General features: G+C 34.7%; 1 protein-coding gene and 1 non-coding gene across 2 annotated transcripts; one reads left to right on the forward strand and one right to left on the reverse strand.

Moving 5' to 3' along the window:
* Nucleotides 1-24988: 24988 nt before the first annotated feature.
* LOC121214986 (small nucleolar RNA R71) lies at nt 24989-25095 on the reverse strand. Its single transcript, XR_005910721.1, has one exon. It is a non-coding gene; the product is annotated as a small nucleolar RNA R71 (small nucleolar RNA).
* Nucleotides 25096-30681: 5586 nt separating this feature from the next.
* On the forward strand, nt 30682-38200 carry LOC121214526 (uncharacterized). The gene is made up of 3 exons (XM_041088297.1): nt 30682-30747; nt 31465-31710; nt 38003-38200. The coding sequence occupies exons 1-3, from the start codon at nt 30682-30684 to the stop codon at nt 38198-38200; spliced, it is 510 nt and encodes a 169-aa protein (XP_040944231.1).
* The last annotated feature ends 22748 nt before the right edge of the window (nt 38201-60948 follow it).

A 60948-nucleotide genomic window follows, 5' to 3' on the forward strand; every position in this document is an offset into this window, starting at 1 on the left:
ATATTAGTTATATACATAATACTAAATACTAAATATCAATCGACTAGCAAATGTATGGAAATATCTATTTGCAATAATACTTACTTCTGCTTTCGTCCGTTGCTCCAATAGAAGCCGTATATCTTCAAGTTTAGACGGTAATCCACGACAACTTGCCAGATGGTTCCACCTAATTAAATAAATTTTTAGCATACTTTTATTCTTAAAAAATCTACATAATAATTCCAAAATGTAATATAAAATTTACCTCGTTACGAATGGGAATGTATATGGGTGGTTCACTCGAGGACGTAGAAATGGAAAGCGAAACCGTGCCCATGATTGCAGTAGTGACAGGCAACCTCCGATGTTTGCTCTCCTCGATCGTGTCGCCCCGCACATCTCCCGATATAATGTTGCCAAGACGGTAGACCCCCAACTAAATTCACCGGCTCCTCTAAAATCAACGAGTTTTAGCAGCCACCTTAGATGTACATGGCTCCGTGACGTGTCAGGCATCAGATAACCTCTAATTATTTGAAGAATGTATGATCGAGCATATTGGATTCTTTCAATTTCGGTTGAATTTTCATTCAGATCGGGGAATGTGGCACGTAACCAGCCCATCTTGACCTTACCTCCATCCATTTTATCCGGAATATCGCCCAAAAGCTCGTAGCACACCGCCTCCTAATTACTAGATTAGGCAGACCCGGTGACTGGGTGCCCGTCCACCGGCAATCCCAATTGCAGATGGACATCTTCTAGAGTGATAGTGCACTCTCCACATGGAAGATGGAATGTGTGCGTCTCGGGTCTCCACCTCTTGATCAACGTATTGATCAGTTCGGGTCCAACTTGCATCCCCGGCCTACCGTCGCCACGTGCCAAAAACCCGCTTCCCGCAGGTAGTTCTCTACTAACGGTGATGGAGGAGCATGCATATTCCAAATATTGCATTCCAATAACCGATCTTCAGACTTTTATAACAAATAATAAATTAATAATTATCTAAAAATACATAAATAAAAAAATCTTAAATAATATTTAAAAATTAAATTTAATACTTACCATTTTCATTTGCTCCACCGATATGTGATTCCTATAAAGACGAATCAATGATCTGGCCATTGATGAAAATATAAAAAAATTTAAAATTATTTTTAAAAAATATAAAAAAATTTTAAATTATTTTAAAAAATGAAATTGAGGGGAAATTGAAATTAAATATGGATTTGAGAGAATTTTGGAAGGAAATTGAGAGGAAATTGAAATTAAATATGGTCTTTAGAGAATTTTGGAAGGAAATTTGGAAGGAAATTGAGAGAATTAGAGAGGAAATATTAGATAGGATTTGTTTGTGAAAAAAAAAGGGTGGGGGTATTTATAGTTTTTTTTTACCGTTGGGGGGGCAACGGTCAAATTTTTGACCGTTGGGGTACTGTTCACGCGCGGAGGACATCGCGTCCACGTCAGCAGGTCGCGCTGACGTGGACGCGATGTCCTGACACGTACCCTGACATTGCTCTGATGTGGACGCGATTTCCCGGAAAATGGACCATTCCGGTAAATAATCAAAAAATCGGCCCATTTCGGTAAATTTTGAAAAAAAACGGCTTTTATTGGTAATTTCCCCTGAATACTATACTTAGAGCTCATCATGGGTTGGGCCACTCGGCCTAGCTCGAAGGTCTGCCTAAAATGTGAGAAGATTTGGGCAAAAATATAAACTTGAAAAATAGGTTTAGATAAAAAAATAAAGCTCGTTTAAAAAATAGGTTGGGCTTTGGGTAAGCCATTTTTTGCCCGGGTTTGGCTTGGCCCAAATTCACTAAATGACAAAAAAATTTGCTTTTTTTAAATATTATTTTCTTGTTGTTTTCTTCCTATTTTGTTATCATTTTACTATTATGTTTTTATTGTTTGGATATTATATAAAACTTATTTTATTATTAATTTTGTTATTATTTTAAAGACATTTGTTAATTTTGTTATTATTTTAGAGACATTTGCTTGTTAAGTTGCATCTATCTTAGTGTTATTTAAGTATACATATTTTTTAAAATTTATTTTCAATTTGTTGGGAAATATTTATTTTGATGTTTTTAGTATTTTTGATATATTATATATATTTTAAAATTATATAAAAAATAATATAAAAATTAATATGGGCAGGTCGGGTAAAGCCCAAGTTTTAGCATTTTTATTCAGGTTAGGCTTGGACAAAATTTTAGGCCCATTTTTCAGGCCAGGCTCGGGCCTAACAAATGGGTTTGGATTTTTAGTTGAACCTAACTCAGCCCGGCCCATGCACACCTCTAACTATACTTGATCAAGAGTTTGTTTTCTTCTATCATTGAAGTCTGACAATAAGGAAATGTTAACCTTCCAAAGTAGGAATCAAAGAGCTAGTGATTGCAGGTTACATTGAATTGAAGGAGGTTTGAATGTCATTTGGACTGTGTCTTTGGAAGAGTGATTTTGGAAATCGATTGTATAAGTGAATGTATCTTACAATTGAACTTTCACTTGGTGAATACATGTTAAATTTAATTGAAATTGCATGGTAGATTATGCTTTGAATCAACTTTTGTATTTGATTAACTAAATACATATCACACAATGATTTCAATACCAATCAATGCAGAGTTTCTAGGAATTCTATTATGACCATGTGTCTATAGCCTCTTTTCATGAGTATTGTTAGAGTCAAGCTCTTGAGCTCTTAGAAGCGACCACACTTCCACTCATATAGGTAGATCTCATGAAGATTTCCCCCTAATTTTAACACTAACATGTTTATGTTATGAGTCTATCAATAGCGTAATACTCACCACTCCTCTTATCATTACGGGTATCTAGCACTTTTCACTTTGGAATGATATATTATATAATATTTTAAAGTGCTATCAGTCACATACTAATGATATACTTTGTCTCACTGAATTTAAACTTGATGTAATAGCAAGCGTTAAGTCGAGTTTCCATCATGGATGACTTAAATAGTATGAGCTTGTAATCGTCCCTAAATTTCCAAATTTTCAACATAACTATGTTAATTTTTTTTATCACATGGTGAAACTATATATTTATTTATCTTGAAAGTTCATAAGACCAACATCCTCACCATGTCCAATTACTTAGTCTTTCGCAAAAGAATGTTATCAAGAATATTCTTTATATGATTATTAATTTACAATGATCACTTTATTATTGTTATTATTATTATCATGTCCTTTTTACCTAGTAAGATGTTGTAAAGAGGCCTTAAGTCCCTTGATGAAACATGACAACATGTTTGCTACTTCTTATCATAGTCAATATAACATGACATTAAAAAAACACATACATATAAAAGTATTTCATATGTTTTTAGAACATAATCATATTAGAGGATCACCAATTGTTCAATCTTTTGACTATAACATCACGTTATACACCCTTTATCATGAACCTTGTTAGTCATTTTTTGACTATGATCAAAATCATGTCCATCACCTAAATGGGTCAATTCACATTTATATTGTTATCTCCATACTAGAGGTGCTCATTGGCCGGACGTCCTGGCCCGATCCGACAGCCCGCCCAAAATATGGGAGGGTTCGAGTAAAAATATAGGCCCGAAATATGGGTTTGGACAAAAAAAATGGCCCATTTAGAAAACGGGCCGGGCATTGGGCACCACTTTTTTGGCCTGGGCCCGACTCGAATATATAATAAATAAATATTTTTATTTTTTTAATTTTAAAATATTTTTAAAATACTTTTTTTTATTTTTTATTTTTAAAATAAATTTTTGGTGTTTATTAAAAAAATAGGTTGAGCCGTGCCTGGCTCGGGCTTAGGAATTTTTTTTGAGCCGGGCCTAGACAAAACTTCAGGCCTATATTTTAGGCCGGACCGGGCCAGGGCCTAGGATGCGGGCCGAATTTTTTTCTGGGCCCGGCCCGGCCCATGAGCACCTCTACTCCATACTCCTAAGATCATTTGATTCATGACTTCTAAAATAATTTTTAAATTTTACTAAATCTCAAAATTTTATAGAACCATGAGATTATAGATTATATTTAAGCTATAAAACTATTTACACCATCATAAATATGCACAATATTATCTCAATTTCAAATACATGATTATCATGTCCTCATTCTCACTAGAAGATTTCATATCAGAATAATGATCTTATTATATAAGTCAATGGTTTCTACTATTTTACTTTGATAAGAAAAATTAACCATGCAAGTTGCATATGACTTGTTTCATTTCTTGTCAAAATCACTTCTAGCCCAAATTTTATTACACTAAAAAAAATGTGTGATCATATATAAAACCATTTAGATTATGATTATTTTATATTAACCAAGATGATTCACATTATATGATCATTTATATGATAAACTTTGATTTAGTGTACCAATTATTGATTAATACACTTAAATAATGTCTCGTGAATAGCATCTAAATGTTAGTTACTAATATCATGATTTGAGAAACAAATCAATAAATATCTCAAGTTCATGAGAAGTAAAGAAAATATTTGTAGTGAAAAAATTCACTCAAAATTTGGATGGAATGAATTAATTATTTCAATTCGAACCAAACATCTATTTATAATGTACCAATAAGTACATAAATGCCATTTTGAAAAGTCATAATTTTTTATTTTTAAAAATTTACCAAATAAATATGATTATTTCGATTTGAAATCACCGAATATGTTTGTACGATGATTTCAAATCCAAATAAAGGCACCAACTGAAACATCATTTTCTTGCATTGCTTAAAAATTTCATCAACTTCCTTTCTCTCTCCTTTCACGTTTTTAAAATATATGCATATTATATATATTATAATAATGTATCAATCATAACTATGCTTGTAAAATATCTTGTATGTAATAAACTAGCATTTGACTTTATCAAAAATTAATCCATGAAATACTTATACTTTTTGCATAATATAATTAATCTCAATAAAACATAACCATGAAATCCAATTCATGCAATAATAGTAAACCAAAAATTTGACGTACCTCTTATTGCTACAAAGATTTCTTCTAAATCAATAGTTAGATAACTGACCTCAATGTTGTCCCATTACTAATAGTTACCCTTGTAGTACCATGATTATAATGACATGTGAATGCATGGTAAACTAACACACCTTTAATTTATCATAAATCGCGAAAATAAAATCTTAAAATTGTTGGCGCATGGAGATAAAAATAAATTTATAAGAAATTAGTGAAGTGTAACATCCCTAACCTGTGTCCGTCGCCGGACTAGAGTTACGAGGCATTACCGTACAAGACACAGTTCAGTATGGTCATTTATCACCTTTCATGCATCAAAGAATGACGATTCATTTATAACATTATCAAACTCGAATATCCACAATTCACTTGTACTAAATTCGATTACATGAATCATAAAGCCAATCCAATTTAGTTGTACTTTACTAATCATGAATCACAATTAAGCATACTTCAAAATTCAACCAATACAATTCGGTTACCAATTCTAAATTTTGAATCAAGCTAACATACATCAAAAACTCAATTGAACATGTTCCATAATTATCGATTTCGAACTAAAATTGTATACATCAAAGCCATGTTCACATACTTACTAATTAAATTATATTCAAGCATATATCCTTACTTTTCATATACAAAAAATATATCAGTACATAATTTCATTAGTTAAATATCAAATGTTTCATTTCATTACTTCTGTATATGCACATAATGAAACCAATCGAACCAATATATACAAATAATGTCCATTCACATATACTACATTAGCAACTTTACAATATAACCGAACATACTTTTGATGTCATTATAATATACGCATTTTACCCTAAATACAAAACCATTTCTATGTATATCTACCAAATCAATATTAACCTAATTCATTAAATATTTCATAACCATACCAATTTCACATGTTATACATATTAATCTATATTTAAACTTCCACACGGCATAATAGGTATGCGTATATAATACACATAAACAAGCATCTCCATTTAACACATTCAATTATGATTATTACCAATTTTAAACACTAGTGCCGAAACAATTCATACTAAAGTACCTATATGTCATATACCAAATTATTTAACCTCATATATGGCACATTTTAAAACTCAAATATTAAACCTAACCTTTTGATCTTTCATTATCGAATCTCAAACAAAGCATATCAACCAAAATAATCATATAACATATTCGATATTTACTTCCACCAACCGTACCTAACTAGCCAACCATTCAAGCATAATATATGTACATACTTTGCCATTATAACTGAATCAAAACAAACAATACACAATTGAATATTTAATCATCATTTTACCTCATTACTAAGCCGAATTATAAAATCATCCACAAAGACATAACACACCATGTATCAAGCTTACCAAAGATGAACTAATCATAAGCTTTTCATAACATTACTCAATCAAGACATATAACCAAAACACTATACTTACAAGCCATTAAACATACTAACCAAAATGAGTTTATACCATGATCAAATATACACAACACTAGCATCATGATCAAGCCATTTTCGCATGGCTATATGTATATACAATTATCAAAACCAAACACAATAAAACTAGTCTATACCTGCCATATGTTCAAAGTTCTAAGCTTTCAAAATACCAAGATTTAGATCGATAGTGTGACAGACTTCCTTGACGATCCCCGAGCTCGTAACTAGCTTCCAAAATCTAATAAACAATGAATGAACAAATACACAGTAAGCTTAAATAGCTTAGTAAGTTGTAAGCAAATAATTTTCAAAGTACACAAACAAACTATACAAGTAGGCTGAATTTTACGAATCTTGTACACATACATATATACTCATATATAAGTAATTCATTCATATTTTCATGCTATACATAATACTTACCTTTATTTTCAACTTCATATAATTCAAACATACCTGAAAATTTTCAATTCAAACACACATTCGGTTTTGCCATATAATTTCCCGATATACCATTCGGATTCAAAGAAAAGATGCTTGGATTGCTCAAAAGCTCGTACAACACCAACGTCCCAGACGTGGTCTTACATGTAATCAAATAACGATGCCACTGTCCCAAACAGGGTCTTACACGTAATCATATACGGCGCCAATGTCCCAGACATGGTCTTACAGGTAAATCTCAAATTGATGACAACGTCCCAGACGTTTTCTTACACGATATCACATTTTAGCATTCCTGTGATTCGTATGGTTATCGGATGTTGTAAATCAATCGAATTAAAATCGTAATTAATTTTCCTATGCTAAATACAATTTGGCATTGTAGTATACATATATACATTTCGATTCAGCTATGTATAAATTAAATACATTAAATTAACATCAATTATTGACTTACGAACTTACCTCGGACAAAGACGAACGATACGGAACGACTACTCGACCACTTTTGATTTCCCCCGTTCCAAATCTGATTTCTTCTTTTCTTGATCTAATTCAATACAAATTTGGCTTGTTTGTTCACATATTCATTCAAATTCATATAAAAACACATAAATGAGAAAATTACATTTTAGCCCCTAACATTTCACATTTTCTCAATTTAGTCCCTATTTCAAAACAACTCAAAATATTCAAAATTTCAATACACCCTAGTTAGGCCGAATCTACCTTACCAATTTTATCATTTATTTCATATTTTGACCCCTCAATTTACAAAATTCACAATTTAATCCTTAATACACATTTTTACTAAAAATCACTTAATTAAATATAATAATTTATCAACCAAGATTTATTTTTCATCATCAAACAAAAAATTCATCACATTATCAACAATGATAATTCTCAAATTCATCATCAACTCCAACAATTAATACATGGGCTAGGTAATATACTAAGCAACGATCATAAAAACGTAAAAATTATCAAAAACTAAGTAAAACACATACCAAATTTTAGCTTCCAAAGTGCCGAATACTTAAAACACAAAAATGTCTTCTTTGTTATTCATGTTTCGGCAAAAACAAAGCCAAATGCATGACATTTTGTGTTTTATTTTATTTAATATCATGTTATTTACTTTTTACTATCTTAACCTTAATAAAAGCTTAATATAAATTACTTGATTCATGGACATAAATGTCCACTAACCCTATAATGATATATTAACCTTTTAAGGACTTCCCACAAATCAAATCATAACAAATTAGCATATTAACAATGAGAATGCCACTTTTACTTTTTATGCGATTTAGCTCTTTTCACAAATTAAGCACACAAACGGATAAATTAATTCACGGAAATTTCACACATGTTAATTCACATACTATAAGCACGGAAAATAATATTAAAATATTTTTCTGACTCGAATTCGTGGTCTCGAAACCACTATCCGACTAGGGTCTAAACTAGACTGTTACACGAAGGCTTCAAGGTATGTATCAATGCTTCTTTTTTAAAGGTTCTATTAGCCCCATTTATATTTTGGTGTGCAAAAGAGTTACTAGCAAATAAGCCTCGAGAGTACAATGAAACTTAATGATTGTCGATATTTTGCACTAACGGAAACGATCTACTGATTATTAAGCGGAGCATAGCAAGAGTATCAATTTTTATAAAGAACTTCTATAGTAATTCTTTATAGAACAATTTAGGAACAATAAACATAATTATTCAATAAATATCTACTTAAATAATTATGACTCTTTAATAATAATTAAATGACATAACTTTTGGTAACAAGAGACATAACTCATTACTATAAATAGTAATAACTTAACATTTGATATTTAAGATACCTAACTTATCGCTACCATAGTGACAGCTCTTAACTAAAAGTTACAATTTTTGATTTCTTATAACATTTTGTTTGCAACTATTAAAACATTAAGAATATTTTGAAAGAAATTCGGAAGTGTAGATTGATAAACGTGGAGAAGAAATGGAGAAATATTGTCAGAGGAAAATAAAAGAGGAGCCAGAAGATTACCCCAATGTACAATGATATTTAGGTTTTGATGCAGGAGTTTATTATAGTCAGAACACAACATGGCAACAGATTTGCAATAAAAGAAGTAAAGGTGTGGGAAAGGAATGCTGTGGACATGATGAACTCCTTTAGTAGGCCTATGGAATTGATTTATGTGCAAAAAACAAAAAAAATCTTTTAAGTTGATCCATTCATCAAATTAATGTCCATCTTTATATGTATTAACATGGGTTTAGAATTTTTATATAAATTATTTTAAAAAATCAATTATAATCATTTTAAAATATATTATACAAATTAAATATATATATATTGAAAGTAGGGGACACTTCAATAATTCAAACGCAATAGTTCCCTTTAAAACTTCTCCTAATCTTGTAGTTATGCTCATTAGGTTCTTAACCAGACACAAAGAAAGAAATAATAATTGTTGTGACAGCCCAAAATTGACCCTAGTCGGGAAGTGGTTTCGGGACCACAAAACCGAGTCATAAAAATAATTGATTTCCATATTCTATGCTTATTATGTGTGTACATGAGTATGTGGAAGTTTCATTCTCCAATTTTGCCAATTGCATGAGAAATTATTAAATAGGGATTGATATGAGACATGGTGAAAATATGATAGGCTAATTTAAAATGGTCTATTAATGCATGTTGTGAAAATGATGGGTTTGCATGTCAAATTACCCAAAATTTGAGCTAGTGGTTGGCCATGCTATGGGTGGAAACATGTTGGGAACATGTTGGCCTAGTGAGGTATGTAGGAAAAAAATAAAATAAGGGGCATGGGCATAAAATAATGAAAAGGAGTATGATGAATACAAAAAAAAATGTGTGTAGTTGTTTCCCCCCCCCCCCATTGCCGTGAGCTAAAGAAAAGAAAGGAGAAAATTTTTGTTCATCCTTTCTCATCTTCATTTAGCCGAAACTAGAAAGAAAAAAACAAAGAAAAAAAAATGCTCATCCTTTGGTTCATCCTTGGCCAAAAATTTTAAGGAGGAAGGAAGAAGAAAGGTTGAAGAGGTTCGGCCATGCATGTAGCTAGGCTAAGGTATGTTTGATGATGTTCCATGAGATGCATGCATGTTTTAGTTGTTAGCTTGAGTTCTACCTAGCCCATGGTCTAAATCTTGCTATGTGATGGAAATGACACTCAGCCATGGATGCATCATTCTTGGTTGATGTTTGATGTTGTGGTGATGAGGCATGAGGATGAGTTAAGATTCGGCCTAGGTGGAGTTTGTGTTAATGCCATTGCATGCTAAATATGAAGCTTGTTAATGATGCATGTGATGGTGGCTTGATGATTCTTGAACCTCCTTTTTAGCATTTTTGAGTGAGCACATATGTGCATTGGTTGCTAAATGGAGAAGAATCGGCTAGCAAGTTGTGTGCTAAGGCCGAATATAACTTTTGCATGTTAATGAGCAATGCATGTGTTAAATTGATGGAAAGGGAGAGGATGCTTTACTAGTGTGTATATGTGTGTATTAGCCAAGTTTTGAACTTGAAACAAAAGGGTGTTTAGTCAATACAAGTGACCATACTTGTAGAATGTATTAAGTGTTGAAATCGGCCCCAAAATAGACATGCATATTCGGCCAAGGGGGAAAAATTAGCTAAAATGTTGAGTTTGATTCATGATTCCGTACATATGTGACTTTAATGTCTAATGTATAAATATGGGCTAAGTGCCTTGTGTTCCTCTTTTCGATGCTCAAATGATTAAATCAATTTATTTGTTTAATTAAGCTCAAGAGTAAAGGGGAACTAAATCCGATAAAGGGAAGGAAAAAGTGGTCGAATAGCTATCGGAATCGTTCGACAACACCCGAGGTAAGTTCTTGAGTAAGAGAGCTTAAATTATGATGTGATTAGATCATGTTTTAAGCAAATTAAAATCATGCTCTTTGTGTGGGTATTGAGCCGAATTTGCAAGAATGATAAATGTCTTGTGTTTGAGTTTTGCTAACGAAAATGAAATACGAATGGGCCATGATTTATTGTTAAATGTGCATGGTTATTTGAATGATGTCCGGGCTAAGTCCCGAAGGCTTGTGCTAAGTGACAATATCCGGACTAAGATCCGAAGGCATTTGTGCGAGATACTAATTCCGGGCTAAGCCCGAAGGCATTTGTGCGAGATACTAATTCCGGGCTAAGCCCGAAGGCATTTGTGCAAGATACTAATTCCGGGCTAAGCCCGAAGGCATTTGTGCGAGTTACTAAATCCGGGTTAAGTCCCGAAGGCATTTGTGCGAATTACTATAACCGGGCTATGTCCCGAAGGCATTTGAACGAGGAGCTATATCCGGTTAAATTCCGAAGGTACGTGATTTGGGAATGAATGAACTTGCTGTAAAATTCCAGTTAATACTCTCGAAACATCCCAACATTGAGGTATGTTTCGTATGTGCTTGAATTTAGTTGAGCCCTTACAAATAAGTATTCGCTCAGTTGATAAACGAGCTACCGGCCTTTGGCTGAGTTGATCTTTTGTGTATGTACATAAGGGTTGATAATGTGAAGCAAGTACGATATCGTAAATTTGTGCATATGAAATTATCCGTTTAGCTATATGAATGCTATACTTTTGTTGTGCTGGAATTCCTTGCTCAAAACTTACTAAGCATAAATTGCTTACTCCGTTTCATTGCTCCTCTGTTTTATAGATTTGGTTCTCCAGCTATCAGACTCGGGATCTTGAAGTCAAAGTCGCCCACACTATCAAAGCCCCCCTTTTGGTACAATTTTGGTTGAACTTCGAAATGGCATGTATAGGACTACCCGTTTGTTGTGGGTCGTGGACCCTTTGGACTTGTATAAATTTTGGATAGCCATGCGAAAATGGCTTATATGTGTTTGAGTATAATGTTATAATCATTTGGTGTGGATATGCTTGACAAGGATTGGCCACGGGGATGGTTAATCACTTTCATAAATTGTGCTATTTATGCAAAAAGGGCTAGTTGAATCATGGAAACCATGAAATAGGTAAAGTCTACCTTAAAGGCAGATGCTGACAGCAGCAGTGATGTAGATTTGGAAAATCACTAAAAATAGTAGGAATGGAATTAAATAGTGAATAAATTATGTAAACAAACCTTGATGAATCTACTTTCATAGGAAAGTAACGAAACAATCATACGGACAGTATGTTAATAGATATTCAGGTTCTCGTGAGACAGGGCCAGAACGGTTTCTGGATTCCCTGTTCGGACTTTGGAAATTCATTATAAATTAACCATAGATAATTAGGAGTCATACCATATATTTATAGATTCCTCTCTGAGTCTAGTTTCTATAGAAACAAACGGCATCAGTATTGGAGCCCTGTACAAGGAGATATCCAAGTCGTAATGCGCAAAGGTCAGGGTAGTCGATCCCTGTAACATGGGAGACTTTGACTAATAAACTGTACTAATTGGCCTGACCAAAAATTCTAGAAAAAAATATGTAGATGGGCATATGAGTCTAGTTTCAGGGAAAAATCACGAAACTGATTTTCGAGTTGTGAAACTCAAGATATGATTTTTAAAGCGACTAGTATGCAGATTGGCAGTGTCTGGGAAATATTTTTTATAAGGGGTTTAAAGTCTGTTAACACCTCGTGTTCGACTCCGGTGTCGGTCTTGGGTTCGGGGTGTTACATTTGATTGGTATCAGAGCTACGGTTTAGTCGATTCTAGGACTACCGTAATGCGTTGGGTCTAGCTATACATGCCATTTTATGTGATTACTTGATAGTGTGGCGATTTCTGACAATTGTAAATGTGTTTATTTATAGTAATGGATCCGATCCCAACCGAGAGGTAGCTGATGATCTTGAGAGTGTAGCGCCTGCTCCCGCACAAGGGACAGCGCCGGCGAACTCTCAACCTAATGCTAGTAACCCGAATGATGAAGCTAGACAAGCTTTCTATAGCGTGATGAATGATTGGTTCAACCAATACATTCGAACTAATACGGCTGTCCCACAACCTCCATTCCCAACTAATACCACCCCCGCACCAACAATACCTCCGGTAACTGACCAAATAAGGTCAAATAAGCCCCCAGTTGACAGAATCCAAAAACATGGGGCTACTGAATTTAAAGCTACGGATAGCGACGATGCCGAGCAAGCTGAATTTTGGTTGGACAACACTATCCGGGTACTCGATGAGCTATCTTGTACACCCGATGAATGCCTAAAGTGTACTATCTCCTTGCTACGTGATTCTGCCTATTATTGGTGGAGTACTCTGACTTCTGTTGTGCCCCGAGAGCAAGTAACTTGGGAGTTTTTCCAAACTGAGTTTCGGAAAAAGTATATCAGTCAGAGATTTGTTGATCAAAAACGGAAGGAGTTTCTTGAGCTTAAGCAAGGTTCCATGTCAGTTACTGATTACGAGCGAAAATTTGTTAGACTTAGTAGATACGCTCGGGAATGTGTTTCGTCCGAGGCTATCATGTGTAAACGCTTCGAGGATGGGCTGAATGAAGATATAAAAATGTTCGTTGGTGTTCTTGAAATACGAGAGTTCGTAGTACTGGTCGAGCGAGCTTGTAAAGCCGAAGAGCTTAGAAAAGAAAAACAAAAAGTTGATGTGGGAACTGGAGAGTTTCGCAAAAGATCTTCGGGAAAGTCTCTTCAACAGGCATCGAAGAAATTTCGAGATGATGCGGGCCAGTTTAGAGGCACTTCGGGCCTTTTTAGACGAGATCGTGATCGACCCCCTGTGGGTACACGAGGCACTTCGGTCGCCAGTGTTGGGAATGAACGTCGAGATAGAACGAAATGTCGATATTGCGGTAAATGGCATTCGGGGAGTTGTAGATTCCCTGACCGCTCCTGTTACAAGTGCGGATCAGTTGACCACTTCATTAAAGATTGCCCGAGGTTGTTTGAACAGAATGAAAATCAGAGTGGGAAACCGGGTGCTACCACTGCTCGAGGTAGACCATCTGGAAATACGGGCAATGCTAGTGGTGGTCAGAGAGGATCTAGAGATGCTACGACCAGATCCGAGGCTCGTGCGCCTGCTAGAGCTTATGCTATACGTGCCCGCGAGGATGCTTCTTCGCCTGATGTTATTACCGGTACTTTTACTCTCTTTGATACTAATGTAATTGCTTTGATTGACCCCGGTTCTACTCATTCTTACATATGTGAAACCTTAGCATCCAGTAAGACTTTACCTATTGAGTCTACTGAGTTCGTAATTCGGGTGTCAAATCCCTTGGGTCGTTACGTGCTTGTCGACAAAGTGTGTAAGAAATGTCCCCTAGAAATTTGAGGTTCCTGTTTTCCAGCGGACTTGATGCTTTTGCCATTTGATGAATTTGATGTTATTCTTGGTTTGGATTGGTTGACCGCGCATGATGCGGTTGTGAATTGCAAAAGCAAGACTATTGATTTGAGGTGCGCAAATAACGAAGTAATCCGAGTTGAGTCTACGGACTTGGAGGGGATGCCAGCTGTAATATCAGCAATGTTGGCCCAGAAATATGTAAGAAAAGGGTGCGAAGCATACCTTGCGTATGTACTGGATGACAAAGAATTAGACAAGAAACCCGAATCTGTGCCGGTGGTTTGTGAATACCCAGATGTTTTTCCTGAAGGATTACCGGGTTTACCACCTGTTCGGGAGGTAGAGTTTGGTATTGAGCTTGTACCTGGGACTACGCCGATTTTGATAGCTCCGTATCGTATGGCACCAACCGAGTTAAAAGAGTTGAAAGCTCAGTTGCAAGAATTGATGGATAGAGGTTTTGCTCGACCAAGTTTCTCACCTTGGGGTGCACCAGTATTGTTCGTGAAAAAGAAGGACGGAACCATGAGGTTGTGCATTGACTATCGTCAACTGAATAAAGTGATGATAAAGAACAAATATCCGTTACCGCGTATCGATGATTTGTTCGACCCACTGAAGGGAGCCTCAATATTCTCAAAAATAGATTTGAGATCGGGCTATTATCAGTTGCAAATTCGAGATTCGGACATACCCAAAACTGCTTTCAGAACGGGATATGGTCACTACGAGTTCTTAGTGATGCCGTTTGGGATCACAAATGCCCCTGCGGTATTTATGGATTTGATGAATCGGATCTTCAGACCATATTTGGATCGGTTCGTAGTTGTGTTCATTGATGACATCTTGGTCTATTCAAGAGATGAGACCGAACATGCTGAGCATCTGAGGCTAGTGTTGCAAATTTTGCGGGATAAGCAGTTATATGCTAAGTTCAGTAAGTGTGAGTTCTGGTTAAGAGAGGTTAGCTTCTTGGGTCATGTGGTATCCGCATCGGGTATTCGAGCTGACCCGAGCAAAATTTCAGCCATACTTAACTGGAAGCCTCCAAGAAATATTACCGAAGTTCGGAGCTTCCTGGGACTCGCCGGTTATTACCGACGATTTGTCAAAGGTTTCTCGATGATAGCCACACCAATGACGAAGCTACTTCAAAAGGATGTTAAGTTCGAATGGACGGAGAAATGTCAGAAAAGTTTTGATCAACTAAAAACTTATTTGACTGAAGCTCCAATTTTAGTGCAACCCGAATCAGGCAAAGAGTTTGTCATTTATAGTGACGCATCCCTACTTGGGTTGGGTTGCGTATTGATGCAAGAAGTTCGAGTGGTGGCCTATGCGTCGAGACAATTAAAGCCACATGAGAAAAATTATCCGACCCATGATCTTGAACTAGCTGCCATCGTATTTGCTTTAAAAATATGGCGACATTACTTATTTGGTGAGAAGTGCCATGTATTTTCGGATCACAAAAGTCTCAAAAATTTGATGACTCAAAGAGACTTAAATCTGCGACAAAGACGTTGGCTTGAGTTGTTGAAAGATTACGAGCTTGTCATTGATTACCACCCGGGAAAGGCTAATATGGTTGCGGACGCCTTAAGCCGGAAATCATTGTTTGCTTTACGAGCGATGAATGCGCACTTGTCTGTTCTACCCGACAATGTGTTAATAGCTGAATTAAAAGCCAAACCATTATTGATTCATCAAATTCGTGAAGCCCAGAAAGTTGATGATGAATTGGTTGCAAAACGGGCTGAGTGTGCTCCGAACAAGGAATCGGAGTTTCAAATTGATGATGATGATTGTTTGAGGTTCAGAAGTCGTTTGTGTATTCCAAGGAGTTCGGAACTCATTTCGATGATTCTGAACGAAGCCCATTGTAGCCGAATGTCAAGTCACCCGGGGAGTACGAAAATGTACAACGATTTGAAACGTTGGTTTTGGTGGCATGGTATGAAACGAGACATCTCCGACTTTGTTTCGAGATGTTTAATATGTCAACAAGTGAAAGTGGAACATCAAGTGCCTTTAGGATTACTTCAGCCGATCATGATACCCGAGTGGAAATGGGATTGAGTCACAATGGACTTTGTGTCCGGACTGCCATTGTCAACAAGTAAGAAGGATGCGATTTGGGTTGTTGTTGATAGACTGACTCAGTCGGCTCACTTTATCCCCGTGTGTATGGATTTTTCATTGGATAGACTAGTTGAATTGCACGTTTCTCAGATTGTGAGATTACACGGGGTACCTATTTCTATCGTGTCGGATAGAGATCCGAGATTCACCTCGCGATTTTGGAGGAAATTGCAAGAAGCTTTGGGTACCAAGCTGCATTTTAGCACTGCTTTTCATCCCCAAACCGATGGTCAATCTGAGCGGATAATTCAGATACTTGAGGATATGTTGAGATGTTGCATCCTCGAGTTCAGTGGTTCATGGGAACGGTATTTACCTTTGATTGAATTCGCTTACAATAATAGTTTTCAATCAAGTATTAAGATGGCACCTTACGAGGCTTTGTACGGTCGTAAATGCCGTACACCGTTGTTTTGGACCGAGCTCGGTGAAAGTAAAATTTTCGGAGTTAATTTGATTAAGGATGCTGAACAGAAAGTAAAGGTAATCCGTGAAAGTCTGAAAGCAGCCACAGATCGTCAAAAATCGTATGCGGATTTGAAACGAAAGGACATTGAATATCAGGTGGGAGATAAAGTGTTCCTTAAAGTTTCGCCTTGGGAAAAGGTATTCAGGTTTGGCCGTAAGGGCAAGTTGAGCCCGAGATTCATTGGGCCGTACGAAATCTCCGAACGAGTTGGTCCGGTTGCGTATAGATTGATTTTGCCCCCTGAGCTTGAAAAGATTCACGACGTCTTTCATGTTTCGATGCTTCGACGCTATCGATCAGATCCATCGCACATAATTAGCCCATCAGAGGTTGAAATTCAAGCCGATATGAGTTATGAAGAAGAGCCGATGCATATCCTAGCTCGTGAAGTGAAGGAGTTGCGAAACAAAAGGGTTCCGTTAGTGAAGGTGTTATGGCTCAAACACGGGATCGAGGAAGCTACTTGGGAAACCGAGAGCTCGATGAAAGAATGATACCCAAACCTATTTACTGGTAAGATTTTCGGGGACGAAAATTTCTTAAGTGGGGGAGAGTTGAGACAGCCCAAAATTGACCCTAGTCGGGAAGTGGTTTCGGGACCACAAAACCGAGTCATAAAAATAATTGATTTCCATATTCTATGCTTATTATGTGTGTACATGAGTATGTGGAAGTTTCATTCTCCAATTTTGCCAATTGCATGAGAAATTATTAAATAGGGATTGATATGAGACATGGTGAAAATATGATAGGCTAATTTAAAATGGTCTATTAATGCATGTTGTGAAAATGATGGGTTTGCATGTCAAATTACCCAAAATTTGAGCTAGTGGTTGGCCATGCTATGGGTGGAAACATGTTGGGAACATGTTGGCCTAGTGAGGTATGTAGGAAAAAAATAAAATAAGGGGCATGGGCATAAAATAATGAAAAGGAGTATGATGAATACAAAAAAAAATGTGTGTAGTTGTTTCCCCCCCATTGCCGTGAGCTAAAGAAAAGAAAGGAGAAAATTTTTGTTCATCCTTTCTCATCTTCATTTAGCCGAAACTAGAAAGAAAAAAACAAAGAAAAAAAAATGCTCATCCTTTGGTTCATCCTTGGCCAAAAATTTTAAGGAGGAAGGAAGAAGAAAGGTTGAAGAGGTTCAGCCATGCATGTAGCTAGGCTAAGGTATGTTTGATGATGTTCCATGAGATGCATGCATGTTTTAGTTGTTAGCTTGAGTTCTACCTAGCCCATGGTCTAAATCTTGCTATGTGATGGAAATGACACTCGGCCATGGATGCATCATTCTTGGTTGATGTTTGATGTTGTGGTGATGAGGCATGAGGATGAGTTAAGATTCGGCCTAGGTGGAGTTTGTGTTAATGCCATTGCATGCTAAATATGAAGCTTGTTAATGATGCATGTGATGGTGGCTTGATGATTCTTGAACCTCCTTTTTAGCATTTTTGAGTGAGCACATATGTGCATTGGTTGCTAAATGGAGAAGAATCGGCTAGCAAGTTGTGTGCTAAGGCCGAATATAACTTTTGCATGTTAATGAGCAATGCATGTGTTAAATTGATGGAAAGGGAGAGGATGCTTTACTAGTGTGTATATGTGTGTATTAGCCAAGTTTTGAACTTGAAACAAAAGGGTGTTTAGTCAATACAAGTGACCATACTTGTAGAATGTATTAAGTGTTGAAATCGGCCCCAAAATAGACATGCATATTCGGCCAAGGGGGAAAAATTAGCTAAAATGTTGAGTTTGATTCATGATTCCGTACATATGTGACTTTAATGTCTAATGTATAAATATGGGCTAAGTGCCTTGTGTTCCTCTTTTCGATGCTCAAATGATTAAATCAATTTATTTGTTTAATTAAGCTCAAGAGCAAAGGGGAACTAAATCCGATAAAGGGAAGGAAAAAGTGGTCGAATAGCTATCGGAATCGTTCGACAACACCCGAGGTAAGTTCTTGAGTAAGAGAGCTTAAATTATGATGTGATTAGATCATGTTTTAAGCAAATTAAAATCATGCTCTTTGTGTGGCTATTGAGCCGAATTTGCAAGAATGATAAATGTCTTGTGTTTGAGTTTTGCTAACGAAAATGAAATACGAATGGGCCATGATTTATTGTTAAATGTGCATGGTTATTTGAATGATGTCCGGGCTAAGTCCCGAAGGCTTGTGCTAAGTGACAATATCCGGACTAAGATCCGAAGGCATTTGTGCGAGATACTAATTCCGGGCTAAGCCCGTAGGCATTTGTGCGAGATACTAATTCCGGGCTAAGCCCGAAGGCATTTGTGCAAGATACTAATTTCGGGCTAAGCCCGAAGGCATTTGTGCGAGTTACTAAATCCGGGTTAAGTCCCGAAGGCATTTGTGCGAATTACTATAACCGGGCTATGTCCCGAAGGCATTTGAACGAGGAGCTATATCCGGTTAAATTCCGAAGGTACGTGATTTGGGAATGAATGAACTTGCTGTAAAATTCCAGTTAATACTCTCGAAACATCCCAACATTGAGGTATGTTTCGTATGTGCTTGAATTTAGTTGAGCCCTTACGAATAAGTATTCGCTCAGTTGATAAACGAGCTACCGGCCTTTGGCTGAGTTGATCTTTTGTGTATGTACATAAGGGTTGATAATGTGAAGCAAGTACGATATCGTAAATTTGTGCATATGAAATTATCCGTTTAGCTATATGAATGCTATACTTTTGTTGTGCTGGAATTCCTTGCTCAAAACTTACTAAGCATAAATTGCTTACTCCGTTTCATTGCTCCTCTGTTTTATAGATTTGGTTCTCCAGCTATCGGACTCGGGATCTTGAAGTCAAAGTCGCCCACACTATCAAAGCCCCCCTTTTGGTACAATTTTGGTTGAACTTCGAAATGGCATGTATAGGACTACCCGTTTGTTGTGGGTCGTGGACCCTTTGGACTTGTATAAATTTTGGATAGCCATGCGAAAATGGCTTATATGTGTTTGAGTATAATGTTATAATCATTTGGTGTGGATATGCTTGACAAGGATTGGCCACGGGGATGGTTAATCACTTTCATAAATTGTGCTATTTATGCAAAAAGGGCTAGTTGAATCATGGAAACCATGAAATAGGTAAAGTCTACCTTAAAGGCAGATGCTGACAGCAGCAGTGATGTAGATTTGGAAAATCACTAAAAATAGTAGGAATGGAATTAAATAGTGAATAAATTATGTAAACAAACCTTGATGAATCTACTTTCATAGGAAAGTAACGAAACAATCATACGGACAGTATGTTAAGAGATATTCAGGTTCTCGTGAGACAGGGCCAGAACAGTTTCTGGATTCCCTGTTCCGACTTTGGAAATTCATTATAAATTAACCAGAGATAATTAGGAGTCATACCATATATGTATAGATTCCTCTCTGAGTTTAGTTTCTATAGAAACAAACGGCATCAGTATTGGAGCCCTGTACAAGGAGATATCCAAGTCGTAATGCGCAAAGGTCAGGGTAGTCGATCCCTGTAACATGGGAGAGTTTGACTAATAAACTGTACTAATTGGCCTGACCAAAAATTCTAGAAAAAAATATGTAGATGAGTATATGAGTCTAGTTTCAGGGAAAAATCACGAAACTGATTTTCGAGTTTTGAAACTCAAGATATGATTTTTAAAGCGACTAGTACGCAGATTGGCAGTGTCTGGGAAATATTTTTTATAAGGGGTTTAAAGTCTGTTAACACCTCGTGTTCGACTCCGGTGTCGGTCTCGGGTTCGGGGTGTTACATTTGATATCAAAGTCCCTTCCAGTTTCATATCCAGTAAGTCCCTGCGTTCCTATCTTTTAAAGTTACCATGATGGTTTGGGATTTCACATTATCTTTCTTTTTAAGTGTTACAATTACCCTTTCATATATGCGCATTTCATTCAATAAGATGAACTAATCCCCTGAACATGGACTCTCTTTTTCTTTCAATCAATAGAGAAATTGGAAATATACAAAAAGAAACAGTTTTAGGCACTTTACAGGTTGAAAAATCTATGGGAAACTCATGCTTAAATCGATTCGGGTTTTCTTCCCCTAAGCTGAAACACTTATGGGTGTGAAAAGATCTCTGGTAATGCCAACTAGTAGTCCATTAAGCACGTACTTCTCAACATCCCTTACAATATCATCTTTCTCTAATGCAAACATCATGCAGTTCCATCCCAACTCCCACATACAATTCAAATCTGCTTCCTTGTTGTTGACATCGACCTCAATCATCTGCGATAGGTAGTCTTCAAAGGAACAATCTTCCTTACCCTCCCTTCCATATGACTTCAACTTATCAAAATCTTTACACATTGGCTTCACCAAGTCATACAAGGATTTTGCTTTGTTTGAAGTACTGCTGCTGATGCATACTTGCAGAAATGGATGAGCACTTAGTTCCTGCCTTCTTCCTCTCCTTTTCATTACTTCGTAGCCACAGTCCAAAAGGAGCTTGCTTTCTTGCTCATTATAGCTGTGGACATTTCCATGAAGAATTCTGATAGGAATGTCCAGCTTGAAAAGCGCCTCTGTTGTGTTCGTAAATAGTTGGCTTTTCATAAGTATCTGCTTGAGGTGATTTTCACTCTCTGTCAATGGCTGTGGCATCTTTGATGCATAAGTGCTTTGATTATGTGGCTGTTCATAAGTATTTGCTTCATCGGTTCCTAAGAGACAAGAAATTTTTATGGTTCAGTCTCTATATATTAAAACCAAACATAATATGCATGTTTTCTTATATGTGTTCGTTTGTGTGCGCGCGTGCGTAAATTTCTACTTACCATGTAGTGGATCAGATGCAACGCTCTTAAACTCACGTTCTTCTGATCTTTCGAAATCAGGTTCTCAGTCTTGCTATTCATTTGTAACCATTGACACTGAAATTTGGTCCTGCATGAGATCAAAAGAGCTAATTGGTGGATTCATTTGTTTCATTTAATAGATTAATGACTTTAGTTTGGTGATCTTACGCTATCTTCAACTAAAGCTTGTGGTTTATTGCGGTTTTCGCTTTCATCTTCTACATGACAGCACAAAACTGAACCTTGCTTTGCTGCTTTCTGCATCTCTTGCGGTACACTTGATGATTGCACGCGTGCTATGTACTTGTTGGATCTAATGGCCTTTGGTTCTACTTCTTCGAATCTGCTGCCTTTCGTTTGAACTGGTTGTCTGGGGACAGAAAGTTTCTCCAGCCTTGTCTGTTTCCTCTCTTGCAAAATGGAACTCAGATTCTTCGGAGTCCTTGACAAATTATAAACGCTTGCACCTTTTTCTGTTATTACTTCATTGGTTCGAGGGACCTCAAGTTTATACCCTTTTGTGCTTCCAGCCTTCAATATCGTTTGAGCCAAAAAGTTTGTTGAGCTCCTACTTTTGGCTTGATTTTTATGGTGCTTACCATCTTGGAATCCATTGAAATGTGTTGCATCAATATGATCCTTGGAGCTTTTCCTACTAGCCGTTGCTTGGTTTATTCGTGGCTGCTTCTTTCGCGAATTGGTTGCAGTTGCACCAGACATTGGTTCATTTAGCTTTTGTTTCCCCTGCAATTTCTATTTCTTGCTTCGTTCTTTCCTCTCTTCCGATTGTCGCCTTCTCTCTTGAAGCTCGGATTTTTGGAGCATGCTCACCTGTTCAAATCCATGATTAATTTGAAACTTTTGTTGATCACCTCCGAGAAGCTTGTTAGCATATCTGTTTCCCCTGTGAAGCGTGTTTTGATTCAGTGGGATGATGTCACTTTGTTGTTTGCCCATCTTGATGAAGGCCTTTCTCGAACTCATCATCGATTTTATGTCTTCCAAGTTCTTTCGAGGTGGTAATTTGTCATGAACAGAAACCCTTGTGCTTCCATTCCTATTTGGCAAAACTTTTCCTGGTTGCTTTCCAGACTCCTTTGTGGTGGTGACCTTTGAATCTACACTTGCCGGAAGTTGATCGAGCCCCATCAACTTCGCGATTACATTTGGAATCCTCAACTTTTCATGTTTGCACTGCAAGGAACTCAAGTTATTTTGTTCTGAGAATGTAACGAGAGTTTTAGTGTCTGTAACCGAGCCAACCGAGGCAGTTACAACTTTTTTCCCATGCTTGGAATCAGTAACCTGAGAAGAAGAATAGGTAGGATGCTTGAGCCTCAGCTTGAGGTCAGTCCTTGCAGCACCTTGAATGTCATTATAATTTCTTGAGTGTATGTCATTATAATGTTAAGTTTCAAAAGATGGACACTCCTATTTTTAGCAAACTAGCTCCCTTGCCTCACCTATAAATAAGAGCTCATTTCTTACTTTTTCAATCATCCCTCACTCATTCATCATTCTCTCTTCTCTCAACTCTTTTAGCTATCCTTTCCCCTCATGCCTATCATAATCCATGCATAAGGATTTTTAGGAAATTAGCTTCTTAAAGAACCTTTGGTTGGCCACCTTAGAGAGCCATCAGCAAATGAGCAAAGCAAAAGAACGAAGGAGCCTCGTCAGTCAGAGTCTTGGGTGATAGCCACTCTGAATTGGGTTTAATCTTCCTTTTCTTTAATTTAATATAAAGATGTTTGCTATGTGTTCTTTGTTCTTGTTTACAAAAATGATAGCTTAATTTTATTTAAGCTAGGATGATTACTTTGCTTAAATAAATATTTATTTGATTCATGCTTATAATGTTTGTGCCTCAATCAATCATGTTTTTAATTAAAATCAAGTCTGTATTTCATTCATACGTGATTGAAATGCACCTGAATTAGCTGAGCGATCTTGACCAGACGACGGCTAATGGACACATAATTGAAATGTGCATGCTCAATTTAGATCCTAACCCGATTATATTTTAGGTTACATAACAACTCTGACCAAGCTCTATTATCTGCATAGTTTTTAGATTTCTGTGATTAAATTGTTTCAAACCTGACACGTCCCTGTTACCTCACACGAATGCTAAAAAACCCTTAGTAAATAAAGATCAGTAAAATGCATATTTACTAAGTAAAAGATTCCGAAAGGACCTAATGTGGTTTCCAAACTCATGAAAGATCGAGTTGCCATGGAATGTTTTTCCGAATTTTATTAAGCATGTTGATAATAAATTGAGTTTAATTAAAGTAATTGTCCTAGTTTATTTATATTATAATTGTTGCAAATTGTGTTTAATTTTACTAAAATCTATTTCATTCATATAGTTTGCACACTTAGGATAATATGCATTAGGGATCATTGCATTTAGTTTAATATATTTTAATCACCACCTCTAAACTATATTGTGTTTTTATTTACCAAATTGTTAATATAATTTTACAAATTAAGTGACTTACCACAAATGCAATCCCTGTGGAGACGATAACTCGATACTTACTTATTACTTGATAACAACTGTGTACACTTGCACAAACCTGCGCGTTATGAGTTTTTGGCGCCGTTGCCGGGGATTGTCAACTGTTGCCATAGTCATTTTTTTTCGTGAATTTATTTATTTTCAACTTGATTTATTTCTAACATTACTAACATATTCTTTTTAATTTTTGTGATTTTCTTTACAGGTGTTTATGAGCATAGATGAAATTATCAATTTACTCCCTATAGACCCTGAAATTGAGTGAACTTTCAGACAAAGAAGACGGGAACGAACAACTCAAAGACAAGTCGAGATGGACCTTGGAAATCAGAATCAAGACCAAGGTAATGAAGCCGATCATGTACGAAATCCCATCCTCATTGTCGATAATAGGGATCGATGTATCAAACAATATGTTGTGCCACTTTTCGAGCTAAACCCAAGAATTAGAAGGCCAGATATTGATGCAACCCAGTTTGAATTGAAACCAGTGATGTTTAAAATGCTACAAACGGTGGGCCAATTTAGTGGTATGCCTAGGGAAGATCAACATCTCCACGCTCGATTGTTTATGAAGGTGAGTGATTCATTCAAGATAGCCGGTGTGACTGAAGACGGGCTGAGGTTGAAGTTGTTTCCGTACTCGTTGCGAGATCGAGCACGAGCATAGCTCAATTCATTGCCACCAATTTTCATATCTATATGGCAAGAATTAGCAGAGAGATTTTTGGTTAAGTATTTCCCACCTATCAAAAACGCTAAGTTAAGGAACGAGATCACAACTTTCCAACAAGTGGATGACGAGTCTTTGTATGAGGCTTAGGAGCGATTCAAGGAGGTACTTCGTAAGTGTCCTCATCATGGGATTCCTTATTGTATCTAGTTGGAGACATTCTATAATGTCTCAATGCAAATACAAGATTGATGGTAGATGCTTTCGAGAATGGTGCAATTTTGTCTAAGTCTTATAATGAGGCTTATGAGATCATCGAGAGGATCGTGAGTGATAACTATCAATGGCGAACAAATTGAACAGCTTCAGGAAGACGTGTAGCTGGAGTTCATAAAGTTGATGCCCTCACTTCGTTATCAGCTCAGGTATCGTATATTTCCTCTATGTTAATACAATTAACTACTAATAGTACTAATAATTCTGTAGCTCAGCCACCAAGTCCGTTTGAAGTGGTTTCCTGTGTGTACTGTGGGGAAGATCATTCTTTTGAGAATTGTCCATCAAATCATGAGTCAGTGTACTATTTGGGGATCCAATATCAAAATAGGAGTGGACAAGGACCCTAGTCCAACTTCTACAATGCTTCATGGCGTAATCATCATAACTTTTCTTGGAGCAACCAAGGAAATGGACCAAACAACAACTTATTGCAGCAAAGACCCAACCAATCTCAAGGGTTTAATCAGCAAGCTCCAAAACCACCTCAAGTTGAAGCATCAAATAGTTTGGAGAACTTGTTGAAAGCGTAATGGCAAAGAATGGCGCTTTGATCCAAAGCCAAGCAGCAACACTGAAAAATTATGAAAACCAAATGGGTCAGCTAGTTACGGAGCTACGTAATAAATCGCAAGGAACCTTGCCGAGCGATACTGAGAATCCAAAAAATTTGGGTAAAGAACATATTAAGGCAGTGGCATTGCGAAGTGGTAAAATTCTAGAGCCCCGATTGATTGATGTCGAAGATAGGCCCGTTGAGAAGAATCAACCAACTGTTGAAGTTCCTACACCAAAGGAATCAAAATCTACAAAGTCTGATAAGGTAAACCTTGACTTAGTGAATTTAGATATTTTAACATCTTCTTTGGATGCAAATTTACCAACTCAGAAAAGTTATCCGGTTCAATCGAAAGTTCCACCACCTCCATATCCGCAAAGATTGCAGCAAAACAAGTAGAAACATGAAGTGCAATTCAAGAAGTTTTTGGATGTTCTGAAGCAGTTACACATCAATATTCCGTTGGTGGAGGCTTTAGAACAAATGTCGAATTATGTGAAGTTTATGAAGGATATACTATCCAAGAAGAAACGACTGAGTGAGTATGAGACTGTTGCCTTGACAAATGAGTGCAGTGCATTCCTGCAGGACAAACTACCACCGAAATTGAAAGACCCCAGAAGCTTTACTATACCCCGTAACATTGGTGAATCTTACTATGGTAAAGCTTTGTGTGACTTAGGAGCGAATATCAACTTGATGCCTAAGTCTATTTTCAAGATGTTAGGGATAGGTGAAGTAAGACCTACAACTGTGACGCTTCAGCTAGCGGATCGATCGTTAGCATATCCCGAAGGAAAGATCGAGGATATTTTGGTAAGAGTCCATAAATTTATTTTTCCTGCTGGTTTCATTATTTTAGATTTTGAAGCAGATAAGAAAGTGCCAATTATCCTTGGGAGACCTTTCTTAGCCACGAGAAGAACGTTAATTGATGTATAGAAAGGCAAAATCACCATGCAAGTTCAAGACGACCAAGTAACTTTTAACATTCTTAAACCGGTGAAATTTCTAGACTCGACAGAAGAGTGTTCAGTTTTGGAAGAAATAGAAACCTTGGTTTCTATGGAAAGCAATTTTGAGGAAGATCCATTGGAGAAAGCCTTAGAATTTGACCCTTTGGAGGATGAAGAAGGTGAAGAAAACATGGTTTTGATGGAAGCCAATCCGAGAAATTTTATTCAATCCACATGATTTGAACCGTTGGAGTTAGAAGTTAGAGAATTTGTGCAACCCAAGTTGTCAATCGAAGAACCACCTACACTCGAACTAAAGGTACTTCCTTCCTATTTGAAATATGTTTATTTAGGTGACTGTTCTACTTTGCCTGTGATTATTTCAGCAGAACTAACAAAAGATCAAAAGGAACACCTGATTGCTGTTTTAAAGAAATTTAATAAAGCAATTGGTTGGACTATAACTGACATTCGAGGTATAAGCCCTTCATTTTGCATGCACAAAATTATTTTAGTGGAAGGTGAAAGAGCTCGAATTGATGGGAAAAGGAGGCTCAATCCTATTATGAAAGAAGTTGTGAGAAAGAAAGTGATCAAATGGTTAGATACATGAATCATCTATCTTATTTTAGATAGTTCGTGGGTAAGTCCGGTGCAGTGTGTGCCGAAAAAAGGTGGAATCACGATTGTTGAAAATGAGCGTAACGAGTTAATTCCAACAAGAACTGTTACTGGTTGGAGAATCTGTATTGACTACAGAAAGCTGAATAAAGCCACTCGGAAGGACCATTTTCAGTTACCTTTTATGGATCAGTTGTTAGACCGACTGACATGTAATGAATTCTATTATATTTTAGATGGCTATTCGGGATATAAGCAAATAGTTGTAGCCCTGAAGGACCAACATAAAACAACCTTTACTTGTCCATACGGTACATTTACTTTTAGGCGAATGCCTTTTGGTTTATGCAATGCACCTGCAACTTTTCAACGATGCATGATGGCAATATTTACTGATATGGTTGAAAATTTTTTTGAGGTTTTTATGGATGATTTTTCTATTTTTGGTAACACTTATGATATCTGTTTGAGTAATTTGGCTTTGGTACTGAAGAGATACGAAGAGACGAATCTTGTCCTTAACTGGGAGAAATGTCATTTTATGGTTAAGGAAGGGATTGTCTTAGGCCATAGAATCTAAAAGAAAGTAATTGAAGTCGACAAAGCAAAGATGGACGTAATTAAAAGATTTTTGGCCCCAATTAATGTGAAAAGAGTCAGAAGTTTCTTAGGCCATGCCAGTTTTTACCGAAGGTTTATCAAGGATTTTTTGAAAATTTCTAAGCCGTTGTGTTTGTTGTTAGAGAAAGATATAGTGTTCAATTTCAACAAAGCATGTTTAGAAGCTTTTGAAGAGCTGAAAAAACGGTTAATCTCAGCCCCAAAAATCATTATAGCCGATTGGAGCACACCTTTTGAGTTGATGTGCGATGCAAGTGATTATGTTGTTGGAGCTGTGATGGGTCAAAGAAAAAATAAAGTGTTCCACCCCATTTACTATGCAAGTAGAACCTTGACGGGAGCCTAACTCAATTATAAGGTAACTGAAAATGAACTATTTGCTATAGTTTTTGCTTTTGACAAATTCTGTTCATATCTTATAGGTACCAAAGTTACAGTATTTACTGACCATGTGGTCATTAAATACTTGCTCATGAAGAAAGATGCGAAACCGAGGCTAATTCGTTGGATACTTTTACTCCAAGAATTTGACCTTGAGATCCAAGACAGAAAATGTGTTGAAAATCAAGTAGCTGATCATCTGTGGAGGTTGGAGCAAGATGAGGTAACTTGATCACGTGTGCCTATCAACGAGAATTTCCTAGATGAGCACTTATTTGAGGTGAGTCAAATTCATAAAACACATTGGTTTGCTGATTTTGCCAATTATCTTGCATGTGGAATAATTCTTCTAGAAATGACATACCAACAAAGAAAAAAAATTCCTTCATGATAGTCGGTATTATTTTTGGGAGGATCCATTTTTGTTTAAACAGTGTGCAGATAACATAATCTGAAAGTGTGTAGTTGAAAGTAAGATTGCTGAGATCTTATATCATTTCCATTCATCTCCAAGTGGGGGACACTTTGGTGGTTCACGTACTGTAGCAAAAATTTTGCAAGCAGGTTTCTTTTGGCCTACACTATTTAAAGATACTTATTCTTATGTGAAGAACTGTGATAAATGCCAAAGGACTGGAAATATATCAAGGTGGAATGAGATTCCCTTGACAAACATTTTAGAGATTGAATTGTTCGACGTATAGGGCGTTAACTTCTTAAGCCCGTTTCCTTCTTCGTATGGGAACAAATACATCTTAGTTGCTATGGACTATGTATCCAAATGGGTTGAAGCTGAAGCATACCCTACAAATGATGCTAAGATAGTCATGTGATTCCTACATAAACATGTGTTTACACAATTTAGGACACCAAGAGCTATTATTAGTGATGAAGGTTCTCACTTTGTGAACAAATGGCTTAAGTGGTTGCTTGGCAAATATGATGTGAAGCACAAGATTGCTACTGCCTATCACCCCCAGTCTAATGGGCAAGTTGAAAGAGTGAACCGTGAAATCAAAGGTATCCTTGAAAAGGTAGTACGCCCTAGCAAAAAAGATTGGTCTCGAAGGCTCAATGATGTGTTATGGGCCTATCAAACAGCATTTAAGACACCGTTAGGAATGGCTCCTTACCGGTTAGCTTTTGGGAAGACATGTCATTTGCCATTAGAATTGGAGAATAAAGCTCACTAGGCTTTGAAGCAGTTGAACTTTGATCTTAAGCAAGCCAGTGAGAAAAGGATGTTACAACTGGATGAGTTGGAAGAGCTGAGGTTGTTTTCCTATGAGAATGCTAAAATGTGCAAAGAAAGATCAAGGAGATGACATGATACTCATATACAACCTCGCGAGTTTAAAGAAGGTCAGAAGGTGTTGTTGTTTAATTCAAGGCTGAAGTTATTTCTTGGGAAGCTAAAATCCCGATGGAAAGGACCCTATACCATCTATTAAGTTTATCCTTATGGAGCTATTGAATTATACAACAATGACGGAGGTACATTTAAAGTTAATGGTCAACGTCTCAAACATTATTGGGATGGTGAAGTTGAGCGAGTTGAATCATCGTTCAAATTAACAGATCCTTGATTTTTCATGAACTCTTCTTGTAAATAAGTAAATAATTAGAATTTATTTTCTTAATTAAGTACATTTAATTAATTCTGTCTAAGGAGATTGGAACTTAAGTGGGACCACTATGACCCCTCCAACCTTTCCTTGGAATTAAATTAATGTAATTTGTTAAGAAGACATTTTCTAATTAGGTTTTAAAATGTTTTTTTTCTAGTTTAATTTATTTTGTTTAATTTTAAATTTTTATATTAATAGAAGGGGTCAAATTTGGCCCAAGTACTAATCAGTTTTTTTAGTAAGATACAGTCTAAGTTTGAGGCCTAAGAGAGTAAAAAGGAGGGAAAAATCTATGCCTTGCCATCACACCCACTGCTTGCCGCCCAAGTAACCCTAATGCAGCTAATTTTTTGCTACATGTCGCCCTAATTTTTCCCTATATAAGCCCCTCCCCATTCTACTAATTCTCATATCCCTCAAAGTAATTTGCTTACACCTTAAAAATCCCTAAATCTCCCTTTTGTGCCGTCAACCTCAAATCCCGAAAGAATCCCTAGTCCTTTTCTTTTCTTTTGTCGAGATCACCTAGTGCCACCGCAAGAGAATCACCGGAGCATCGACGTTGCTATCGCACGTAGCCGTTACTGCTGTCGCACACCACCATTGCTACCGCACATTGCCATCACCGTCGTAACTCCTTCGCGATCGCAAGGTTTGTCAAAACAAGTTCTACCCTCTTTTGCTGATTTCTCTTTTTCCCTGTAAGCAGAAACTTTTCTGAATTTTTGGGAAAATACCATGTCTCGTAAAAGAACTAGATTGTCAAAGACTACTCCTGAAAACCCAATTGTGATTGATGAAGAAGTGAAAGAGCGATTTGATTGAATTTTCAAGCATAAACCTACGATGCCGGAAAAAGAGTAATGATATGATGGTTGTTCCTGTGCCGATTAGAAAGATAATCAATGTTCTCAAGTGGGAATGATTCTATGATGCTCGTTCACTTCTTGATGATGAACTAGTTCGAGAATTCTATGCTAGTTTGACTACACAAGATGCTACTGAAGTCATCGTTCGAAAGAAAAAAGGTACTTCTTACTTCTAAGTCCATCAATGATTTGTTTAATTTACCTGATGTTGAAGAAGATGAGTACTAACCTATGATAAACAATATCAATTGGGATTTTCTTCAACAAGTGCTTGATGTTGTGACAAATCTGGGATCGCAATGGATTATAAGAAAGTATGGGAGCCATTCTTGTCGAAGAGAATACTTAAAACCAGTAGCAAAGGTATGGTTTTATTTTGTTTGCTACAGTTTTATGCCTATCTCACAAAGTTCCACCATCTCGATGGAACGGATGCTCTTGTTATATGCAATCTTGACAGAAAAATCTATTAATGTTAGGAAAATTATCTTCAAGGATATTCACGACTGTGCTAAAAAGAAGACAGGAAGTGTTTATTTCCCATCATTAATCACTTCACTTTGCTTAAGGGCCCGTGTTAAAACACAAGAAAATCTGAAGAGGCAGTATATCCAAGGGTGCATTAAAAGTCATGATCTTGAAAGGTTAGTAGAGAGTGCATGAGCTAAACCAAGGCGAGCAAGAGGAACCAACTGAGCCAGAAATCGAAGAGTCAACAAATAAAACTGAAACTGAAGTTGATTCAGTTATAGAAACTGAAGAAGAAGAATCTGATAAGGAACTAAATAGTCCTCAACCAGCTAAAGGAGCCGGAAACCCTGAACCTAGGGTTGAGCCAGAAGAAGAACCAGTCAAGCTAAGTGTTGAACCAAAATTTACAACTCCAATGCCGACTCCTGCAAGTACTTCAAAAAAATCGGAGCTATTAATTATGATTGACACGTGCAAGTTCATGCACAAACAACAACAAACTTATTAGAAATATGCAAAAATTAGGGATGATTCAATTCGAAATACTTTTAAGAATATCTCTAACATTTTTATTCCTGAGTTCCCATATGCTATCTTTGAGACATGGACGGAAGATACTGGAGATGCAAACTGACAAGGAGAATGAGTCAGAAAAATAAAATGGGGGATTCTTGTCTTGTTATTTATTTAATTGTTTTAAGGTCTTTAGGAATTTATTTCTTTAGTAATTAGGATTTAATTTTTGCAAAATAAAACATAGCAAGCATGAATAAATACTTCTTTAGAAAGAGAAAGACTAAGTGATGTGGCAATGGGAATGAACATGTTTAGGATTGGGTTATGAGGAAAGACTTGGTATTTAAGCAGTCTTATTGACTCACCTCTCTTTCTTTACAACCCTACCTGGTGTTCATTTTTCATTTATTACTTTATTCTTGCAATGAGAACATTGCTTCTTTTTAAAGAGGTGGGGGGGAAGGCAAATAATTGCTCAAATTTTTATAAGTTTTCAAGTATGTTGCAAATCATTTCTTTTATAAGTATGTTTTAATAAATGAATGTTTAGAGAAATTTTTTTTAATAAGATAGCTTGTATGCAAGCATGAATGATGATTTTATCTGAGTGATTGTATGTTATCATGAAAAATTGAATGTTTTTATGATCTTAGTCTTAGGTAATGTTTGCCATGAAAACTTAGTTTCTCTTGAGATTAGACATGCATGAAGGTTTATATCTTTAGAATTGACTTATAACTTTCTTGAGGTGAAATTCTAGGAGACATAAAAATCTAAAATGATATAGGCACCATTTTACTTTGGATCGTTTAATCCTTTTCAGGCCCACCTTATGATATTAGACCCTTGAAACTATAATTTTGAGCTAAAAGGCCTATTCATTATAATAAACCTACATTACAAGCCATATCTCTATTTTTTTCGAAGTTATCCTAATTTTGTGCACCGTCTTAACTAAAGTTGTCTTGGTAATTAACATTTGAGGGAAATTTTCAGAAGATGTATGTGCTCATGCTAAAAAAAAACAATAACAAAGACAAAGAAAGAGTGTAGAAAATTTTGCTCAGTCTCCAAAAAGAAAATGTATGAGTATAAGTTCAAAATAAGTTTGGGGGAGTTCCATAGGTTCACTTAAAGAAAAAGGTTTAATTTCGAGAAATCCAAGGCAAGTTAAAGGTTAAGATTTTGAAACCGAAATGTTCCATCTCTTAAAATCCCCACCTTTAACCGAGCCCCATTACAACCTTATAAAAGACCTATTGTTTTGATGATTATGTCACCTACATTAGTGGAGAGGAAGTATTAAATTTAGCATATGAAGATCATAAATAAGCCTTATGATTGTTTTGCTTGATTCATGAGAAATTGTGTTGAATGAACATTATTATCTATGGCTGTGACATACAAGCAAACTGTGATTCATGTTGGCATATCTTGAAACTTAGAACAAAATTTTCAACATGTTTATATCTAAGTTACTTGTTAATAAAGAAGATCTATGAGCATGAATTTATTGATGCATGATTATGAAACGAAGATTGATGCTACTTACACTCTTAGCAAAATGTGCCTTAGCAAGACCTTGTGTTGTGCATGAACATTACTCGGGACAAGCAATGATTTAAGTTTGGGGGTGTGTAAACTGAAAAATATATAGGATTTTTCCTATATAATTCATCACCTTTTTACTTAAATTTGTTGTTAAAACCAAGTAATTATTTAATAAATTAATGAAATATGCGAAAATATGAAATTAGGACATAGAAATTATTAAAATGTGATTTTATACTTTATTATATAGTTTTCATGTATAAAATGATTTATTTTATATTAATTTGAGCATATTATATTTTTAAGCTATAAAGTGGCTCATGCATGATTAAATTAAATAATAAAATATAAAGTTATATATTTAATAATTCATTTTAAATATTTCATTAATAAATTGGGTTTTAATTAATTCAGTAAATTGATTAATTAAAGTGGTTAAATTATATTATTTGGTCCTCTAAACTATCTACTATTTTTGGACAGGTTTGAGAGTTTTCTTCTAATTGCAAAATTGTCCAAATTGGGGACCAAGTCAACCTAATTTTCCGCTGCACATGGTTGACCATAAATCAATTTTTGGTTTAAATACACAAGGTCCTTGAAGATTTAAAGAAATAAGAGATGTTCTCCAAGATTTGCTGGTGACCGAGTCTTAGTCCTGAGTTGTGGTGGCACTCAAATTGACCAAGAATCAAGCGCAAATACCACATTTCCTCAATTCATGGCCGGCCACCCTTGGAAGAAGTTTCAAAAGATGGACACTCATATTTTTAGCAAACTGGCTCTCTTACCTCAGCAATAAATAAGAGCTCATTTCTTACTTTTTCAATCATCCCTCACTCATTCATCATTCTCTCTTCTCTCAACTCTCTTAGCTATCTTTTCCTCTCACACCTATCATCATCATTGCATAAGGATTTTTAGCAAATTATCTTTTTAAAGAACCCTTGGTCGACCCTTGGTCGGGCCACCTTGGAGAGCCATAAGCAAATGAGCAAAGAAAAGGAACGAAGGAGACTCGTCAGTCAGAGTCTTAGGTGACAGTCACTCTGAATTGGGTTTAATCTTTCTTTCCTTTAATTTAATATAAATATGTTTGCTATGTGTTCTTTGTTCTTGTTTACAACAATGATAGATTAATTTTATTTAAGCTAGGATGATTGCTTTGATTAAATAAATATTTATTTGATTCATGCTTATTATGTTTGTGCCTCAATCTATCATGTTTTCAATTAAAATCAAGTATGTATTTCATTCATATGTGATTGAAATGCACCTGAATTAGCTGAGCGATCCTGACCAGACAACGACTAATGGACGCATAATTGAAATGTGCATGCTCAATTTAGATCCTGACCCGATTAAATTTTAGGTTGCATAACAACTCTGACCAAGCTCTATTATCTGCATAGTTTTTAGATTTGTGTGATTAAATTGTTTCAAACCTGACACGTCCTTCTTACCTCACACGAATACTAAGAAACCCTTAGTAAATAAGGATCAGTAAAATGCGTGTTTACTAAGTAAAGGATTTCGAAAGGACCTAATGTGGTTTCCAAACTCATGAAAGATCGAGTTGCCATGGAATGTTTTTTCGATTGTTATTAAGCATGTTGATAATAAATTGAGTTTAATTAAAGTAATTTTCCTAGTTTATTTATGTTATAATTGTTGCAAATTGTGTTTAATTTTACTAAAATCTATTTCATTCATATAGTTTGCATACTTAAGATAATTTGCATTAGGGATCATTGCATTTAGTTTAATATATTTTAATCACCACTTCTCAACTATATTGTGTTTTTATTTACCAAATTTTTAATATAATTTTACAAATTAAGTGATTTAGCACAAATACAATCCCTGTGGAGACAATAACTCAATACTTACTTAGTACTTGATAACGACTGTGTACACTTGCACAAACCTGTACGTTACAGTGGGCATAAAAGCAATATTCCTAGTTCGAATCCTGTGGATAGTTCTGATGATACATGAGTATATTTATCCATTGATGGTGCGGTGGTTAGGTTATGCTGCAACAGGAGGTGTGGTATAATACCAAGGTAAAAATTGGATAGTTGGATTTAATCGCTTCTTAGATGTGTGTTCTCCGTTTGAGGCTAAAGTTTGACATATCCTTGATAGGATCTTTATTCTACTAAATAATGGATTTAGACGGGCCATCATTCAAACCTACAACTTTAAAGTAGCCCAAATCTTGTCTGATTTGGGTTTGGAGGATTTAGGTATTACTGTGCTTAGAAGGACTCAATGCATCATGAGGTAGGAAGGAGAATGGAAAATCAATCACATATCAAGAAATCGGAACTCGATTGTGGATCATCTTGCTAAACTTAGCTTGAACTGGAAATCAACCTTACAAGTTTTTGATGAGTTTCCTAAGGAAATTTTAGATCTTTTATAAGAAGATAAAGATAATGGTGTTTTTTTTATGTAGTTGATGTAATTCATCTTCTCTTTTCACCAAAAACAATAATTTTATGATTAAGTACAATCAAAATTTTATGTGTATGATTGAACCGCAATCAAAGTTTATCCTATGGTTCTCATATTATGTTTTTTAATATCACATTTAGAATTTTAGGTAGATAAATGTAAGGGTTGAAAAAGAAAATAGTAAAAAACAAAAGAGAGTAGGTAGCATTGGGTTATATAAAGGAACATTTTATGATGTGCGTAGTATAGTCTTTGTCTTGGACCTAACTACTTTGGGGTGGTGGACAAGCATGTACCACATCCTGATTTTAGTGAAGAGAAGGAACTACTCTATGTAGATCCATATTTTAATACGACAACAGTAACGATTATGAATAAAAATTAAAATATTGTCATTTATTTTTTTATTTAACAATGTGGGTAATAAAAATCATACTAAATCAAAATTCAATTTACAAAACTTTAACATTTGGTTGGGCATTTCCCTCTTAGTCATTGAATGGTAAACTATTCCTTTGTTTGGTTGAATGTAATTCTCATTCAATGGAATGACCATTACTTCCCTATTACTTGTCTTCCCGTAATAGCTATTCTTTGGTATCACCAAAGAATGGCTATTCCATGCAACATTGAATAACAACCAAAAAAAAATTTAGATTAGTCTTTTAAAACTAGGACTTAGAAAATATAAAAATAAAATATTTGAAATATTTTAATATAAAATATTTAATTTCAAAATATAATTTAAAATAAAATATTTTAATTAATTTAATATAAAATAATTATATTAACAATATTATTAAATTATATATTTTTATTTTTATTAAATTATATTTAATAATTATATTTAAATATGATTAAATTATTTTTTTATTAAATTATTTTTAATAATAATCCTATTAAAATTTAATAGCAATAACAACAATCATCTACCTAAAAAAAAATTCTGCTAAGGGTACTCTGGTCATTTCAATTTTTTTCCTTATGCTATTACAACATCATTCTATTCAACCAAACACATGAATACTACTACAATTCTATTCTATTCCATTCAACTAAACAATTGAATTACTAATTACAACTCTATTCCATTATAGCTCTATTCTCCATAAATTCTAGTTACTACTTAATCCAAATTATAACAATATTTTATCTACCCAATATATGGACTAAATTTGACATTATCTTATTCACATTCCAAGAATAATAAGCTTGAAACCAATGGATCTTCTCAAACCAAAATCCACAATAAACATATCAAAATCTAAAAAAGTAGAAGAAAATTAAGGATGAGTAAAATTACAGTTAGGCCCAAATAATTATTAATTACTCGAAAAACATAATTAAGTAATCTCATATTTAGTAAAATTATATATTTGAAACTTAAAATTATCAAATAATAAAGGGTTAAATATAAAATTAGTTCCTAAACTTGTCCACTTCTCCTAGATTGGTATTTGAATTTTTTTCCCATCAACTAAATCAGTATCTGAGTCTAACGCTCTTAAGTCTAGGACACGTGGCGAAATAAGATTATGACACATGGCATAGATGATGTCACACTGACGTCATAATATAAAAAAATTAAAAAAACTTTTTTCTTTTGACTTTTCTCCTTCCAGTTTTTCTGTCCTTCCTTTTTTTTTCCTTCCTCCTCCTCCTTCTTCTCGTAAAGGGTTTTTCTTGGATTTGTTTCACTAGGTAGAATTGCTCCACACTAAATGTGAATCAGTGGAAGAAGACGACCACTATTCATCTTTAGGACGAGTTTTAAAAGCATTGAGTAAAGCAATATCTTCATTTGAATTCCAGTTACCCTTTATCACTGCTTCATTTTCATAATTGATCCCCGTATCAACTAGTTTCCTATTCTTCAAAAATTGAGCATATGAATCACTACCATCCATTTTTTTCCTCACCTAATTCCTTTGCTTTAGATGCTGAAGCTATAGCTTCCCATCTACCTAGTTTCCCCATTGGGTTTTTCATATTTGTTTCTTTAAAATCTCAATTTCAGCTTCATTCCATTCCTTTCCTTCTCCATCAAAATGCTCCCCAAATCTTCTTTTTTCTTTGAATCTTTGCATTTCACCTTTGAATCTGAAAACCCATTTCCGTTTTCAATTAAATCCCCATGATTTCCAATTGGTTCATCGATTTTATTAGGCTTTGTTGAGATGATTTTTTCTTAGGTTCAGTCTCGGGTTGTGGGCTTGTTCGATGGGATCAAGGATAGTGGGGCCAATGCCAACATGGATGTCATCGCCAGTGAGGGAATGAGGGGTGAATGGGCCGAGGAAAAGGGAGAAAGAGAGCCAAAAGATGAGGGATTTGAAGGGTTTGGATTCAACGAAGAAGAGGGACAGGGAGAGGATAATGGACAAGATTGAAAGGGAAATGAAAAGGAAAAAAATCCAAGAAAAAATCTCTACAAGAAGAAGAAGCGACATAAAAACTGGGGGAGAAAAGTCAAAAGAAAAAAGAAGGTTTTTTTTAATACTTTTAAGATTATGACATCATTGTGACGTCATTTATGCCATGTGTCACCATATTATTCTGTCACGTGTACTAGACTTAATGGCATTAGACTCTGGTATCGATTTAGTTGACAAAAAAAAGTTTGGGTACCAATCTGGGACAAAAAAACCCATAAGTACCAATCTAGCAGACAAGTTTGGGTACTAATTTTATATTTAACCCAATAACAAAACTAAATAAAATTTGAGGAACCAAATATTTTAATTAACCTTTTCTAATATGCTAAGATTAGCTTTAACCTTGATGTCTAAAGTTGAAAATCACGAAGAACCTACATGGCATGAGTGGAAAATCACAACTAACCCCAGTAATAATAGGTCACAAAACCATTATTATAAAATAGTGACAAGTTGAAATCAATTTCTAACACAACGTACATGTCGATATAACTAATGTTTAACCTCTTCGTTGACAGAGTTAGAGCACAATCATACTAGGAGACAAAACAAAACATATATGCTCGACTTACCTAATTGTACGAAGTAGTGGTTGGAGTACGCCCAAACACCAATCATAAGATGATTGTGTTGGGGATCGACCCATATAAACAACGAAATACAAAAATAGAGAAGATCGAACACATAAATTTTACATGGAAAAATCCTCTCCAATGGAGAGGATAAAAAACCGCGAGCAAAAGAAAACTTCACTAATGAGCAAATAATCGAATAGTACAAGATGGAGATAATAATAAAAAAAACCTTGAACCTCTAATACAAAGCCCTCCAACTAAAACACAAAATTCTCTTAAAGCTCTATTAAAGCTATTTCTCAATTGTGCTATCTTGTGTATATATTCTAGGGTTCTAAATCCCTTTTACAGGCCAAATTCGGAGGTCAAATATGACTAAATTATCCTAGATTAATCAGAGTTCAATTGGGAAGAATAATAAGAGTTTAACTAGGAGAAGAAAATCAATTTATGTGGGAACATGTTGCCACATCGTGATGTCGTATGTCGTCTCGTCTGGACATCAAATGTCGCATCATCAACTCTTCATCGTAGTGATGTCGACTTTGTTTCGTTTGAAATACAAGGTACACTCCACAAATCTCCACCTTGACTTGTATTTTCACATGTCTTCCTTTGTCGTGCCCCATTACGGGCCTAACTCGATCTTTACAGGATACTAACCAAGTCCAAACAATATTTAAAATTGGAAACTAAAAGGCTTTTGGTAATCATATCGGCTATATTATTTTCTATGCTAATATTATGAATATGAGCATCTCCTTAAGCAACCACCTCTCGAACAAAGTGATATCGAATATCTATGTGCTCCATTCTTTCGTGATGTATCTGATACTTAGTGAGATGTATGCCATTTTAACTATCGCAACAGACAACAGTCGTGTCATGTTTATTAACTAGCTCCTCGAATAAACCTCTTAACCAAATGGCTTCCTTCACAACCTCTATGATTGACATATATTCTACTTCTGTAGTTGATAATGCCAAAATGGCCAGTAGCATGACTTTTCAATTAATAGTGCATTTTTCGAAAGCAAACAAATATCTCGTGAGAGATCTTCTTTGATCTAAGTCTCCTGCATAGTCTGAGCCCACATAGCCAACTAGATCATCTGAACTTCCCTCAAACACCAAACAAATGTTAGATGTGCCCAGCAAATATCTGAGAACCCACTTAACTGTTTTCCAATGTAATTTGTTAGGTCTAGCCATGTATCTATTTACAACACTAACAAGTGAAATATCGAGATGAATGTAAAACATTGTGTACATCAAACTTTTGACTGCACTAGAGTAGGGAACCAAGGACATGTACTTTTCTTCGTCTTTGGTTTGTGGTGACTCTGAAGCTGAAAGTCTGAACTGTGTAGCTAAGGGAGTACTAACTAGTTTTGAATTTTGCATCCCAAACCGTTAAAGAATTCTTTCGATGTACCAATGCTGAGATAAAATTATTTTCTCAGAGCTTCTATCTTTGGAAATTTCCATCCTTAAAATTTTCTTAGTCGCACCAAAATCTTTTATCTTGAATTTAGAGTTAAGCATGGTTTTTGACTGATCAATTTTAAATGGATCCCTATTCGCAATTAGCATATCATTGATCTACCACAAATTGATGCAACAAATTAGTCTCTTTCGGCATACTTAAGGAGCTTATTTTTTAGCAAAATAGCATCTTTTGCATAGTTTTTTTTTTGTGATTTTTAGATTTTAAGTTAATAAGAGAAAATGTCTCATTTTTGCCCATTTTATGACCCAATTTGGCCAATGGTGCCATTGGGAGGCCTAACGTGTGGTTAAGTGGTGTAGAGACCTATTGGAGGTTGAAAATAAGTGAGAACGACACCAAAAGAAAGAGTATCGTGATATCAACACCTTGGAATTGCGATACCTTTAATAGTATTGAAGAATGGAGACATCTTTCAGTGGTATCGCGATATCCACACCTTGGAATCGTGATACCTCAAACAGTATTGAAGAATGGGGACACCCTTCAATGGTATCGCGATATCCACCTTTCCAAAAAGATCCTAAGGTTCAACACTGCCTAAGGTATCGTGATATCCTCTTATGAAAATTGCGATATCTTCTTATGGGTATCGCGATGTAACAGCCCGAATTTTGGGCTAGTTGGAATTGTGGTTTTGGGACCACAAATTCGACGAGAAAAAAAAATTATTTTCATTATATTTTTATGGTCTACGATTTCACAAAATGATTTCGTGAAAATTTCGTTTGAAAATTTTGACGTTTGGGCACTCAATTTAGTCAAAAGGACTAAATTGTAAAAAGTGCAAAAGTTTAGTTCTACATGTTAGAAATGTCCAATTATTATGAAATTTTAAATTGGAGGTCCTTAAATGTTAATTAGACCATTGGTTAACTTGTTGGACAAAAATGGACAAGAGATAAGTGAAATAAAAAATCACTTAGTAAAACATGATAATCTAGCATCAAATATTTATTTTTCATCATCAAAGAACAAAAAGCTTGAATATTCGTCAATGGGATTTCACAAAATCATCATCAAATTCGAAAATTCAAGCATGGGCTAGCTAGAATACAAAGCAACGATCTCACAAACATAGAAATGATAAAAAACGAAACAAAAATCACATACCAATTGAAGCTCCAAGTGAACGAACCCTAAATAGCCATGGATGAATTCTTTCTTTCTCAATTTTCGGCAAAAAAAAAAGATGAACCTCCACTAATCTTTTGTTTTGTTTTAATTTATAAACATTAATTCACAAATTACTATATTAACCTTTATTAATACATTTAAAATCCACTAACATATGTCCATCCATGTCCATTTACTAAAATTATGGTCTAATTACATAATAAGGGCTTTACATTTAATAAGCCATAGCAATTTAACACCTTTAACAATTAATAGACAACTTTTACATTTTACGTGATTAGGTCCTTTTATCAAATTAAACACTCGATCAGTAAAATTAAATCACAAAAATTTAATACCATCAAATTAACATGTTGTAAATGCAAAAAATAATATTAAAATAATTTTACGACCTTGGATTTGTGGTTCTGAAACCACTATTCTGATTTAGCTAAAATCGGGATATTACACCATCACTAACACATGCATAAGCAGGCCAACCGAATACTCTAAGATTAGAGCAATTTGGAAGGTTACCCGACCATATCTCTTCAAGAGCCTTTCCATCCAATGCTCGACGTGGAGATCGGTTCACCAAATTTCTTGCCAAGTTGACAGCTTCTGCCCAAAACTCATTTTCTAAGCCTACGTTCCAAAGCATACACCAAGCCCTCTCAAGTAAATTTTTGTTCATCCTTTCAGCAACACCATTCTGTTGTGGGGTACCAACAACTATGCGATGTCTTTCAATTCCTTCCCATTTGCATTAATCATTAAACTCAACTGAATAGAACTTGTGTCCATTATTCATTCTTAACCGCTTTACGGACTTGCCAATCTATTTTCCTCATAAGGTCTTCCACCTTCCTCTACATAAATGTCACACCCTTTACCCGACCCGAATCACTGGGTCCAGATATCAGTTGTACAATAAAAAACACTTAGTAGACATTTAAAATAATCGATGTATAACCCTTTTTAAAACATATTTCTTATTATTTTATTAAGTGTCTTGATAATAAAGAAATAAAGAAAAATACTTAAGAATACATCAGACTTTTAAAGACATTTCAATTTTAAAGTTTGTTAAAAATAAACTCAAATGGGTAAAGTACTAGCACTATGTCCCTATAGAGCCCCTGTATGCACAATATCACCACACGGCCTGCTTCTTTGGCTTACTCTTGGCTTGATTCCATCTGACAAACTCAAACGTACAACAAAACATGTGATAAGAACACACACTTGTAATTTCACATGAACTTAGTGAATTTTAACATAGAATACCTTGGAGCTTATCTAGTTAAACTCATCATCTTGAAGATTTTTGGATTACATCTATTTCTTTGGTGGTTGCTTTCATAATATCAAATATATACTTATGCGCTAGCTTTCATACTTAATGTATCAACCCTCAGTTAAAACAAATATATATCTTATTCCTTCTTAAAAAAAATATTGAATATCTTTCCCCATGATGGTTATTCACATATACTATTCTTTGGCGGATAATTTAACTAACTGATCTTGTATGACAAACTCCCTACTAATATTACATTTGGCAGACTCTTTGTAACACCCAGTTGTGGCGAGTAATTGAAGTGATCAGGGTGGCATAGTGTTCCCTACTAATATATTTGACGTAAAGATCGGGCGCATAATAGGCACTAGATTATTATGTAAGGATTGTTCTTAGAGGAGTTAAGTTGTCAAGAAAAGAAATTTAGTAAGATTATTGAGGATTTTTGGGAAATTTAAGGTCATTGCTGGAGGTACGAAATGCCAAGTTGGTTAGTCACTATATTGGTCACGTTCTAACGAGGTGGTTAGTGACTGCCTCCGGACGTACTAATGTCCAAAGTGTGAATACTGCACACAAATATAGAACTACAAGGCGGTATCTGCAAGTATTCGGGTCTAGTTCTAATATAGTTTTATAACAGAGTGGGTGAGTACTCTGAGGATCGTACCCAAGGGAGGCAATTACTAGATCGATTCTAACCTAAGCACTAAAAGACCCTAGTCGGACAGTGGCTTCGGGACCACAAATCTGAGTCAAAAAAATATTTTAATATTATTTTTGGTGTCTATAGCATGTTAACTTATATGTGTGAAAATTTCGTGTGAAAATTTTATCATTTTTATGCTCTATTTTATAAAATGACTTAATCACGTAAAATGCAAAAGTGGCTAGCTATTTGTTAAAGTGTTATATTGCTATGGCTTTTCTAATGTGGGGTCCTTATGTTGATATTATACCATTGAAATTATGAGTGGACTTTTATGGACATGGTTAGTTAATTACTAAAGTAATTTCATTAAGGTGAATATGGTAAATGTATAATAAAATGTAATTAAATAAAAATAAAACACAAAAATGGCCATGCATTTGTTCATCTTTGGCCAAAACTTCAAAATAAAAAAAGAAAAAAAGAAAAAGCTAGGTTCGGCACCTTGGAAGCTTGAATTAGGTATGTGTTTTCCTCGGTTTTTGATAATTTTTACGTTTTTGAGATAATTGCTTCGAATACTAGCTACTTGAATTTTTGAATTGGTTGTGGATTTTGTGATTTTCCATTGATGATAGCTTGTGGTTTTTGTTGCTTGATGATGAAAAATAAATATATGTTGTTAGATTGTCAAGTTTAATTAAGTGATTTTTAGTAAAAATGCCTATTTAGGATTAAATTGTGAATTTCAAAAATTTAAGGGTCAAAATGGGAAATAAATGAAAGAAATGGGCTGCTAGGGACCCTAGTGAAATTCGGCCAAGCTTGGCTATGGTGAAATTTTGAATATTTTGTGTTTTGTGAAATAGGGACTAAATTGTGAAAAATGTGAAATGTTACGGGCTAAAATGTAATTTTCCCATTTATGTGTTTTTGGATTAATTTAAATAAATATATGATTAAACAAGCCAAATTTGTATTCATTTAGATCAAGAAAAGAGGAAATCAAATTTGGATCGGGGGAAATCAAAAGTTGTCGAATACTCGTCCCGGTCTGTTCGTCTTCGTCCAAGGTAAGTTCATCAGTAAATAATTGTTGTTAAATTCACATAAAAATGCATTTAATTGTGTCGAATTGAATTTTAGTAAATATATATGTGTATGCCAATTTTATATAAGTATGGGAGAAGTAACTACGAGTTTGAATCGATTGAATTACAACATCCGAAAGCCCCGTATGAACCATAGGAATAGTTGGGATACATATGTCATGACATAGGACTCCGATATGAGTTATCGTGTAAGACCATGTCTAGGATGTTGGCATAGAATTGAGATTTACGTGTAAGACCCTGTTTGGGACAATGGCATCGATATTTGATTACATGTAAGACCACATCTGGGACATTGGCATTGTACGAGCTTCTCGAGTTATCCCAGTATCCTTGTTGATTCTGAACGGTTCAACGGGCAGTATCGAGAAATGAATGATTATGCAAAAATTATATCCGATTCAGGTAGGTATGGTTTGTTTATGTAATTCGAAAATGAAAAGTGAGTATGTTTCAAACGACTATTGAATTACATGACAATGAATGATGCTTATGGAGTAAGTTGAATTATATGAGAAAAGTGAATGTATATATGTTTGAAATTGTTGGTATTCAGCCTAATTGAATTGAATTGTTAATAATCTTATAATGATTTATTGTTTATGACTTACTAAGCTTTCTAAGCTTACTTTGTGTGTTCATTCGGTGTTTTTTTTAGATTTTGGAAGCTAGTTACAAGCTCGGGGATCGTCGAGGAAATCCGTCACACTATCGAACACTATTTTGGTATTTTAAAAGCTTGAATTATGAACTTATGGCATGTATAGGCTAGCATTTGTTTTGGTTGGTTTTGAATTTGTTTATAAGCTATGCGAAAATGGCTAGTGATGATGCTTATATTTATGCATTTTCAGTTATGGTATATGTGTGTGGTGTGTTTGGTATTTGATTTTGGTATGAAGTAATGATATATATATGGCTTATGATTAGTTCACTTTGGTAAGCTTGATATATGATTGATAGATGTGTTTTGGTTGTGGTTTGTTAATAATGCTAATAATAGTGATTTTCGGTCATGTATTAGCTTAATTTGTAAATATAAATGATGGTTTTAATCTAATTAGTGGTTCAGCAATGGTGATTTAATCATGTAGTTAACTGTTTAGTTATATGTTAATATTGAAATTGGCTATATAGGTTTGGTTTTTAAATGATATTCGAGGAAAGTGTTTCCGGTTAATTTTGCTAACCAAATTGATAAGAAGCAAGTTGGTCTTGTGTGATATTTTGGTACAATGGCATAACTTGTACTATCTATGTGGCTAACCTTGATAGCCGAGTAAGCAATGAATGAATTTGCTAAGTGTGTATAAATTTTGGAGATGTTGATTAGCCTATAAAGTATATGTAAAGTGATATGATTAGTATGGGTGTTCGGAAATGGCTCAATTGATGTATACATACACGCATAAACTTGTAATGAGAAAATAGGTATGTTTTAGTATTATAAATTGGTTTATAGTTGTCTTAGAAATAGGTTTAGAGTTAGTAAATGATGTACATGCAAAATTGCCTAAAGTTAGGTAAATTGAATGTATATATATATGCACATATGTCATGGTTGCTAATGTTTGGATTATTGGCTAAGCATATGTGAGTTGACTTGATTAATGAAATTGCAAGTTGAGTATACTATGATTTGAGTTTAAATGCTTCATATTGATTATTAAGTTTAATATAAATGTGTATTAAAGTGATATGTTTGATATTCAGTTTAGGAAATGTATGTTTTGTGATATGCTCGATGTATGTTTTGTAATGTTAAAAGCTTGAAAGAAAATTTTAATATACGAACGATAAGAATATAGTAGTATTAAGCTTCGAAAATTGAATAGGATAAGTGTATTGATGTGATTGATTTATGAAGCATTAAATGCAATTAATACTATTTTTGAGTTGTGTTATGTTCGGTAATGCCTCGTAACCCTAATCTGACAACAGATACAGGTTAGGGCTGTTACATTTGATTGGTATCAGAGCTAGGTTTAGTCGATTCTAGGACTAACATAGCGTGTGTGAGTCTAGCTATACATGCCATAATCTTACAGTACGATAGTGTGATGATTCCTGACATTTGAAAATGTGTTTTCGTATAGTAAATGGATCCCGATCGAGCCGTAACAGATGACGTGGAAAGTAATGCACCCGCTCCCGTTCAAGGGGCAGTGCAATCTAATTTTAGACCTATTTTGAGTAGCCATGAGAATCGTAACTATAACCTACAAATTTCCTAATTATTCTTTTAAAGTGCAAAAATAAAAATCTATCTATTGACGTTATCTCCCCGACAATGACAACAACAACTTGACTGTCTCCGAACGTACTAATGTCCAAAGTGTGAATACTGCACAAAAATATAGAATTACAATATGGTATTCGCAAGTATACAGGTCTAGTTGTAATATAGTTTTACAACGAAGTGGGTGAGTACTCTAAGGATCGTACTTTAAGGAGGCAGTTGCTAGATCGATTCTAACCTAAGCACTAAAAGATCTAATTAATACTTTAAATTTAGTTATAGTACCAAGAATATAAAATAAAAGATTTTTGGGATTTTATAATAATAAAACTAAAACAACATAAAAAGATAAAATTCAAGATATTAAAAAGGAATAATAAATCAAATTTGGTTATGGATGATTAGCTCACTTTAGAGCTCCATTAACTTCTATTTCGGGTTCCTCGTCAATCAACTAGTCGTTACCCTAACAAAATCTTCTGATCTTCCACTGACATAAGGAGTCAACAAGAACTACTTATCTTCCGGCCTCATAGTCCAGACTAGTTTGGGTTTAAGGTGTTCACAGATAGGCAATACCAATTTTGGGTTAATTTCCACATTGATGACTTCCCGAGGTTGCCAAGCCTAGGGTTTGTTTCACGTTCTCCCTTTCCTAAATAGTTGATTCGCTGAGTAACCCTACAAAACAGTTAATTGATCATACGTCTACTCGCTAATCCTCCATAGAAGGATTAGTTTCTCATGGCATTCATAAACAATAAATAATCGATGTAAAGAGAAAGTATGTTAATTAAATCGACAAGATAGAGTAAATGAAAGAGCCTGATTGTGTTGATATTAAGCGTAAATCCACAGAGTTGAATGATTCCACAATCTAGATCTCTTGAATGAAAACAAGGAACAAATAAACTAAACTCTAGAAACCTAAGAAAGAAAATGAAACTAATTCTAAAGAAAGAAATTAGGTTGATGAAAAAGTTGTCTTTAACATGTTCCAAAAGAGCCTTTTTTATAGCCTTTAGGTGGCCATCGTCCTTAACCCTAGGTCAGCTGACATTCTCGTGCTTTAAGTTTGATTGTGTCGACAAAAACGCCCTTGATTCATGTTTAATTTTCGTCCCAAATTTGATGTCACGACACACTAGGACCTGTGTCGTGACAGAGCAACCAGTATGCTCCTTTGTAGCCATTTGCAGGGGTATGTCGCGACACGCTCAGTCTGTGTCGCGACATCGAAGGAAGACTTGAGTTTTCTTTATTTTGCTCCCTATGTTGCGACATCAGACTTCCCATGTTGTGACATAGCATCTAGTATTGACATAAAATGCCTTCTAGTGGTCTCCTGGAGACTTATAAAGTACGTTAGCTCTCCTTTGGGCCTCATTCGGCCCTTAAGGTCAATAAAAGACTCAATTTGCACATTTTATTGAATGTAAGTAAAACTAAAGAAACTGGACTAAAATGTAATGAAAATCCTTGTATTCAGGCTCTTAAGTGTGAAAACTAGTTTAATCTGCTACATCGAATTACGACATATCAGTTAGCTATGAACGAATGGATGAACTATATATAAAAAATAATATTGGATTTCTACAATTGTAAACCATTTTTGAAGGTAGTCCTTGAAGTTGTGTCACGTGTCAAGTCCCAATAGGGACATAGAATATATATAAACATTTAGGTTAATATAATGGGGAGTTTTTCTTCTTCCTTGTTCAAGAAGTACACCTCTCCCTTTCAAGCTAGAGTTGTAGATCTGGATTTTTACCAGTGATTTTACCATGTCAGGGTATGATTTATGAATCGGTATGTTATGTTATGAAGATTTAGACTATAGGAGTACTTGAATAATAAAAGAATGAGGAAGTAAGGCTTTGTATGAGGGTTTTCTGATTTGAGACTAGAGTAAGGTAATGTGGACTCGGTATGTTATGTTATGAAGATTTGTATGAGGGTAATGTTATGGTATTTTTTTTATCCTAAAAATAGTAATTTTTGTAGTTTCTTGTTGGATCTGGAGTTCAAGCTACCATCTATGGTTGTTAGGTGAGTCTCTAAGCCGACTCTTGTATGAATACTATTCATATGAGTATTTCAATAGAAAATGATCAAACTATGAAATTAAGGTTAGGGAAATGTAATATAAATGTTTGTTGTGGCTATCCTGTAATGTTTAAATATGATGGTATGGATGCAACTGAAGTATATGTGTAGTGATAAGTATGAGTTTGGGCATGATAGGGAATTAAAGTGTCAAGTTTTGGGATGATGTCATTGCATAAAAGGCCTATTAAGTGAGTCTGTGTTTGTTCACCGCGGTAGAGTCTAAAGGGGTCCGTTGGGACTAAAAACATGATCTCTGATATGAATCTCTAAATAAAAGCCCATGGCTATGGCACCCTTTGGAAAAGAAACTAAAGGAATGGTGATTACATAATGGGGTTTTCTACGTGTCCTAGGAAGATGATGGGCAAACCCCACGTAAGTGAGTTAAAGGAAAATCCATATCGTAAACACGATAGGATAGAATAACCTTTGTGAAAAATTTTGAAAAAATGGCCTTTGTGGCAGACCCAATAAGGAGTAGCATTGGTGGCAATCTTTGGACGAATAGCCTTTGTGGCAATCTTACCAGAGGCATGACCATGAGTATTTTCGTAGTTATATAATACCATAGGTTTTCGCCACATGGTTTCACACATATTTTCATGTTGTGATCTTCCAGTCCAGTCCATATCTTACTAGAGGCATCACCATAAATGTTATCTTTTGAACGTGATCTGCCTGTCTGGTTAGTAATTTACCTGGCTTACTAAAGGCATCACAAATGGATGTTGGCTTGTCTAATGCAAATTACACTTACCCAAATTCATTTTCTAACTTGACTTATTCATGTTCTATTATCAGAATCCATTTATGTAACACCCCAAACCCAATATGATGAACCGAATCCAAATCTTGGGTGTTACCAAAAAATACAAAAAAAGACTTAGCCTATTTATACAAATTTCCCAACATTGGTTATCGACTTAATTATAAAACTCCAAACCAAATTACATAAGTACATACAATGAAAGAATACAAGTACAACGCACAGTAATTTAATTACAATAACATCTAAAATGAAATCCTGATCTAACGCGAACATCTTAAGATACTGATTTACAGGAACTAGATCAGGCTTGAACATGGCACCCATCTTGCTTTGTATGCATAATACATCAATACGCCACTTTTGGTGCAACCCTGGCCTTGTTCCTCCTAGTGCAATCTTACATTCTACCTATAACTTACAGAATAACCCATGTAAGTTCATGAGAACTTAGTGAGGGATAGTCATTTGTACCTTAGTCATTGTTTTTCATAATCAATGGATAGACCATATCTGCCCATTTTTCCTTTTGATAATCTTTAACTATCCATTTCTGTGAGTAATCTGCCAATTTGTGGAACGCCACCCTTCTTACCATTCACTAAGTCATAGTCAATACCCATTATCATCGCTTTACCGATAACTTCATCCTCGAGGATTTCTTTCTACTTATCTTGATCATGGTTTTCCCTTACTTACACTCTTCACAAAAACAATGTCTGAAGTGACTTTCCTTTCTCGATCTATCATCAACTATCATTTCTTTCTAATAATTTCAGACAGATGTCCTTCTTCGAACATACCAGACACTATTTCATAGATTCGCTCTTCAACTTTACTTGGTTATTACTTTGGATCCGCTAATTGGTCTGGCACATACTCGCCACAAAAGAAACTCATTAAAATACCTTGTTTAGGGTTTAATACGATACTCCACCTGGGCATTCCTTCGGATATCGTCTTGAATATCATTCCTTCAAAGTTCACAGTACATAATGATGCTTCAAAGTTCAGCACAAGCATTATTCTTCCAGTGTTTTATTCACAGAGTTGTTTCATTCAGATTATTGCCACAAGGGTTATCCTTTCAAATTTTTCCACAAAGGTTGTTACATAAGATTTCGCCAAGAAAAAGGGGCATCTTTAAGAGTGCACCACGAGGGCATTCTTTGCGAATCTTGCCACAAAGGCATTCCCCTTTAATCACGTGCCATAAAAGGCTTTCTTTTCTTATTATGCCACAAGGGCTTTCTTTTCTCACGTGTTTACGATATGGATTCACCTATACTCACATTCCATGAGGCTTGACCATAATTTTCCTACGACACGCAAGAAACCCCATTAGGTAATAACCTTCCTTTAATTTTTTCCATATGATGTCATAGTCCAACTATGGTCTTACACAATATAGTGCCATGGACAAGGACTTTTCCTTTCATAATTCATGTTTAAAGTCCTGACAGACCCCTTTAGACAACCCTGCAGACACAGACATAGACTCAATGGACAAAATTTTCATGCATTGACCCAATTTCCATTCATCTTTAGGACCATAACTTACTTTTAATGAACACATTCATAGCATACATCTAATACATACATAATTGACCAAGCTACTTCTCAGATCCATGCCATAACATGCATTCTCTCATTAGCAATCATTCATACATCGTATGACCATCATATTATACTCATCTAGCTTCAATTTTATCATTCAATCATTTTTCACAAGAGCATCACAAGTAAACAACACAAGCAAAAGTCATCTTAGGGATTCACCTGACAACCCTGAATGACAGCTTGAACTCCATATCCAAATCCTACAGAAAATCGTAGTACCCACTGCTTGTAAGATATAGGAATACCATTAAAACTCATTCATATGATCTCTATCATCATTTCAAACCCAGAGAATCCACATAAAAAGCCTTACCTTACGATACTATTTACACTCATAACAGATCTACCTTTCAGAAGTCAACATACAAAACCATAATAATTACCCAAGATGTGTCACACTCTTCTCAAATCCTTAGTTATAGCTCAATAAGGAATATCTATACTTAGCGCCAAAGTAATTCAAATCCTAGCATTTTGAATGGAAGGAAGAAGGAGAAAATCCTCTCTCTTTTTTCCATCCTAGATCAAGATATTTTTATAGAACTCGCGTTCTCTTAATAGGACCACACATGTGTCATAGTCCTATTTAACCTGCCTTATAAATGGTTTACAATTGCAAGAAAATGTATGCAAGAATCCATCTTTTAATATATTTAATTCTTTCTTTCGTTCATTCCTGACCATTTTGTTAGAATTTAACTAGCATAGTAACTCAATAAACTTGGTGTACAATCCCTTTGGCGATATTCACAATACTCAAAAGCCCTCAAAACTATTACTAACCTCTTCTTCTTTACATTTTTACCATTCAGAGAAAAATCCTTACCTAGTACCCCAACATTAACTAGGTGCTCGACATATACACCAAGAGCATCAATTAGGCGAGTAAGATTGCGCCACTTAGACTTTTTCAAGTTATCCATGAAACTCAAAACCCGCCAAAGTTGGGTGTTACAATTTAACCCTACTTGATCTCACATGCGTTTACATCACACATCATTTTATTCATATAATGACTCATTTACCTCAATTGTGAACATGAAACAACAATACGATGTTTCACACACTTTTCAGTTAACCATGACAATAAAAACATGCAAATTTTCAATATAATTTAACTTTCATGACTCAAGATGAAGACTCACCTAGTACTCACTTTTACGTAGCTTGGAGTTCCAAAATCGAACATCCTTTTTGAACCAAGAGCAACAACTACTTCAAGGACATGAAACCATCATTAAAAACCCATTTGCAGAGAACATGCTATCATTTTAACTATAGAAAACCCTTATGCAGGGTCTCTTATTCACAACTTACTATTTATATGCTTCTTAACATCTTTATTCTTTCAAAAACTTAACATGCAGAGCTATCAAACTTACTAGGAGGTTGAAACATTCACTGTTTATCCCAAAATCCTTAGTTTCTAGTTTAACTAATAAAAGAACATTTAAGTTTTAAAAAAAAGAACCATAGAGTAGTATTGAAGGAAGGAAAACCATCCCAATGTTCTCTTCTCACCATATATATACTCATCTTCTCTTAGTGGACCTTGACAAGTGTTGGTTATATATAGTAATTGTCCTTTAAATTGCCTACAAGGACCGAGAGAAATATAAAAGAGAATCCTATTTTAATGTTATTTTACCAATCAATTCAATTGATTCCTAACCAGATCTCGTTACCAAAACTTGCTTGACCCAGTGTTTGAACAAACTAGGTTTACTATACCTTTGGCGATAACCTGCACAAGGCTTACTATTCTTTTGTCAAATTCTTTCTTCAATTGAAGAATACTACAAGAATTAAATCTCAGGGTACTTTTATGATTGGATACTCTACTCGCCAAAACATTAGTTCACCGGAAGCTTATAAATTGGCGGACTAACTACTAGAGTGCGCCAAAACAAACAACTTGTGTCTATACACCTTCTACTCGGATCTATCAAATTTAGGGTGTGACATTAAAGATTTCGAAGACTTCATTATTGTGCTTCAAGAAATAAACTCAAAATTTCCTCGAGTGGTCATCAATAAAAGTTGGGAGATATCTGCTACCTCAGTTGGAGGTGACTTGAACCAGACCCCATAAATCAGAATGAATGTAGTCAAGGGTCCCTTTTTTCCTATGCACTGTCGAATCAAAGATGACTTGTGTCAGTTTCCTGTAAATGCAATGCTCACAGAAATCTAACTTTCCAACTCTGATGCCCGTGAGAAGATCTCTTTTACTCAAAATGATCATTCCTATCTCACTCATATGATCGAGTCGTATGTGCCACAATCAACTTGATTCAAAATCCTTAAAGAATGGATTTTGTCACTTCATCGCAATGTCACGTGAGTACTTGTCAAATGTGGCGACTGTTTCAACTCTACTTCTATAATTGCTGTTGCACTAGTCACCATTGAACCTTTTAAAATGTATAGGCTACAACCATTTGCTCTAAGATACCTAAAGAGATGGGATTTTTCTTCAAATTAGGCACATGTCTAACATCTGACAGTGTCCTCATAATTTCCTCCTGCATCTTGATCTACTTGTACAATACCAATTATCTTATAGGGTGAATTGTTCCCCTAGCCTTAGATTTCCCTGTTAGATGCTTCCAGTTATCTTTCTTGTAAGTTTTAAAAAGTAAAAATCCCAACTTTTATGTTTTCCTTAAGGTTTATGTTCATGGCTGTTAAAGTTTTGATTTTTTATGTTTGTTTACTCAGTTTTAACAAGGATAACTAAGCTCTAAAGGGGGTTAGCTGATGGAGATATGGGTAAGCTGATTTTTCAGACAAATGACTAAATCGTAATAAATTGGACTAAATTGAATTGATCTAAAAACTTAGGAAGTGACAACACCTCTTAGGGAATATCTAAGCAAGTGAGACTGAAAGGTAATCTTGTTGCGCACACATTCATTAGTCTCGAATTAACTGGTGAGATCAAAAAATAAATCGAAATTAATTCGTCTAAGTTAGAAAAATTAAGATCGAAAGATAAAATTAATCCACTTAGTAATTTAAGTGATTTAAGCCCCTTAATCAAGGACCAGTGAACCATATTGGAATCAACCACCCACCATTAGTTATTAATTGGATAATTTCCTAGTTTTGTGTTTTTAACAATTTAGTCTTTAGGATAGTTGATTTAGAAATTAGTGTTAAAAATATTTGTTTATGATTTGCTGTACTATAGCAATTAGTGAGTAGCTAGATTCCTTTCTTGAATGTATTTTTTAATAGAAATCATTAAATTTCCAACTCATTTGGGTTTGATCCTTAGAATACTCTGGTGTTCCAGTGTAACAATACAAATATTACAACTGACCTATATACTTGTAGTAAAACTACGCTTTAAATTTGTTTTATAAAATCGTTTGTTTTTCTATGGACACGTGCAATGCGGTTATGTTTTCTCCACCAGCACATCACATTATTTGTAAGACACAACTGAATTGCAAATAGAGCCCTCTTATCAAGCTCTTCCCATTTTACATAGAAAAAGTCCTCCCCAGTAAAGAGGATAAAAAACCACGAGAAAAAGAAGACTTCACTAATGAGCAAATAATCAAAGAGACAAGATGAAGATAATAAAAAAACCTTGAACCTCAAATCGAAAGCCCTCCGACTAAAACAAAAAATTCTTTTAATGCTCTGTTAAAGTTGTTTCTTAATTATGTTATGTTGTGTATATATTCTAGGGTTACTCAGGCTCTTTTATAGGCCAAATTTGGAGGTCAAAAATAACTAAATTATCCTACATTAATTAGATTTCGACTAGATTAATTGACATCTCGACGATGTAATACTTGACGTACTGACGAAGTGGCATACGACGTCACGACATAGCCCTAAAAATTTCCTTCTCATAGTTTTTCAAGTGTCACGCCGCCAAGATGTCAATTCCTTCTCGTAAAGACATGAAGTGTCACAGCATCGAGATGTCGACTCTTCTCGTAGTAACATCAACTCTATTTCATCTGAAAATATGAGGCACACTCCACAAATTGTAATAACATAGGCACACTCCACAAATTGTAATAACATACTTATTTACCTAGTTTTTTAACAAAAACATTGCCAATATTATTTTTAGAATCTATTTTTGCGTATTAAATAAACTGATCAATAATAATATCCTAAGAATAATAAATGTCATTAGTCAAATATTATTTTGAGTTTGAACAATGATGATACATTGAGACTAATGTGTAGTTGATTGATAATAAGATGTTGTCATGGATATAAGATATCAAGCCCATGCATGACTACATGTTGGAGAATAATGTATTAGACTAACCCACTATGAGAATGGTTCGTGGATTATTATGTAATAGTCACATTAATTTTCATTGTAATAACTCAAAAATTTTGATATGACATGTGGCATAATTTTAAACTTGAATATTGAGAAATTATGAGGAAACTTATAGAATGACCTGGATAAGGAATTTTAAGAAAGGAATTTGATATTGGACATTGGAATATGTGAAAATAATTTAGAAAGTGGAAATGTGACAAAAGGACTAAATCACAAAATTTGAAAAGTATGAGGATCAATGTGCAAAAATAAATGTATCTATAAACCTAGCTTTGGTCAACTATCTCCTTAAATAACATGCAACAAAACTAAAAATCGCTTAGCTACACACTGTCTCCCCAACAACGGCGCCAACAACTTGACCACACACTAGCCTCCAGAGCGTGAACACCGTGGATGGGCATAGAATCAACACTAAAACAATTATAAATATCATGGCTTTACTGCAAGTGTGATAGATTAGTTGTAATATTTATAATGTTCAATGGAACACTCGAGTGTTCCAATCATCGAACCCGTAGGAGTCAGTCATTAAGCAAATTCTTAGAGTTTGATTAACTACTTGCTAAATACTATAGTGCAACAGGCTATTCAAGAGTTTGATTATACCAATTAATTACCTAAAATTAGCAAATGAATAAATTGTAAATAAAACAAACTACACAACAATCAAATATGAGAAAATATAATAACATGGAGCGATTGGTTGATTTCCATGTGGTTGGTTGACTTTCAAATTAGGTATCTAAATTGCTATTACTCCTAAATTGACTTTATTTTACTTGTCGGGCTCACTTTACCAATTACGATAAATTAGCTCAGTTTATCTCTTGACCTCACCAAATAACTTGAGACTTATTAAATTGATGCCCGATAAGATCTCTTCTCGGTCTCACTTATCTTAATTTTCTCTTAGGGGTGTCAATCTTAAGTTTTTAAGTCTATTCAATTTAGTTTAATTTTACAATTTAGTCCCTAAAACCAATTCCATCAACCAACCCCTAAATATTTATCCACTCATTCTTGTTTTAAACCCCATTATTAGCAAGAAATTAAATAAAACACTATTAACTTAAACCATAAGAAAATCAATAAAAATCCAAGCTTTCCTACCAAAGATTTGATTACACAACAACTGAAGCAAGAATAATAAGCAATAACATAACAGAAATGATTTTTAATAGAAGAAAGTAAAGAAAACTAAATAATATTAAAGTAGGATTAAAATGTAACTAAAATAAAGTTTGAAGGTTTACTAAGCAATTAAAGCTTAACTACAGTATTAACTAACTACCTGTAATGTGTTAGATTTAGTGCCCTAAGTGTAGTATTTTCGCTAATATACACTTGTAATTTTTTTGAACAGATTGATTAATAAAATAAATTCATTGATTACATCAATATAATTTGTTTGTAACACCCCGGTTCTAGTGGGTACGAGATTTGGCGTATAGTCTTTAAGAAGTATGATTGGCAGAGTGGTATCTGCCAAGGTGCATCTTTTGGCGAATAGAGTGAGCGGATTCAATCATGTGTTTCAGTGAACGGAGGTTTCATGCCAAATTGCTATGTTAGTTTCAATAATATTTAGGTTAACTGAAATGGTTGGATAAGAGGAGTCATCTTCTTCTCTCTTTCCTAAAAAAAATATTAAAATTTAAGGTTGGAGACAACGGCGGCATCAGTTTAAGCTAAATTTGAAACCCTGAATTCCATTAGTGATTTCTTCATGTTAAGGTAAGTCTTATGGCTCTAAAAAGTAGATCTTCATGAGTGCATAAATAAGTAAGGCTTTGTATATGGATTATCTGTGCTGAGATAATGGTAAAGGTCATTTGAATGGGTTTTGATGGTGTTCTTTTGTTATATGACAATGGTTGCTACAATTCCTGAGTAGATCTTGGATCTGGAGCTTAAGCTATTACATGTTATTGTCAAGTGAGTCTCTAAGATAACACTTGCTTATATGTTGTTTACTTGTGATGTTCTAGTGTAAAATGAGTGAATGATGAAACTGAAGCTAGATGAGTATAATATGATGGTCATACAATGTATGAATGATTGTTGAGGACAGAATGCATGTTATGGCATGGATCTGAGAAGTAGATTGGTGAATTATGAGTGTATTAGATGTATGCTATGAATGTGTTCGTTAAAAGTAAGTTATGGTCCTAAACATGAATGTGAACTAGTTCAATGCATGGAAATTTTTTCCATTGAGTTTATGCTTCTCTCTACAGAGTCGTCTAAAGGGGTTCGTTGAGACTTTAAACACGATCTCTGAAAAAGAAAGCCCATGGTTATGGCATCATATTGTGTAAGACCATAGTTGGATTATGGAATCATACAGAAAAAATTAAAAAAAGGTTATTACCCTATGGGGTTCCGTGCATATCCTAAGACGATGATGGGCAAACCTTATAGAGAGTGAGTTTTAGGACATCCATATCGCAAACACGTCAGAAAAGGAAGCCATTGTGGTATAATATAAAAGGAAGCCTTTGTGGCATAATATAAAAGAAACCCTCTCTGGCAAAACTCGAAAGGAATAGCCCTTGTGGTGAACCCTGAAAGGAGTAGCCCTTGTGGAAACCCATTTGAAAAGAAATGCCCTTGTGACGAGCTCTGAAGGAACAGGGTTTGTAATAAGCTCATAAAGAAGGAACCACATAGTGTATCATGTTTATGATCCTGGATAAGATATTTTCGATGAGCTTCCTTCATAGCGAACTCCATATGAAACAATATGGCGAACCCATTCTGGTTTTCAACTAATATCAAAAAGACTAGTATGCACCAGAGCATCTGGCGAATCCAAAGTAAGGACCAAGCAAACTTGAAGAACAATCTGTGAAATGGCTATGTCAAGTAATTCAGATAGAGACATTTGTCCGTAGTTATTAGAGGAAAATGATAATCAAAGAAAGAACAGGTAAAGTAAGTGACTCCAGATATTGTTTGAAAAAGGTATGAGTAAAGGAACCATGGTCAAGATTGATCGAAAGAAAGTCATGAGAAGATGAAGTTATTGGCGTATTAATCATGATATTAGACAGTTGAAGACGAAAATTGGCAGAGTTGGACTACTCACTCGATTATGGAAAGCACGTCTAAGGTACAAATGATTATCCCTCACTAAGTTCTCTTGAACTTACATGGTTTATTATGTGAGAACGCGCCTAGAGGAATGAGGCCAACACTACACCAAAGAAGTGGCGTATCGGAATATTATGCATACATAGAGAGTTGGACAGCGTGATCAAAACCTAAACATGTCCCTAAATCAATACATTAGGAACCTTACGTTAGATCAGGATTTAAATCTAGATGTTACTGTAATTCAATTCCCGTGTATCGTACTCATACTCATTTGTTGCAAGTATTTATGTATTTTGTTACGAAGCCTTGTAATTAAGTAGTTGAAATCTGTCGAAACCATTTTTATTTGAAAATGGGAATCGACTTTGAAAACGGAGTCGCCACCGATCTTTATTGGAGGTGTGATTGGCTCACCTTGAAAATAATTTTGGTCTGCAAAATTTTTGAGAAAATAAGTTCGGGAGTCAGTTACATACGAGGAAGGGTTAGCATCCTTGTAACGCCCAAAATTGGTACCAAATTGATTGTTTTATGTCTTATGGTGAAATTTTGAAAAGATTTTAAAAATACGATCCTTTTAAAGAAAACTTGAATGAACTAAATTGAATGATAAGACACACTCATTTCGAAGAAATAAATTGGCACACTCAGTGAGTTAGGGTGCAACAATTCAATTTTCGAAATTAGATTTGTCCCCTTTTTTTTAAGAAGATCACGTGTTTTAAGAAGGTTAGTTGATTATTTAAATCAATCGAGAAATCAGAATCCAGTAAGTTAGGGTTCAATTTATCGAAATTCTTAAACATCAAATATTGTCTTTATTTTAAAACCGAGATAACAAAATGTTGTATCCAGTAAGTTAGGATCCAATATTTTGAAATCTTAAGAACTTTATTTTAACAATTATATGGTTTTAATAAAATGTTCACTTGATTATTTAAATTCATAGAGAAGAATTGAAGCCCAGTAAGTTGGGGCACAATTATCTCGAGAACTATGAAAATCAGGCTTTTTTGAAAATTATAAAATAGAATGATTGTAGTGTTTTAATAAAATACAATTCTTACGAATGGAACATGATTGAATAGTAATACACAATGTAAAAGATAAATAACAACCCAAATATACACAAAGAAGTGACAAACAAATAATAGGTAAATGCTAACAACAACAATAATCTTAGTTATATTATACAAATATCGATGCCAATACTCAAAAACTAAATAAATCTATCATCAATTTTAAAAGATACATCAAGATAATAAAAGAGAACAATAAAAAATGTCCTTTATACATAAGTTTTTGAAATAAATTACATATGTGAATTCAAAATAGACTCGAAATTAAAATAACCATTGAATAATCGAATTTAAAATAATTTTGAAGCAAATAACCTACATATATTAATTTAATATAGGAAATACGTGTAATATAAAAACATAGTTGCAATAATGCACGTATAGTATATGTACACAAAAATAAAATATTCAAAGTGAAATTTTTTAAGAGAGATAAATAAAAATTGATTTAACACAAATACATAACATATTTAAAAAAATCACGTTAAGATCAAAACAATAATATATCTATTTTAGAAATGAACAATTTAATAAGTTATATATATATGTGTGTAAAATAATAGTATTTAAAGAATATTATTATGTACAAAAATGAATTTTAAAATGTAGCATAAAATAAAATATTGAAATATATAAAGTATATCAAATTCTTATGAATATGTATATATATTGAAAGAATGACAAAATAAATAATAACATGCCAAGTTTGCAAATAAAAGTATATAATAGATTTTTTAATAATGTATGATAAATTTTAAAAAATAATTTTAAAAATAATATATCACATCTTAAAATTATATTAATAAATTTAAAAACAATTTCAAACTAATATTAAAATATGCTATAAATAAATTTAAAATAGATACTAATCCAATTTATAATTATGCTATTAAAAACTAAATTTGAATTGAGACTTAATTTAAAGTACAGAAATAATAATAATAACAATAATAATAATAGGTGATAAAAAATAACAATTGCAAATAATAATAAAAATTATTAAGTGATTAGAAAACACAAGAGGGACTAAACTGTAGTCAAAATAGAATTAACGGGCCATAAATGTAGTTTAAAAAAACACGAAGGGTCCAAACTGCAATTCGCGAAATCGAAGGGGAGCCAGATTGGAAATTATTCCATTCCCCAAAACACAGCGCAATGACGCCGACCGAAATGAGACAATATCGAAATTCCGGGCAAAAAATTAAAAATAA

Source organism: Gossypium hirsutum, chromosome D02 (assembly GCF_007990345.1).
Source record: "Gossypium hirsutum isolate 1008001.06 chromosome D02, Gossypium_hirsutum_v2.1, whole genome shotgun sequence".
Classification (NCBI taxonomy): Eukaryota; Viridiplantae; Streptophyta; class Magnoliopsida; order Malvales; family Malvaceae; genus Gossypium; species Gossypium hirsutum.

What these genes read in the sequence shown, in the direction of transcription:
- LOC121214526 (XM_041088297.1), top strand. Translation starts at nt 30,682, where the DNA reads ATGTCTCGTAAAAGAACTAGATTGTCAAAGACTACTCCTGAAAACCCA. An exon ending in CAATTGTGATTGATGAAGAA is followed by an intron (nt 30,748 to 31,464) that starts GTGAAAGAGCGA and finishes AAAGGTTAGTAG; the next exon opens with AGAGTGCATGAGCTAAACCA. An exon ending in CAACTCCAATGCCGACTCCT is followed by an intron (nt 31,711 to 38,002) that starts GCAAGTACTTCA and finishes ATTTTTTCTTAG; the next exon opens with GTTCAGTCTCGGGTTGTGGG.